Raw genomic sequence first — 72,089 nt, 5'->3', positions numbered from 1 at the left:
ATTTTTGCTGAACTAATTTCTCCCTTTAAACTTTGTGTATCATAAATAGAATTTTTTCTTTCATACATTTAGAATGTTTGTTCCACGACTGAGTCGTTGACTTTGTGAAACGCGCTTTTCGATCGATAGTATCTTGTTGCTTTCAACTTTGTGAAGATGGATTTATAGTTGTATACACAGCACGGTAGATTAATGGTTTCTAATACATAGAAATTTTAGTTTGGTAACATCTGTGTTTGTTGGCGAATATGTGTGTACATCATCTACTTTATAATTTTGTTTCATCATTGCAGAAAATGGTTGTTCAAGAAACTACCGCGACAGGCGCCATATGTTGTCCCTCGTTAATTTTCATAGCGCCGCAATAGCTTGCAATATTTCTAAAGCAGATATTGCTTTTTACCTATGTAATGAATCTGTGAATAAATTTTCTTTCTACCTTTGACTTTACATTTTTTAAATATATTTTTAGGAAAGAATTTTTAGAAAAGAAATTCAATATTTATCATATAGTCAAATACAATTGTTATATAAGAAATACTTTGAATAAATACTTAAAAAGAATTTTAATGTATAAAAGTTTGAAAATTTCGCAATTAAAGATCTTCTGATTTGATCGTCGTCATTAATTATTAATCTTTTGATACATGCAAAATACATGTATAGGGTGAAGTATGCGCGCCTGTAAGCATGGGGCTGTAGGCTCATCATCACGGAAATAATATACGCTGTAATGGGGGGAGTTAGGTCACGATCAATGTGACACTTTAATTGTCTTAATCATTGTTGCTTTGCCCACTATCGACGATAAATAGGATGCTCAGATTTAGAATTAACACTGTTCTATCCATTTTAGGTGAAATCAGCCGTGAACGAGACGATCCGAATGGTAAGTTTCAGTTACGAGATGTGTAATATTAATTAATTTTTACTAATTTGTTAATTAAAATTGTAAAATGATTGAAAACCTGTTAACCTTTGATATGAAATATCTTTCTACCATTTATTATTCAATATTATTTCATAAATATTATTGATAATCCCTTTACATTGCAGCTATGAGAAATCATCGGAATTCCATCGGGATGACCATGATAAATTCAACGAAGCAGGTCAACAAGGTGAAGCCAAACGTAAATCGAGCGACGAATGACAGTCTGTCCAGCCCGAATCAGCCGTATAATCAAAGGTACCTAATTATCCGCAGCACATTATAATTTCATCATCACACCTAGCATATTCGCATCCAAACATGATCACTTACATCGCCATCGTATATGAGAAATTACAATTTCATTCATAATCATTGATTATCAGAGTACTTAATGATACGCCTGTTTTGCACCCAACCAAAGCAACACATGCGAATTTCGCTACTGAGAATTAACATAAGAAGGCGAGAAGCGATCTTCCCAAAACAACGCTCGGATTTTTTAAATATATATATTTTTTTATGTCACCTTGTGGCGAGACTTACAGTGCACTCGACATTTGATACCGACACGTATTTTCTAAACAATGAGAATCGCTTTCTTCTCTGATTGTGAGTCGCTTGAACGTAAATATCTTCTTGAAGTACGCTCTGATCTCTCTCTGTCCTGTCGTACAACAGTTATTTATTTATTAATTTACATTTTATCACTTTACTTTATTCAAATTGTAACTGAATTCTAATTGGCAAATAGGATAGAATTTTGTTAAGCCATTCTGTGTGACAACTATTTTGTGTACATAATAGGCCTATTCTTTTTAACTAAACTTCTTGCACGGTTCATCTTTCCTTTTTACTTTCCAACATCAGAGAAAAGGAAGAAAGATGAACCGTGCAAAAATTTTAGCTAAAAAGAGCAGACCTAATATGTTGCACTAATTGACGAATTGACAACGAATTTTGAATAACCTAATTATACATGTCACAAAGTAAAATGTGCAGTTTTAAATATGCGCCTTTTATATTGTTCTTTTTTTGTAAATGCGTGTACTTTTCAGCTAAACGATATTAATCCAATAATATAACAACGTCCTATTTTGATCGAGTGCACTAGGATGATCTGCACATTAATGTATCAACGACCTTTGCATTAGCATTTTTCTAGCATGTTCCTAAAACCGTTAAACGTACGATCCATATAACCCGCCAAGATTTAACGTACCGATTCTCGGTAGAGATCTTCGATGCGATCCAGAATCATCTCATCTACAATCGAGAGAGTAATTTCGATATTTATATGTATATCGTGAGTCGCCGTTGACATGTATAAACCGAATAAGCTCCTGATCGTTTATATTTAATTTTGTTACATTTCTAAAAGTATTATTCTTTTCTTGTGAAAGGACATATAGCTTGATCGGACATACTGTATCTTCTAGCGATGAAATGATCCCAGTCGATACCAATTAAAAATATAACATAACGTTATATTATAATTTTGCCTTCAATAATGTAACTATTATGTAACACTATATGTTATATTACATTTATATTGTTGAGTGCGAAATTACAACATAGATGTTATGTTACCTTTATTTGATGTCGATTAGGATGTTAGATGTAAAACCAGTTAATCGGAAGCAAAAGAGATAAGTGCTTTTTATCGCTCAAGTGTTGACAAAGGGCACCGTAAACTTGAACAACAAACGGTTCGCATAAATCACGAGAGAAATCGCGCGAGGACGACAGCCACTTGTACTACGTTGCCGGATGGTGCGAATAACAGGCTACAGGTGGTCGTTGACATTTTCCGATGAACCTGTTACACGTTCGCTAGATTAGTTTCTGCAATTTCTCTCTATTATTATTCCAAGATTCCCGAACATTCGGTGTTTTTTCCCAACAAACACATGTGATTCGTACTTTTGCAACCAAATCTTTGTACGTTAAAACAAGATCACATGACGTGTAAGCAGCAATATTTCCTTTCACAATTAAAATCGGACAATCGTCTTGATTTAATTGCCGAAGAATCACTTACCATTCTCATCATTATATTTTTCATCAACTGGACCAAATCAGAGAGAGAGAGAGAGAGTCATCTTAGAACAGATCCAACGTTACGCAAACCTTCTGATTCCAGATCGCAAGAGGAGTCCGCATACGCTGGCTACCATCTCGCCTACGAAGTCAAAAAGCTCATGTACGCTTCTGTTGTTAACGCTACCTTGTACTGTGACGTGATTATGCGACTGCTTTATCCCACGGCTGTGTAATAATAATGAACATGCTTCCTGCATGTCAAGTGATGCTCTGAATATAATCCGCGATAGAATATTTAAATCATACGCATCTTTTTTCTACGAGAAAGAATGGTCTGAAAACGTGTATTTCTACTTAATAAGTTTTAATTGTTGACGTAAAATCAAATTTAATGCCGGTAATAATTCATATGTTTTCGATATGTTCAATTTTTTTAATAAGGTTAATTTCCAGTGTTTCCTGTCTCTACGTTTTATCATTTTTTAAAATTAAATGTTATTTTGTTATTATTTATCAAAAGGATTAACTGGATAATTTGATGCGCTTTTATCTGGCAAAACTATTCAATCGTTAATAAATATTAATCCGCCAAATTAAACGCGCATTATAAGTCAAGCTTTTTATTTCTTATTTTACGAGAAAATAAATTATTAGAAATAGCCTAATATAGGGACGTAAATATTATAAATGAGCAGTATGTTCCATGAAGTTAAATTTTCCATCTCATATTACGTCTTCGAAATTGCGCACTGTGCAGTAGTTATATGTTGCATGGTGCGACAGCAAAAAGTATAGAAGTCCATAGAGCTTTATGAGCATACTTAATCTTGGAAAACATGCACCACTGACGTTAACGACGCTCGTAAAAATATGTGAATGTCATACGTCGAAATACGAGTTTTGATGGCCGTTTATGTCTTGTTCAGAATGCGTGAAAAATTTACGCATACTGCGTTCAGACAAAGAATTACATTGACCGACATTTCTCATGTTTTAAATTAATCTAATACCGGTTTCTACCAATATAGTTTAATTTTAATCTCGGTTCAACTAACTCTTTATCTTTTTCTAGTTCTAAAAGAAAAAGATGAAAAGTAAATTGAACTAAAATTATAGTTAATGTATAATACATTGATAAAACGGATATAAATAATTCGAGTCAATCGCGGAGTTGAATTAATTGCGCAAAAGATACAAAAATCGCGCAACATATATCTAAATAGATGCGCAGTAAATTGCGACTTTGTAACTTTTTAACAAATCCTGTGAAAATTGTGAATTTTATAGAGACATTTCTTAAACCTTTATCATTTAAAAATTGTATTTATAAGCATGACATATGAAAGCTCAATAACTCCGAAAAATTCTATATCTTTCTTTAATATTTGCTGCATTCAAGTAATTTATTATTCAATTTCCATTCGCCCTAAGATATAAAGTAACAACACTAGTAGCGCTAGATAATGAAAAATAATACAATGTGAATGAAATGCATGCGAAAGTGTGTCTTTACGGTTTTAATCGATTTCATAAAAGCTTGAACAGAAATTTCGAGAGTGATTCCATTCACAATTTTGTACGGATAAGTGTAAGATTATTATTGTTACCGTTATTCTGTCTATAATACCATTGACGATGTACGTGTTATACCTATAATTTCGTTTGTTTAATCGTAATGTGCGATTTTTTTCAGGCCAACGAGTAGAGCCTCGGGTGGCACAAACGTTAACAACAACGGTGGTCTTCAGGTCGGGATCGCTGACGATCAAGCGAAAGATTTTGATTTCGAGAAGACCGAGATGAAATACGACTCAACGGGGATGTTCCATTGGAGCCCCTCCCGTAATCTCGAAGACTGCATACTGGATCGTAATCAGGCGGCGATGACAGTTCTTAACGGACATGTTGTCGTCTGCCTGTTCGCCGATCCCGACTCGCCCCTCATCGGACTGAGGAACCTTGTCATGCCATTACGAGCTTCCAATTTTCATTACCACGAGCTTAAACACGTAGTGATAGTTGGATCGGTGGACTACATACGCCGCGAGTGGAAAATGCTGCAAAATCTACCGAAGATATCGGTTCTAAATGTGAGAAGGCTGTTCTCGTTTCGTTGAATCGTAGCATTATCTTGCGCGATGTAAATATTTTATCGTATAGTACAGAACGTCTTGGATTTTTACAATAGAATATTTGTTCTTTATCTGGCTCTAGATTTTTTAACGAACTTAGAGTAAATCTTTTTAATCAAGAGTGTAATTAAAAATTATTATTTGTAACAAATTTGTAACGTATCTATTATTTTCATTAGTCACTTAAACAATAGAATCAAAAATTAAAAAGACCAGATAATTACATGAAAATTTGTTGTGTTCTGAAATTTGACGAGTTGCTCTAATTTTAATTTATTCTAATATATGTATAATAGATATAAAATAACTTTTTTTATATTTTAGATTTTGTTTTATTAATGCTTTGAGAGAAGAAATTACAAAGAATATATATTTAAATATAGTTGTATATTTTTCATATCTATTGATTTAAAAAAGTATATGATAAATCTCTGAGAGAGAGAGATATTGTGTATACCTTATATTATTATATATTATGTGTATAATAATATGATGTATACATTATTGTATATTAATATTCCAGATACATGTTAACAAAGATTTTTGTGTCTAATTACTAAAGTTAAACATGAAACAACTAACCCTTCTGTCAATACATAATTTTTTATCTTTAATTACCGTTTTTTACAAAGTTCCCAAGTTTTGCATAAAATGTGAAAATAAACATGATATATCGAGATCTGTGCAAAATTCTTCTTTGTTGTTTGAACAGTAGAATAGTTGAAGTATTGTATAATGAAATTCGCACAAAAAAATATAAAAATTCTATTAAAATTTTGATATGGATATTCATTGTCAGATATCCATACATTGACAGAAAATTTAATGAAAGTCAAGAAAATCGTTTGCGATACGAATTGATCGCTAACATAAAAAGAAGACAATGAAAAATAATTTCGCGGCAGAAATTTTTTTTCTGCAGCTTTTATTTTACTTGAATGACATTTTGCAGGGTTCACCATTAAGTAGAGCCGATTTGCGTGCCGTTAACGTGAATTTATGCGACATGTGTTGCATCCTGTCGGCTAAAGTGCCTAGCAATGATGACCCCACCCTCGCCGACAAGGAGGCCATCCTCGCATCCCTCAATATCAAGGCCATGACTTTCGATGATACAATCGGCGTGCTTAGCCAAGGTATGATATCACTATTACCGTTCGGAAAGCGGAGACCTCATTTCTCCGTTAAAACCATGCTATTAAATCGAAAGTGCAAATTACAGCAGATAATGAATAAGTCAATTTGATCGCAGTTGGCAGCCCGATTGTCTTGCAAAGACGGGGATCTGTTTATGGAGCAAATGTGCCAATGATCACAGGTAACGAAAAAGATTCCATCAAATCGTTAGAATTACTTATTACATTTCTACGTGCTCAATATTATCAGAATAAAAATGAAGATTCCTAAACATCATTATAATTAATTAGACATTTTAATTATAGTATTAAAGGAAATAGTTTTTTCCAAAGATGTTATTATTTTGTAATATTTCTTAATTAAAGTCTAAAGATATCTTTTGTGCTGAATATTGAAAATAACTATTTATTTCTACTCATGATTATTTCATTGCTATTCCAGAGCTTGTGAATGACAGCAATGTGCAATTCCTTGACCAGGACGACGACGATGACCCGGACACAGAACTCTACCTCACTCAACCGTTCGCCTGTGGTACTGCCTTCGCAGTCAGTGTATTGGATTCTCTTATGTCGACGGTCAGTATTAAATTAAATCTTTGGACTGTATATCAATCAATAATACACTTCATACACTCATTTATTCGCGTTCATTATAGTTTATTAGCTTCATGTCACATCCTCGTTTCTTGATACTCTATCCATACAGCACATATAAGCTTGCAACAATATTGTTGCAACATTACTGTAATATTACTGTAACATTTCTGAAATGTTACAATGTTGCTGGAATGATCTGTGCTGTATGGGAAGTTATGACGAAAGTTATAATATTACGTATTTCTGCAGACATATTTCAACCAAAATGCGCTAACTCTAATTCGGTCACTGATCACCGGTGGAGCTACGCCTGAGTTGGAATTGATCCTGGCTGAAGGAGCAGGCTTAAGGGGAGGGTACAGGTAAGATCTTAATAACATCTATGCCATGTAATATCCAGTTGGTTAATCGGGAGAATTTTTACACAATAATAAATGTGACATTTTTATCTGATTCACAGTACGGCAGATAGTCTGGCTAATAGGGATCGGTGTCGTGTTGGTCAGATCGCGTTGTATGACGGGCCATTGGCTCAATATGGCGAGGGAGGCAAGTACGGTGACCTCTTTGTCGCAGCATTAAAGTCGTACGGAATGCTGTGCATTGGTCTGTACAGGTACAGGTACCGGACTTTTTTCCCTCTCTCGATGGTATTTATTGGATTACCCTACGCACATATATTTCTATACATTGTATATATTACCGTTCAAAAACAGCGACTACTCCGATTGCTGCCATTATTGTACCGCCGTTTATTACTTCTATTCACGTACTTACTATGTGACTTATGATTTTCTGCCGCACACCTTTTACACTTTGCGTTTTTGCATCATGAAAAAGAAAGTAATGAAAAGCAACGAGTTGTAAGTTGCCCTCATCCAAAAAATACCTATCATTTTTTACTACTTTTTCTCTGTTTCTCTCTCTCTCTCTCTCTCTCTCTCTCTCTCTATCTTTGTCTTTCTATCTTTATGTCATCTTGTTGTTTATTTAGCATTTAGTTGTCCGTCATACGGTCCACATATGTTTAATTTAGTTTAGCTTAGTTTATTTTAGTTTAGCTTAACTTAGCTCAACTCTGATTAGTTCAGTTACACTTGGTGTAAAGTCAAGCTCGTGTTCTTCACTACTATCTTTCTTCTTATTTGCTAACATTTACTCGAATCTTCTAGGTTTCGAGACACTAGCTCGTCGTGCGACGCCTCTTCCAAGCGATACGTGATCACAAATCCACCCGATGACTTTACATTATTACCTACGGATCAGGTATCACATCTCAGATAATTTCATTACGTATTATAGAATTTTAAGATTCATAACAAATTTTATTAGCATGATTTTATTAGTAACAGCACGAATAAAATTTTATTAATAACAGTAAAAATTAATTTGGTTGGCCGAGGATTAATATCTTGTTAATTGCTTATTTTTAATTTTGTCAATTTATAAGCAATTCAAATCGCTTTACTGAGTCGTTTACTTCTAACTTGCCAGGTTTTCGTGCTGATGCAATTCGATCCGGGTCTCGAATACAGGCCGAGCAGAGGTGCCCGAGGCAAGGACGACTCCTCCTGATTGTTGCTGTGTAGCGCCCTCACCGATGGACCATATTCTTACATCTAATCATGCATTAGAAACCATCGTGCAGTCCGTCGTCCCTACAACTGTCCTGTCTTCGTCAACGAACGCCACTATCTCATGATATCGCGCATTATCAACGAGTTTATCGCGAGTTATTGTTCACAAGGCGGATTGCAACCATGTCCATTTCTTCGATTGACCGATACATACAGCGACAGTGCATAGCAAACGTAACGCTTATTCGCCAATTCAATCACCTAAAAAGTCTTATCTCGTTCGCCCCGCATGGAAATCGTTTTCATCGAGTCGTCGAATATCTCGAGAGTGATGCTCGATCGTCAGAACGAGGACTCGGAAAAAAAAGCCTAATGAACAAGTTATCAAAGAGATGCGAGAAGGATGAAGAGGATGATGCGAGAAGAGGAGGACAATGGAAGGGGCAACGGAAAATGGCATGATGCTGTGCGGTCCGAGGGTAGCTACACATCTCTCTTTCTTTATTCGAGCAAATCATATTCGCTCGAAGACGATGCTATAAGGACTGAATTAGACATTTCGCAAAACGTAAAACACTGTGTTATTAAGCCTCCTTAATCCTTTGTGGCTGGAAAGGAGGAAAGTGAACGCGGGAAAGGACACATAGCTTAAAGTTCTAGCACGTGGCTTAACGAGCGCTGTGGAATTGCAGTATCCTGCGCGGTGGAACGGAAAAACAATCGCCGTCACAGTAAAATCTCCGGTTTCTTTATTCTCCGGCACACATGTTAATGTATATAATACGTAATCCAGAGAACACCGTCGTTCAACGTGCTGTGAGAGGGCGACGAGACGACGGGAAGAGGCGGAGAAGTGCAGCGAACTGGACACGTTCGTCGATGTTCCCTCATCGAGAGACTCTTCTCATCCCGATCTCGCGTCGGACTCTCGTGGACGGTGCCGGACTACACACAATCCTTACCTCGTGTGTCTTGTTTTACGACTAATGAAACCGAAAGAAAATCTCAATCAAGCACTTTCTACAGGCTCTATATATATATGTATATACATGTATACATATATACATATAGATAAATTACGATAAAATACCCTTTTCCACACAAATTTAAGTATAAATCGTCTATATATCGGTATATATACATTATAGGTATATATGCACATATATATATATGTATACACATAGATATTCTCTCTTTTATATATTTTTGTGAAACTCACGTGTGTATATATACGGACGTACATATATATATAAAAAAAAAAGGAGGAAAAATATACATATGTGTAAAAGAAATACACGGATACACACTTATACACAAATACTCTCTCCTTTCATACACGAACATAAGTATAATCATTTTACTTTTCTTTGATTTTGTACATTTTCTCTCTATCTTCCTTTTTCTTGTTGTGCGTACATAACGTGTGCGCGCGTGCAACATGGTCCCTTTCGCTCATACACGAAAAGAAACACGCACATGTAATCACACATCTACGAGAATAGATGATATTATGACGTATGCGCAATCACACAAATACGAATCTAATTCACAATTCGAGTCACATACATATACTTACATAACATATACAAACATCTTTCTCTTTCTTTCATTCTCTCTCTTTCTCTCTCTCTCTCTCTACATATATATGTATATGTAAATGTATACATACATGTAAAATATGTTCACACACGCACATACATGCAAGCTGAAAATTAGATCGGAGTTTGCGCAGATAGTGGGACTGTTCTTTGGAAAAGGAAGTGGCACATAGAATCTGGAAAAGCGATAAACGAAAAAAGAAAAAAAATTCGTGTTAATGATAAACACACGACATGTGTCAGCCGCTACGAAACATCGATTTCGCGCTTCGATCATCACAGGATCGCAGACCGGAAGTCCATAAACTGAGGAGTAGCAAGTAGTACGAAGAGAGTGAGAGAGAGAGAGAAAGAGAGAGAGAGAGAGAGAGAAAAGGAAAATTGCGAAGCAGACAGATTAACAAACTAGTTGTGGTAGTCGCTGCCGTGTTTCGTATTACGCATACACCTTGTATAATTGTCGTCATCGTCGTCGTCGTCGTCGTCGTGTCGTCGTCGTCGTCGTTTTCGTCGTCGTCGTCATCGCTGCCGCCGCCGCCCCCGCTGCTACTGCTGCTGCTGTTGCTGCTGCTGCTGCTGCTGTTTGCAATATCCACGTGCACTGTTCACTGCCACTGCAGTTCATGTTAATATCGTTGTACATAACTTTCTATGTATAGCTCGAGTGCGTCAAAAAAGAGAAAAAAAAGAAAAACGGATAAACAAGGCGAGGCGCGCGAGTGGACACGCACCCTGCCAAGTACAAAGGACACATAGCGCCGGTCGCATAGGACTGAGCTGCACTGACAGTCCGGATAGACTAACTTCCGATTAGCAAGTTATCGTTCCTCTGCAGAAGCAGGCACTGATAACGCGTACAAACAAGAAAAGTTTAAATATAATAAAAGTTACGAAACACTCGTATAATACATATAAGGAAAATTTAATTAATCGCTTTCAACGCCGGATGATGTCGGTGCAACTAGCCCGAGAATTGTTGTTCACGCAGGGTCTTAAAAATCTCGCGGTTCGCGTGAAAAAGGTATCCCATCTCGTATATATTTGACTTCCGCCGCCGGATTGTATAAAGCTACGTTGTGAAAATATTTCATTGTCAGCACAAACCAAATATAGTTTTGCACCACCTGTTACGTATGTATTGAGATAGAAGGAATGATAAATTTTTGCCATTAATCAATTTGATGGATTATCTTCTCGATTAAAAAATTTAAAGGATGGTTACATGTATGATTTAGACATTTATAGAATGGTGCAAAACTATTTTTGAAACGTGTGCATTTTCGTCAAACGAAATGTTTTTTAGTTTTTTTTATTTGCACAGTTGATATTCAACTTTTTTATAGACTGTAGTTGTAAAACAAATCGCTGGAATACGAGTAACAGCTAGAAAATTTCGAAGTTTCGATGTTTCGTATAAAACTTATTGGATAAGAAATTATTTGATTAAAAAAACATAAAATTTTATATAGCAAATTTAAAGTGTGTGTTAAAGAAGATGTTGTAAATTCGTTGTTAGATCCTTATACGACAGCTATAATTTCATTGGTTAATTCAATTCAATTTGTAATTAAATGTTTTCGATTTTCTCTTTTATGAAATGATTTGTCTATATAAAATAAATATTTTTGTAATCAAGTCGATCACAAAGTATACCATATACATGTATTCTTGGTACAAAATGTTTAATCTTTTATAGTGTTAAAAATATTTTAAGTTTATTTGGAATTATGAAATTCGTCTTAAACATCGTGACATTGAAAGATGACGATTGCAAGATTACGTTTTCAATATAAACTAATTCTGATTATGTGGAACTATATTTGCATAAACATTGTATTTTTGCAGCGATCAAATTCCGTGCGTCCCTGCTTGTCTTTCTTCTTTTCCCCAGCCGTTAAATTGAGATTTGACATAATTCGAAATTAGAATGTTCAACCCCGTAATACGAGGCGGGAGCACAAGAAAGAGTTCATAAGAGAAAAAAAGAGACTAGAGAATTCGTTAATATATTTTTATTTGTATATTTTATTTGTATTTAAAAAATTTTGAAAATAAATAAAAAGTAATTTTCTTGGACACTTATTGCTATTTGACAGCAAAATTTTGGTGATTATATAATACCAAGTACATAATGTGCATAAGAGAATAAAAATTAGAAGAGAAATATCCTTCAACTTTTGTAATTTCTTAAACTAAATTTCACATATAAAAAAATGTTGATGATATATATATATTTAAATATTAAGTGTTTAAATTTCAAACTGCTTCAAAGATAATTTTTAACACATTATAAATAAATTAAAATTCGTAATTAAAATTTCCTTATTTAAAATTGGATAATAATTTTTTTTAAAGTTTTACAAAATTTTAACAGAAATTTACAACTTTATTACAAAAATTTTGCGTTTTCTGATTTTCAAATCTTTGAGAAACTTTCTGTTCATATATTAATTATCGAAGGAATTATAGAATTGATTTAAATTTTTTCATTGTTATAAATTCATTGTTTTCTTCATTGAAAGTACCATAATAATCGGTGCCTCGGAGTAATGAACTAACAGTAAATAAAAAGACGGCTAGGAAGAAGCTGTAAGACAAAAATCTCGATTGACTAGTCTCTCTAGTGTTTTTTTTTTTACGAGTTTCTGGCGAAGAAATATCTATCGGTGAACCATGAGAATGCAAGCAAGTCCTTCGCGTTTTGAGCGCCGGAAAAAGTTTCTGCGACTCTGTCTCGCCTTGATGCGATTCTATACGAAAATAATACAAATTCGTGCGTTAGATTATGTGGAAGTCGTTTATCAAGCGACAAAAAAAGAAAACTCGTCGGAGCCTTGTGTAGGATTTTAGATGATTGGTCGAGATTTGTGCCGCGCGGGGCGAGCCAAGTTAAACAAGATGACAAATTAAAAAGGCGACAGTGCCTGTTAATTTACTGGTAACGTTTTCGTAGTTTATTATGTCTCTTTGGCGCATATAAAAAAAATTATGAATTGTTGCACAAAACAATTACGGTAGTCCTTGCGATATATTATTTAAAAATGATATATTATTCGGCAAATTTGTGCAAATTATGCAAGAGACTTATGGCTGGCCAATCGCGCGTCACAAATTACTCATGCACTCTCTTTAAGAATTAAATCACGCACCGATTCAGTCGATATCATCAACTATCATGTTCTCGTTGTGTCGCGCGGAGCAAATCTGACGCATTTGTGTGTATGTGGAAACGTGTGTATCTTTAAACGAAGTATATACTTTAAAGTATATACATATATATACATATATATATATATATATAAATATAAGCTCATGAAAAATCGAATAAAGAACCCGCAGTGGTTCAAGATATAAGTATATATATATATGGGGATTTAAAAAAATATAAAAAAAAGAAGAGGGAATTAATGGCGCGCTGAGCGTACGCCACCTCATTGACCTCATCTAATGCTTTTTTATCTGTACATTTACAATTTGTGTACCAATGAGGAACGTTGTTTAATCATGTTGTTGATGTTATTGTTAAAGAATGAGATTCAATATTGTACATAACTATATATTCATTATAATTGATGATATAAATAATTATATACATAAAAGAGTAAATCCTCCAGAGAGTCCCCCTATGCCTCGCGTTTCGATATGCGGATCCAAGTCACTTTGTAATAAAAGGACAAGTACTTTACAAACCTGTGTTGAGCAGGATGAAACTGTCGGCATAACAATCGTGTTATTGTACATTCATGCCATGAAAATCGTGTTAAAGTGTTTCTACTACAATCCGATAGTATTGTTTTTTTTCGGGTTGTTTGTTCGATGGGTTGTTTATGCTGGCAGGAGTATCCGTAAGCTCATGAATTGTATTTGTCACATAGTTTATAGCTACATAAGAATTTGATAGCTCAGTGAAAAAGTGTTAAAAAAAGAATTATTTACAATAGGAAAGTGTAATATATATTGATTTATTATTATTGGCGAATTGCATGTCAAATGCTTATTAGCATGTTGTATTAAATATTTTTAATGATTGATAGATCAATATAAGTGAAAGTATTTTGATACAAATTCTAATCGCTATTTATGAAAAGACATTTTCTTGACATTTTCTTGAAATTAAGATTGATATGGGAATTAATTTTTATAAAGAATCTTTAATGATTTGTATGAAGAAGTAAAATTTTATAACTTTTTTATTCTGTAACGCAATTAGATTCTGGCTGTAAATTCAACAGATTTTCAGTCAGAAATTTCAAGTTTTTCTTGATGCTTATTTCAGCTTATTAAATTAAAATATTTTATTAAGAAAATAATATATCAACTCATCGCACTATTTTAAAAGCAACAAGAAAGCTTAAGAGGTAAGTACAAAATATATTTGATATATATCTTTTATTGTCAACAAAAACAACGAATTCCTTTGACTATTCTATGGCATATGTGTATATTTACATCATAATAATATAACTAATAAAAGTCATTTTAACTGCGCGCTGAATTAATTTTCCGGATTTATAATCGCAATTGAACTCTTATAATAATACCACTTAATTAAATTAAATTGATAAGCAATTTTTAATAATTTGATGGTCAATCAGGCATCGTATTAGAAAGATGTTAATGTGCTGAAAAACTGGAAATAGATTTATATTTTATTAACTTAATTAATATTTTATTCAAATTAATATTTTATTAACTTATCCACTGTAAGACAATGGATCCATGAAGTTTTATATATTCAAAACTTTAGCTCGAATCGAAAAATCATTTCGCTTCTTAGTTATATTTTCACATGTCAGTCTATTTAATGTCATTATTGTTTATTGCTCTAATTAACATTTAAACAAAAAAAATTTTTAAACTGTGTAATCTTATTTTAGCATTAAAAAAATAACTATAACGGGGTAACGAGTTACTTTTAAAAAGTAACTTTTCACTCTCTAGTTATTTAGTATAACCAAAACATCTTTAAAGAGTCATCTCGAGGATGAATACCACCAATTTTCTAATCGACGTTAGCTGATGTTAGTTGAATCTAGCAACATACTTTATTGTCAACAAGCAATAAAACAATTATTATTCTATCAACTCGACCTTCTGAATTCTTACAGTTACGTAATATTTTTAACTATTCAGTTACATAATATTTCTAATTATTCAGTTGCTTGCTTGTTTTCTGTATAGTTGCAATCGTACTATACATATATATATTTAATATTCATTTATACGGAATAAAATTTTGTCAAGGTTACGAAACACTTATTAAACAACAAATGAATTATTTGATTAAAACAAACACAAATGTTTTCTTCACAATCGATTATGTATAGGTAATTTTGCAAAAGATTAATTAATTGCCTAATTAATTAATATGTTTATATATAATAAAATTAATAGAATTTTTAGAATTTAAGAATTATATGTTATATTTTCTCTGGTTATATACGTTACTTTTTATCGACTGACAAATATTATACTTTATAATATAAGTGTAAAGGCTCGACTGATATACAATCAAAGGTGAAAAAAATATAAGAGCATATAAGAGCTGATACTGGTTATTCGTGTATAAAATATAAAGTTTATTAACAATAATTTAAACGTTTCGACCACTTAATTTTGGTCATCTTCAGTAATTAATGATCGCAATATACGATATCATATTAAGTCAATTGATGAAATTATATAAATTAAAAGATGTGTCCAATTTAAAATCTTGAACGTCATAGTATTTGAATACTGTGTACGTGAGTCAATCAATAAGTATCATTGCTGTAATAATATAAATCTAATAAGTAAAAATCAATCCGAAATTATAATTAAAAATGAACTTACATATTCGTTGAACATATTAGTATAAGAAAAACGTGTGACATTACGAGGTCCGTTATCAGTCAAAGTATAAGAACAAATAAGAAAATAACGAAGTAAAGACATACACAAATAAATAATACGCTGATTATACTTTATGTTATTATACTTTATGTCATATTAAATAGAATGACATCACATTTAACGTCATATAGTGCTACAGCATCATGAGTCTAGTTTCATTCCTTTTATATTTGATTATTCATATGAAGACAAGGAAATTGTCTCAATATGTTATGTTCTTTTTGCTGAGAACGTTTTAAACATATATATTTCAGCGATTGTTGAATAATTTATTTAAAGATAAGTAGAATTAGATTAGACGAGAACAATTTCTTCCAAGATAAGTAAAATCAGGGTTAGTAGACAGACAAGCACAAATTAGCAACAAATAAATTTATAACATGGACATACTTATCTTTGTAAAGACAAAATTGCAAAGTGGACTTTGCGTAGTAATTAAGAGCGTCTGCTCGAGATAATTTCGAGTTTTTCATAATTTCTTTTAATTCATTTTCGCGAGCGTCTGGAGCAATAATCTACGATGTCTTACATTTAACCGACGCATCAAATTTGACGTGATATCCTTTATATAGAATAAACAAATAAAGGAGCTATTATAGAGTGAGACAATTATTAAACTACATTTATATATTTATACAAATTTGTTATCTAAATTATGGTAAAAAATGATGATAAAAGTCAAGTTAAAAAATCATTAAAAAATTGAATACGAAGATATCGTTGATTGATACCTCAAATATCGTTGTCAATAATGTATGCCGCAATATTTGATTAATAAGAGGTACAATAATAATTTAAATATAGCTTGGAACATCTTGAAAGTTTTATAACCGATTTGATAAAAATAAAATAAACATTCTTATAAATTCGTAATTATGATATAATTATCAATAAGAATTTTGAAGAAAAGAGGAACATTCAGAACGTAAAGTAATCAAGAATAACATCACTTTTCAAAAAATAGTAACATAGAATTAAAATTTCGCCCGCCCATTTTATTTGCAAATGCGAAATCCATTTCGCACAAAATTGACTCAGTGTCTACGTCTTTTACCGATTTCCACGCACAGAGATCAAAGGCACATAGGAAAAGATTTTTATTCGTGCGTCATTAACGCCGCATTCATATATAATCGATGTGTCATAGGTCAAATCGATGAGATATCCATTTACAGTCTCCGTCGAGCAGTCAACGGCGTTCTGTGGTTGAAACTCCGAGTTTTTCAGTTGTCTCATCCGGCAGCCGATTCGGACGCGATTGGCCCAGTTACACGATATTCAGAGAGAACCCGTTGGTAGCTTTCCCCCCTTTCAGCTTGTCTTTGCTCTTAGGTAAGAATTTCCGCCGTATAAGTACCCATCTCCACTGATTTATTCCGGATTGGTAATTTGTATACACGCATGCATCATATGTGCATGTTTATATGTGCACAAGCATATATCTGAATGTGTATATATCTGAATGTGATCGTATAGCTGATTGTACAGTTGAACCAAGAGCGAAGTAAAAAGGAGGAAGGGGTAATGCGATCTTTGTGCGAAATCAGCATTTAGTAGTGATTGACTTGAAGTGCGAGGAAAGAAACTGCGAAAGATAAAAAATGTGAGTAATACGCGATCGAATTTTTCGCGTTGAATCTACCTAAACACCGCTTAACAAATATAATTTATAGTTGCGCGACTTGAGACTAGGATTTAATCGGAGACATAATAACAGCAATATATATATATATAATCATTAAATATATATATATATAGAATATCTCAAGGAAGATAAGCAGCAAATTAAGTATCATTAAATAGGTGAAAAAAATATTTATCACTCTCCTAAATATAGCAAGCTGACGTTATTTGTTCTGATTTTGACGTCAAAATGACGGCAAATAACGTCAGCTTGCTAATTGGGCTAGCTACAGGTGTAAAAATTACTTGAAATAAAAAAAACGTAATAAATACATCGATACAACAGCAAGAATATAATCTCGCAGATGAGTAGTAGATACAGACGTAATGCTACATATATGCACGTGAGGAAAGTTTGACCTCTGCGAGAAAGTAAGAATATCCGTCCGTCAGCATAATCGCTCATAGGGAAATTTCACCGGAGGGAGTTTCCTCGTCAGTTTCATTGTCCTCAACACAGTGAACCACAGGTGAAAGTCTCGTCGAGAATTCTGACGGAATAGCGACGAGTTTAATAAATTTCTTCTCTCATTCTATTATATTATCAGCGAATCGCTCCAATCAAGTATTTCATCCAGTTCAAAGAAGATGCGTGCAAAACAGTCATATATAACCTCGACATTAACCACGAAGCAAAATCTTTATTACTGTCCCCACCCGGGGACAGTATGATCTCCCTTATCGGTTCACCGAGCGAATGCTGAACAAATCTCTTTTGAGTGACATATGGCGTCGTTTACACTTAGCGAATATAACACGTGTTTTTCCGTGCACTGGTATTTTAGCGATAATCTTTTCTTTATTAGCCACAATTGGAAGGGAAGGGGGCACTTATCCGTAAATATGAGATTTTGCTTTTTTAAATTAAATGATAAAAAAGGGAGAGAGAGATTATTTGATCGAAGCTGCGTAAATTACTTTAAATAGTACCTATGCTATTTTATAAATTATAATACACATACACATACATAGAGGGAAATTTATTAAACATAATAATTGATTACATGACGCAATTGCTTGCGTATTAGCATCGCATGATATTAAGAACTTATTACAAAATGCAAATACATTTACGTCTGAATAAATTAAATATGTATTGACTTAATGTTAACAGTTTTAATAAGCGATTTTCCAGCTGTTTTCGAGCAATTTTTTAGTGTATATGAATTTATGAATATTAATTAAAGCATTTTTAAAAGAATAAATGCATGATTAATCAGAGTATTTTTTTCTTTCAAGAAAATATGTATGAAAGATAGGTAAAATAAAAAAATCTGAGATTCTTTTAAGAAACTGAAAAAGATTCTTCTAGAATTAAAAAAAAACATTTTTTTGAGTATTTGGCAATTAGAAAATTGTTTATAATATTAAAATACACACAGATTATAATGCAGATTATTATTGCGTTAATGATTTTCTTTTTATTTTATAATCCAGCATTAATTTTTTAATTGCAGCAACTATTTTCCATATGGGGGAAACAAATGCGAAAAGGCGGCATTCGGATTTGCCGCATTTTGAATCTGTGACTAAGCTCTCCAGTCTTCCTATCGTAGAAAGCGGTATACACATCGCTGGTAATGTGTATAGCAGAATAAAGGTACATTCAAAATAAAAAAAATTCTAATATAATCAGGGTTGGGTAAGTTAATATTTTTTTTTAACTGAATAAAGTTAAAATTAATAGCTTTACAAAATGAATAAAATTAAGTTAAAAGTTGAAAGAATAAATTAACTTAACAAAAGTTAAGTTAATATTGACTTAAGTTAAAAAAAAGTTAGTTTCGAAAAAAATTATTTTTGAGGTTAAAACGTCCTAATTTTTCTTAAAATGAGATTAAATAACAACTACAATATAGATTATTAAATAAATTAAATTTTTAATTTTTTTATTCACATATGATATAACATAACTTTTTAGGTTTTTAATAAGCCTTAAGCCATATAAAATAGACCAATTACAGTCAAATATTCTCCTCGCATTCGACTGTAATTGGTCAATTTCTTATGACTTAAAACACCTATTGTAGATCCGGCTTATGCCTTATGCCATAAGCCAATCAGAGGGCTATATTAGCATCTTAAGAAATTACTTAAGATGGTCTTAAAATATGAACGGATTACGAATATACGCCCTTAGTCTTATTATATTTTATTATTTTTCTAAGGCATTTAAAAGAGATAAAAAATTTTTAACTTAAAAAAATGTTAAAAAGTTAACGTTCAAAAGTAATTTAGTTAAGTTAAAATTAATGCATTTAAAATTAACTAAGTTAAGTTAAAAGTTATTAACTTTTTAACTTTCTTTTTAACTTTTAACGTTTTAACTAGTTACTACCCAACACTAAATATAATACACAAAATGTCGCTCATCATATCATTAGAAAAGTGGTAAATTTTGCTTTTAATTATTCAAATAAGATACATTTGCAGAGATCTTCTCAAATGATAATAATAAAAAGTATAAGTGCAAACAATGTAATCCATTTTCAAGTTAATTATCATTTAATTATTTTTTTCACACTCAAATTTTTCAATAGTTTTTCAATATATAATTTAAACTATTTCTTTCTTTAGCGTTCGAATTCTTTAATGAACTGGAGTTTAGATACAGCGGAGCAGTCATTAGCAATTGCTACGGCAACGGCAAGACCAGCAATTGTTGCACTTAATGGACCCATTACGACGATTGATCAACTATTGTGTAAAGGTATCGACATCGTTGAGCAGAGAGTACCAGCAGTGCAACTTCCCCCTAATGTTGTAAGCTTACAAATCTTTTCTACATGATATATGCGAAATTTATGTGGAGATATATACATGAATATCTTTGCAGATGTATTCGTAAAGTAGAGTATTTACACATTCATATTAATATATCGTTATACAATTAAAAGAATATTTATTTTCTATTAAATATTATAAATACAATTTAAACAGAAAAATGAATCTTATGAAAATCAGTTAAAATGATTGGCTACCTCATGTAACTAGATTAATCTTGATAGAATCGTATGCAAGTTAATCTTGTTTCATGCTCCAGATGTACTTGAACACGCGAGATTATGTAAATGAGAAAATTGTTAAACCGGTTCTAATGCGTGCCGGAAGTGTCAAGCAAATCGGCAGTCAAGCTGCCAACGCCGCCGTTGATAGATTGGACGGTGCACTGACAGTTGCGGACGAGTACATGGATCGTTACTTACCAGAAGCTTCAGCTGATAAAGATCCAGCTGATAAAGATCCAGCTGATAAAGATCCAGCTGATAAAGATCAAGCTGATAAAGATGGTAAATATGATAATAGAATTAGGTATTATAAGCATTTTAAGAAAACATTTTGATATTTCTTGCATAAAATGAAAAAATCTTGTTTCTATCATTTAATAAATTTGTTGGTGTTTTATGTAATTTTGGTACAAAAATTGATTATTTTAATGTAAATATTAAAATAGTGGGGGGGGGATGCTCATATTATCACCCAGTGTTCATATTAATTTTTAATAGAATAATGTAGACATTTCTATCGGTAATATGAGCACAGAAAATGTTTTTGAAAGAAATTATGTGTATAACAGAAATGAAAGATCGTATTATTGATTTTTATGTACGCAGTTTCTTTGACATTCCAAAATGAAATTATCAGGTATCTACAACGTACAATATATTTATTTATCCATTCATATAATATTTAAATCTACTCATAATACTCGAACATATACTTTACACTTAAAATAACTTTTATAATTAATAATATTTAATTCTGTTCAATTAGAATTCTATGTTGTTAAAGTTCAAAGTAATAATTTAAATGACATAAAATAACTTATTTTCCAATTCGCGAAGATTGATAACAGACTTATGAGCATGCTCATAATAGACGACCATGCATCCTATTCGAGAAACCTTCATATTTAACAATCCAATGATGGTTTTAGGAGTTTGTGAAATTAGGCTGAATATTGTTTACTTTACGAATACTGACATGCAGAACAAAATATCCTATCTCAATGTAAGAAAATAACGTATTAATAATATAGATACAACATATTTAATTCGCGATAAATTTCTGAAATAATTAAAATTTATTTAAACCCCAAAGCATGCTGAGATGTTGAGATCTTTTCAGTTCTCATAGCAAATAGCACTATTAGTACCAAGTACTCATAGCAAAAATATAAAGGGTGCTTATCTTACCTGCAGTGCTCATAATACCTAATCCTACTCTATAAATATAATTCAGATTTTCAAAATTCTATAGAATTTTGCTTATATAATAATACGTATATTATATTTTTTAATCACATTGCATAGAATTGAACAATACTCAAGAGGCAATATATGATAGTCCATTTTTATTTTAAAACCGTCTTAAATAATGTCTTAAAATGCTAATACGGCTCTCTGATTGGTTCATAACATCTTAATACTATACTTAAGAATAGTCTTAAATATGAGATCCTATGTATACCAAGAATAATTCATTATATATATATATATATATACATATATGATGTGTTATTTTATATATGTATAAGACGTGCGACATGAAGAATAAATGTTAAATGGTTGGCAATCCGTGTTTTAGAAGTTAGGTCCAATGAAACCATGAGCAAAACGATACGAACGATCAAACATGGTGCAAGGTTCTCGCGAAACCTGCAAAGAAGATTAACGCGACGCACTTTAGCCGAGGCGCGCGCACTCAAACAGCAAGGAACAGAGTGCGTCCATGTTCTTATATATGTCGTGGAATTGGTAAGGCTCGAGATTTAATCGATTTATCATTTATCAATCATCAATATACTCATACACAGTTTAATTATGTTAAAATATGCATCACATGTATAATATTATACATTTAGATATCGTCTATATTTTGCTAATTCTTATATTATTATACGTTATATCATAGCGAAATTATTTAGCTTTTGCTGCATTATATCTTATATCGTATATACTTATAACATATATGGTATATACATTTTTAATTTTTTAGTAGTTATTTTAATAATACTATATCTGCTATAACTGATTAGAAAGATGTTTGTGCAAAATAGTCGCTGATACAAAGCAATATTACTGTCGTAGCTATGAGACGCTGAATAAGACATCTTATACACATATATTCTATGTCCGAAAAAATAATAACTATAAACATTTATATGATATAAGTTACTTAAGATTCTTCCTTAAAAGCAACATTTGCGTATCATGCAGACATATTTTTCCATTACGTAGTCATTTTGAGATTCTTTGAGAAAAACCATTTTAATGTGGGTCACAGTTTTATATGGAATATAAAAATTTATGCTTTTAAAATGTGAGAAAATAAATTAGGATATTCAAACTTTACTATTTATATCTTCTTGTATCTTAAATTCAGAAATAATTGTTTATAAACGGATTTGATAAGAAAGTTTTGATGAGAATAAGCTCAGAGATAGGTGCGTGATCGAGATCACGAGAACGTTCAGTGATCTTCGCATAATAAATATTTACAAATATAGATGAAAAGAAATTCGAATGTTAAATCTCGATACAAGCATTTACTACGATGTGATCATTGAACCTCCTCGTGATCTCGATATAATCGAGTCTATCACGTGCCTATTTCAAAACTGTTCACGTGAACTTAATATATGGAACGAACATCAATTTTTAATGTATGCGCAGGTAGCCACGGACCCAAAATTGGCTATGCAAAAAGCAAAGGCGTTATGGACCTCATTGAGTCAACCCGAGCCTGAAAATCAGGCGCGTCCAGATACGCTCGAACAGCTCCTCGTGCTTTTGACGCGCGAATCCGCACGGCGCATAGTGCATCTGGTGAATGGCACGGTGGCATTGGCAGCGAGAACTCCGAGGCGTTTAAGTCATCTACTTGCCCAGCTTTCTCATCAATTACTTGACGTCGCAAACGCTTCATTGCAGGTTACATCAACTTCACTGATCCGGCTTGATTTGTCGCATTTATGTAACTCAGTCAATATTAAGTGAACGATATTTTTAATGCATAGTTATAGAAATTATGAAAAGATGTACTTTCTCTCAATCGTATACGTTGATCAAATTAAGAAAAATGATTTAAAGAATAAGATTTATGCGGCATAAAAAAAAATAAAATATTACTTTTATATAACTTCAATCAGTGCTTATTTAAAAAAAAAAATACAATTTAACGCTTCTAAGTGAAGATTTTTACATTTATTTTAATAATGATTTTATTCTGTGTATATTATTTTGCAGATGATACCTGCGCTTATTGATAAGAGCGATACGGTAAAAGAACAAATATCTATTATACGCTCTGGTATTGAAAGGCTGAGTTCAACTGCGAATTTGATATTGGTAAGTATGCTCTTGTAATATAATTATTTGAAATTATCGACATATTATTTGAAGAAAATATAAAAAGCTAATGAAAATACTTATATTGTTATAAATCTTAGTTTTATTTTTTCTACTTGGTAAATCAGTTATCGAGAGATGTTTTTAAATTAAGCAAATATCTTTTCATCACAACATATATAATAATAATTTTCTTGCAGGAAAAATTCGCTGCATTTTTGGCTGGTCGCCCTAGCCCTCAAAAAACATCACACACGCAAAACCATGAGCAGAACCACAACAACCACACGTCAGAGACTTCCGATCCTCCAGTAAACGGTATCGAGTAACAAGTTTCTTGCCTGAAAACTGCTACGTGCGGGCTTCCTTCCCCTTCTGGTATGGTTTTCAATTACAAGGTCAAAGACACGAGGATAGAAATCGTATCGAGTTGCTGCTCATTGATTAGCATAACATCTCTCATCGATCGCGATTACAACATTATTTTTTAAGATTTTGTATTCGTGATACAATACGTAATACAACAACAGAATATATTTTATCAATAGCACAGTGTACTCGTGCTATACTCATTTTGTGCTTCTTAAGTTAGTCATAATCAAAACTAACATCTACGATAGTTAAATGTAAATGAAGAAATAAAGGGCCGTTTTAATTGCGACATTACACAAATTTCAGTTTATTTTTTGTTCCTATTTATTCTTAAAGCGATAAACATTGTATATTTAAAAGATAAAACTTAATTAAATATAATTAATTATCTAATTTTTAGATTCTTATGATAATACCTTTTAAAATTTTTGTTTATATATTTTTATTTATCATTGTGAATATTCTTTATTTCTCAATTTTGCGCAATCACATAAAAAATATATGTTAAAGAAATATATGTTATTATATGTATATATATATATTGAAACTACATCTATATATTAAAAAAATATATTATTGAATATATATATATATATATTTCGCGCATTATAAATCAGATAAATCTATTACCTATTATCGTTTAAAATCGTGGACTTTAATACTTAGATGGAAACGTGAGGCGTTTTATACATCTCGTCAACACTACGCTCTCTTCAGATTTCTTTCAATAGTGAAAGTAGAGAAATCCTCAGATTACAGAACTTCTAAATCTATCATCCTGTGTTCCTCAAGCAAGCTGCAATGTACAATTTCTGCGTATATTAGAAGATGAAATGCCGATTATTTTTTATTAAATATTAATATTGAAAATAATGTGTGTACATTAATTTTAAAAAGTCTTATTTGTTATTATATTTTTTACTTAGGTCTTATTTATAATTTCAACTTAATAGTTTTGTAGAATATTGATTGAGAAGCTAAGGCAAAATTATGTATTTTCCATATATATAAAAATAAATACATATAAAAACGTATGTATATTGTTATAGCATAATAATAATAATGCAACTTATATTTGAATATTACAATAAATTTTCTTATTATAATATTTGCAAAGACTGTTAGTCATGTATATTTTTATATAAACATGCTGCAATGTTTAAGATTTTTTAATATAAAGCATGCTACAAAACTTTAAAAAATACTTTACGTACTATTAATAATACATTTTTTAATAATTTTTAAATAATTTAGCACTTACTTACGTATTAATATATATTGAACTATGATCACAACGCAATAATTACGAAATTCTCAAAAGAACGATTTAAATGATTGAGGTCAGATGAACGAGACGTATCGCACTTATTTGATGTTCACGCAGTGCTTCATGCACCGCGTGATAAAGCTTATCTATAAATCATACTGTCTAGACGAAATAGTATTTATATGTGTATGTACGTACGTGTTTGCGGACTCTGGAATCTAATCGAGTAGATATAAAAACAATTTCAAATCACTCCTTATTATGAAATCATTGTGATAATTATATAGTTTAACCTTGAACTGTTTATTCAAATAAATTTTGTTCGTGGTTCAATATCAAAGTTCACATTTTTATTTGTTGTGTTTGATTATTTTTCTTTAAATTGATATAATTTAAGAAAATTAGAGTATAATGACTAACTATTATCTGTGCATTCTAAGAAACGTTGCTTATAATAATCATTTATTATTATTATAAAACTGAAGAAAAGAGATAGTAAAAATAAAATACAAATAAATAAATATTAACAGTAAAATATTAACAGTGTATAAAATAAATTCTTTCTTTTAATTATTTTTAAACTTTTATTACTTAGTTATTTTCGATTCTGAAATATCACACATAGATCAATTAACGATGTTGATTAAATAATTTAATAAAAATTTAATAAAAATATGATAAAAATATTTAAGAAATATATAATAATTGTTATATACTAATTAAAATTTCTCATATAACTCGTATAACTGTCTCAGTAAAATTTCTCATATAACTGTATAACTTAATAACATTGTACAATGTCAATAATAGAAAAGAATTATAAAACTCTAAGTAAATAGTTAATTTTAAAGATATAAGATTTAAAAAATCTTTTAAATAAGACGATTTTGAAGCCAAAATTTTCTTGCGGAACCAGGATGTATTTAAATTCTTCTGATAATTTTGAATCATCCGTGTCTGCCTATGTGATAATCACACTAATGATGATAATACAGACTTATCTATCTGACGATGTAGATGGAATGGACTTTGTACTGAGGAGACATGATTATAAAAAAGAACAGTAAAGATGTCCCATTTCCAATGTTCTCTTTTTATCTTACAGTGTTGTACTAGAAATATGTTGTTTAAAAATATCTTTCTTAGTAATGCAGCATCAGAAAGCAGCGAAGAAAAATTATAACGTTTTTTTTAAGATTGTAATTTCGCAGATTTAAAGGTGCATAAATTATTTCACATATTATTTAATATTGATATATGGTTTATATATAAATCAATATCCGTTTTTTCCATTTAATTACATAGTGGAACAAAGCTTTTAACTTTGATTTCTTTAAATTAACTAATAGAAATAACGTATATATCAATGCACTTGAAGAAGGAGAGCATTTATTCTCGCTTTCAATGGTGTATTATTTTATAGGATTGACCTTCGCGTGTGTTACGCATTTTGCTTTTTTGGAAGAAAATAATATATTATTTAGTCACGGTCGGACGACGTAATTGCGTGAAATGCGCTCGAAAGTTGGTGTTGAAAATGTATGTTGTATATAACAGATAATTAAAAATTTTTATTAAAACTTCGAAGAAATGAAAGAATCTGTAGGTATATTAGAGAAATATTGATATTTTTTATTTAAAAAATATCACAATAATGTTTTAGTAATATTTAAAAAAATATAATAAATTTTTGGATTTGTATAAAAAATTTAAAAAAATGGTGTTACAATTAAAAAATAAAAGAAGAATCTATGCAAGTGCATATATTTTTTATTAATTTCTTTAACTTATATTAAAAACAGTTTTGCTTGAGGGATGAACAGCAAGTACTTAAGGATCTGACCATGACGATGTTTTTATATCTGCTAACATCAGTTCATAGATGTCGTACTTCGGTCAGTCCACAGTATTGGCTCATTCAAACTACTTTTACTGCGCAGGCGGTTTTCCATGTTATAAGTGTTCAATGTGCGTGACCGGAGTCAGCATTCGTGCCGAGGTATCAGACGCGTTCGAGAGTCACACCGGTGAAGAACTACCTGCTGATCCGCGTGATCCAATATCGTGAGTACCATTTTACGATAAAATAGTAATATTTAATTCTTTATTTATCGAAATTTCATTCCCGAATGAAGATAAATCGAAACCCCATTCTACAGTGAACTGTTATATTAAAAAATTTTAAATTAAAAGTTGCGAAAGTAGTTGTTTCACAACATTTAACTGTTGTTACATGTACTTGCACATTTTCGAGAATTCTTGCATTACTTGTAAAAAGTTATATCATTATACAGCATATTACACGAAGTTATCAATAATTTTTTAAATATATTATTTCTTCAATTTTGGAGTTGCAAAGTTTATTTAATTGAAGATTTAATCAAGAAAATTTTTCATTTTTTTTGAGTATTCAATTTTGTTGTGTATTCACGAGATCTTAATAAATCGTTTATTATTATTTAATTTTCACAATAAAATGTGCATTGAGATTGTTTAAATAATATCACAATTATTTGACAATTAATAAAAATAATTAACTAATTCGACAATTTATATAATTATCTAGATTCTATTCTCAAGGACTTTGCCAAACTCGAAAATATTGTGGTATCAGTATTCGAAGATATTATTATTTATGTCTTTATTTATCTTCATGAAGGACGACGTCCAGAATTTCTCTTTCAACATTTTTGTAGAGTGCCTCGATAAATTGATTTAAAATGTTATGTTTTGACAAATTAATTGATTAAAAATTTTATTTAATATAATATGCAAAAATGAATAGATGTGAGAAATACTTTCATTGAAAAGTTTTAGAAAGTTTAATATAAAGATTATTTATTTATATATCATTAAATGCGCCTTAAGAATATCAATAATTATTTTCAGTAATGTCTAAATGAATCGATTTTGTCAAGTTTTTAGTTTATTTTAAAATGATTTGTTATATTTTTCTATGCATGTGTTTAAATATATTTATAATAAAATTATATTTCCTTAGAATTTTAAGTAAGTTAAATCATTCTTGTAAAAATATGTTTTTATTTAGAAATTATATTTTCAACGTACGCGTGATAAACTTGTGTGAAAGCATGACGACGGAGGTGGCGCAACTTCCCCATCTAAAGGTCTTTGATCGCGTAATGGAATTACCCATTGTTGAGTTGGCGGTCGTCAAATCCGCAGAGACATATTCCAGAGTGAAGGGTTCGTATCAATTGATGAATTGGGCTCTGAGCACCGCCGAATTTTCACTAAGCACCGCTACGAGACAAGCGATGCCCATCGCAGTACCCATCGCAAAAAGACTTGAGACTCCCATCAATTTCGTCGATAATACATTGTGCCTTGGTCTTGATAAAATCGAAGAAAAAGTGCCGTTAGTGAAGGAGAAACCCGCACAGGTTTGTGACAGAACCTTTTTCTATCATATAATTATAATTAATAAACATTAATTTATTGAAATATATTCAGTTTGTATTTTTTAATAAATTCAAAGTTGAAATTTAAAAAGTAAGTACATTAATATATATTGGATATACTTCTTTTTTAGATTTTAGAGAAGGCGGTGTCAAGAATTTCGCATGTAAACGATTTGATTCTTGAACAAGCGACGAATTTGCGAGACATCAGCTGGAATACGGCCAATCAAATACTCGATACACGCTATGGCACTGTGGCCGTGAGAGGTATAGATAACACGGCCGTTGTCGTTGATAAACTCATTGACAGATATTTTCCCGCAACAGAAGAAGAAAAACCGATAGGTAAAGCGTAAAATTTTAAATTCTTGACATTTTATTGAAGCAATTAAAGTTTATATATATATATATATATATATTACTAAATAAATGTACTATAAAAAGTATACATAAATTAAATAAATTCTTTATTATTTAAAACAGAATATTCTAAGGAAAAGTAACTTTACAGCGTAATGAAAGTCGATGGTGTTATGAGTCAACGAGAAAGTTAGTGAAAGTAGCTAACTCTACAATAAGAGTTTATCGTCGTAATTATGATAGGCACTGAATTACCATTTTCCCTCTCTATTAGCATTATAATTTAATTTTTGTTTTAAATATTTTTGTTTATAATATAAATTTTATAGAGTAATTGAAACTTTTTTCAATCATATAACTATTTATCAAAATTATTAAAGTTTTACAATAAAATGTTTATCCCATATTTAATAAATAATTAATTTCTACATACATTTTTTATTTACATTCATATTCATATAATAAATTTATATCTATATTATTAAAATTAAATAAAAATTAAACTAAATAATTACGAAAATTTATCTCTAAATGCAAAGATAATACGGTTGTTTAATTTTCTTTAAACGTAACCTCTCTTCACACTTTTTACATTTTACTTCTTAATACATTATCTTAACTTATAAATATCTTATTACAGACATCAACACGGCTGAGAAGGATAAACTGCTACATACTTTACAAACAGTCGGTCACCTATCCAATAAAGCTGCTCGACGTGTATATCTAAACATAGTAAACCACCTGAGCACCATCAAGAAGGACGGTTTATCGACGTATGTTAACAGTTTAGTTGAATTCCTTCGACTTACAAAATATCTTCACTCTGTCAATGAAAAACCACACGCTAATGGTGAAGTAAACCAAGAACCACATGACGAAAAAGAAAAGAGCGAGTAAAAAAGCACGCTTCTATCTCATGTTTATATTTATTTTTAATAATTATGCGCATATAATTGTTGTTTGTGTAATTTTGGTAATTTTATAAATATTATTAAAAATCGAATTACTGCGGTCACACATGCTAATTTCTAATTGCCGAAATAGTAATCGACATGCGAAAATATTCCGCATTAATGGAGGGTTAAACATTCCTCTATGTTATTCGCTAAATATGAAATATTAAAAGAATTGTAATTAAAAAATGAGGTAATATTCATAAAAGAATTAGATGTAGAATAAATGTATAAATGAGATTTATATTTATATATTTTGTATAATCTCTATGAAAATGTGAAAATAGTTAAGTAAGGTAATCAAAGATACAAATGCAATAAATTTCACAGATTGTTATCACAAATATTAAATGAAATAAAATAAATTTTAAATAGCCATTAAATAATATAATTATAATTTGTGATGTATATGTATATATATTTAAAAAATATATATATTTTTTATATAACTCAGGATCAGTATGCATAAATTTCAATGAGAAAGTATGGGATTTCAAATAATTATCGGATCTCAATATACGTTTAAATATATTTCTAAGATATAATTTTATGTGTGATATATTTTTATATTTATACATATAATATACATGTTGTATATATGTTATACGTATATAAATAGAAGTGCTCCGTTTGAAAATTGAGAACGCTATATTGAGATCTTTCAAATCACATAATTTTCTTTTAATTATTACACAGAAATTTTCACATATTACCATTGACACAAAAAAGATATTTTTCCAATTTTAAAAGCAAATATTGATATGCATTTTGTATAAGAAAATATGTAACAAATATAATAAAAACGATTGCAATAAAAATTTATATTTTGTACATTTAATTAATACATTATAATTATTACATTTTGATAAACATGTGGATAAAAATTTAATTTTTTAGTATTCATTTTCTTTACTATATTTAAATTGTATTACTTTATAATAAAATATTTTTTTATTATCAAAACTTAAAGAAGTTTAAACTTAAGAATAATAAATTTTACATTTATAGAAATTACTTTTCATTTCATTATTCTCTTTTTTATATTTATTAAAGTCAATAAGAAGAATTAATTTATTTCTGCATATTATACGTTTTACCTAGAAAATGAATGAACAATAAAAGTTATCGAAATAATCTATGCTTTATATTCGTTATAATGCGATTATTGTTTATTCGCAATGAATTATTGTAATTTTTTACATTTCTTGATCATATATTATCGCGAACGATAAAATTTCTTGAGCTAATGAAGCTAATTAACAATGAAACGAGCAGAGTGGGGATAAGATGACAATACGAATATTTCGAAGCAATATTAAAAAATTGCGTCAGATTCATTATAAACAGCATCATCGTTACTTCCAATTATCATTCTTCGTAGGGTCAACTTCGTGGACTATTCATTCGCTTTCCACGTGTATTATTTATAGTAGAAGAGTACAAGTGTTCGACCGCCACGTCACGGACGAATGTTGCGAGATATCTCACTGCGCAGAAGCATAAATGCAACCATAGACGTATCTGTGATACGTAGAACCTAACGTAGAAATGTAAGGATATATAATATGCATTAAACTGTCATATGATGCAACCGAACAAATAATAATACTGTGATGATGTAATGTAAAAAATATAAGAAATATTTATTTTAAATATGAAAGATAAAAATAGTTTTTTGAAAACGAGTTTCTTTATTTAAAGAAACATTTTAATACTTATTTAATATATTTAATACTTAAAAATTAATTTAGAAATTATTTTTGTTGTTTTATTAAAAATGTCAAATAATTTTCTAGATTATGCTTAAATCAAGCATAGATATAAAAAAATATATAATAAAAGTATATTAACATTAGCTGAAGAAATCTCAATTCTTTCTCTAAGATTTAATAATGAAATTAAGTGATTCTATTCTACTAATAATAAAATAAAATAATATTTGCCCCTCATAATTTCCCTATTTCTTGTAAATATAGAATAAAGTTTTTTCTTCCAAACAAAACGGATGTAAAATAATTTCTATTTCTACACAATTCTTTTCTATACAATTGAGTGTGTCTAGTAGATATAGCTTCGGAAGGTTAAAGGACCTAGGAAGATATTTGACGTTACTGTTTCGATCTCCCCTCTTAATGATGTTCCCTCAATACGTTCCCTCAATACCGGTTTTCACACAGATATAACAGCAGTCTTATCCGGTGTCTTGTGTAAGTCGGTTGTATATCGCTTTCAACAAATTCTCCTCAGCAAGTCATCTAAAAATGTAAGTATTTATTATAAAATAAAGTAAAATATATAAAATAAGGAAACAATAAAATTGAGATATTGAAAATTGAATTAAATATTTCAATTTGCATTATATAAAATAATACATTTGCTGACACAATATAAATAAGTATTTATAAAGTAATGTATATTGCAAGAAAATATTGTGCTTTCTTTTATTTTAATGTTATCTTGCATTACATCTTTTAATATAATTGCTATATGAATAGCATTTTACATTAACTAACTTATTTAATAATTATTAGTGATTGTTATTATATTAACTAACACGTTTTGTTGTATTTTAAATATTCAGTGAACAATTAACATGTAATTACATATGTATAATGATAAATTATATTCACATAGTAATTTAGATACTCATATAATATTATGTTGAGGTCGAAATGTTGTGTATGATTTCGTTTCGAGTAAACGGTTGTACGTTATAACTTGATATTTCACAACAAACATCAATAATCTTCTAAGACAAAAGAGAAGGTTTGGTTAATAGATTATTCCCGTATATACGCAGAGAAATTAGCACTCTGATTGTCGCAATATATTACATAGACTCTAAGTTATAATAAATAGTTTTGAAAAATAATCTAAAATAATTAATTGTATAATGTGGAAATAATCTTTTAAATACAATTAGATATTTTATTAACAGTTCTATAAACCAAATATATAAAAAATCACACAATTTTTCATTTAACAACAGATAAAATTTTATAGAGGAATTATGACATATTAATTAGATTGAATTAATAAAGTTGAAATTACAAGAAAGATGTAATAAAATGTTTTCTATAGAAAGCGATATATTTAAATAAAGTCAAGAAAGATGCAAAATATAAGGAAGACATTATTTTCAAATAAATGTCTTGTACAGATACGTTTTGTAACAGTTGTGACGCAGTAGCAACACGAAATTTTACTTTACTATTTCCTCGTCTGTTCCAGCGGATGAGTCATGTATTACGCGCATAATCTCATGATCAGTTGAGTACATTAGTTCGTGTAATGAAAATCTAAATATTTTATTTTGCTTTACATTTTACATTCTTTTTTTCGGCACTGTTCTGCACATGTAGATAAATGTGTGAGATACCATACTGAAAATTTATGGTATCACACATATGTAATATTGTATATGTCTCGCAATGATTTTATTCATTGGCATATTTTTTGTCTTGCTCTTTTGTTTTTTTAATTCGCCGATCACACGCATGTAGATGCATTAAGAAAAAGATGGAGGAAATTTGATCATTAAACTATATATAAACGATGGTATCAAAGTACATATCTGGCTTAACACATACTTAGATAACGGGATGAATGACGAGTCTGATTCACCGGCTACCGAAGGTACAAAGATCTCTGCAAATAAATACTTGCTGGCAGCATTACATGCAATTCTCTTTAAAATATTTGAGTGCATACTCGAGCATGACGCACATAATTACCGTCGTACAACCACTTACATAAAATTAAAAAAAGTTTAGCACAAATGACTCAACATTGTCTTGAATTTAATTGACATCCGCTCATACCATCATGCACTGTTACCATAATTTCACAACATTTCTATAGTTTTTATTTTTACTACATTATATTACTGTATTAATATATTTGTTCGAAAAATGGCATAAAACAAATTTTGAAATTTGAATTGTAAATTTAAGGAGGCACAGTCTTTAAAGCTCTATGTATGTGTGTGTGTTCGCATATATACATATATCAGATTTGAATATATTTTAATACAAGTATTTTATCAACAAAAAATTTTTTTTTTATTTGATGTATGCCATTGTCGATACATGATGAGCGATATAAATGCCACTTTTTAATTTAATTCGGTTTTTGCAGAAAGAATGGCGGATGCTGCTAAAACAACATCAAACTCTTCCGAAGGTCCTCGTCTTGAGGTGCTGGACAGAGTGAAAAATATTCCGGTAGTTCATTCAGCGATCGAAAAGACAGGATCTACATATTCTTACGTTAAAGATTCTCACCATTTGATAAATTGGGCGTTGAATCAAGCCGAAGCAGGGCTGCACTATGCGACCGCCACGGCCGCACCGCTTGCTGCACCCTTGGCCAAGAAATTCGAAGGACAAATCAATGCTGTCGACCAGAAACTATGCGAGGGATTGAACATAGTCGAACAAAAAGTTCCGATCGTGAAGAAACCACCTCAGCAGGTAAGGAAACCTAACGCTAAAGGAAACCTGTTCCTTTTCAGTGGGGCAATGATCTCTTCGAACAGTAGGGTAGCTACACAAAAATCTAGGCACGTATTATGGAATTGTTCGGAACAGATTCCGATCGGAATCAATATTACTCTCTAAATTTCTATTATATTTTCTAGAAAAATGGAATTATTCCATTTTCCTTAGAAGTATCTATTCCAATAATACGAGTATGTGGCCTGAGTTCCTTTAATCCTAGAAAAATTTTTTCTTTCTGATGTTTATTTAAAAAATTTGATTCCATTGTGTATCTTAATTTTTTCTTTTAAAAATGTTAATAAAATAAAAATAAATAAATAATAAATACATATAATTCATATAAAATAATCTGACTCATGTGTATTACTTGTTGATTAATAAATCGCTTTTCGGTATTTATAGATATATGATGCCGCCAAAGCGGTTATGAGCAGCTCTCTACAGCCGACCATCGAAAAACTTAATACAGCAAAAGAATCAGCTACGCAACAGGCATCTACGTTAAAAGAGATCAGTATAACTAAAGCGAATGAACTCCTAAACACGCAATACGGTAACATGGCTGTACAAGGCGTTGATAATACCAGTGTACTTGCCAATCGTTTATTGGATCATTATTTCCCACCGGTGGAAGGAGAAGAGAATGCACCACGTATGTTCTCCAAAACTTCATAAATTTATCAGCATTATATTTATTCATTAACCGGTATCGTTTTAATGATCAAGACGACGTTATTACAGATCCTATTTCCGCGGAGGAGAACAAAGTTCTTCATGCGGTGCAAACGATTGGACAACTGTCAACGAAAACTGCTAATCGCGTTTACCATTCGGTTGCCGCTCAATTGAAGACAATAAAAAAGGAGGACGTAGCGACGTATATATCTAGCGTAGTATCCATTCTCCATCTCACACAATACTTGCACCCTGGACAGGCAGATAATGAGACAAATAGTTCGACGGAGAATAAAGACGAAGAGAAAAAATAAACCGAAAGACGCTTCATTTGTTCAATATGTTCATTTGCATCCAAATCGATACATAATTTAGTTAATTTGTTATACATTTCAAAGGAAAGTATTAAAAAAAACATAAAATAAGAAAAAAAGGCAAAATTGGAATGATATGGAAAATTTTTGTTTATATAAATTTTATAAAAGTTTAATATGGTGTATATATATTTTTGAGAAAACTTTTAATACTTTTTATAACGAAAGCATTATTTTAAAAATACGTTAGTACCAAAAAAAGTATATAATGTTTTTAATTCGAGCAAATTTAAAATCAATGATTTTTGTTGATTATTCGGATGTATTTATATACTATATTTATAATACATAAATTACGATTTTGTGGTTAATAATAAGGTATATAATTTTAATATTTTCTATACATGTGACAAATTTATATTAATGAAAATTGTAAAGTTTTATTAGCTTTTACAATTATTAGAAAGAAACAAAACTTATCTCCACCGATGCATCATCATTATTAGAATCACACTTGTTAATGCATAACATATAAATGTGTTTTAAGTAAAACATATCATATTGAAGAACTGTGAATGGAAGACATAAATGCAAACATATATTTTATAAAGTATTATGTAGATACACATTTTAAAATATAATTTTAGAGAAAACATTGTTTATATTATTATTTATCCTCATTGATTCGAAATGTAGAATTTAGAAATTGCAAAATTTGATTTTTTGTAAGTAGAGTCTAGGAATTAATTGTAGTAGAATGCGATTATTTCATTCAAATAAGGATTACTTCTTTATCTGTTTGCTAAGAATTACATCTTTCCTGTATCTATTTTTTATTATACTATAATCTTATGAAAATGACAAAATTGCAATTTTTTTTTTAATAAGAATACTTAAAATAAATCAAAATTAGAACGATATAATCTTTTATATGTCTATTTTTTGGAGATTAATTTATCGAATTTAAATAATAATATGTTTAGCGAAATAATGAAAAGTCAAGTAATGATTTCTAATTAAAAACAAAATTATTAAATTTTTTAAATAAAAAATTATGATAAATTATAATAAATTTTTTTAAATAAAAAATTATGATAAAGTATAATAAATTACGATAAAATTTAATAAATAAATTTTAACAAAATTTATAAAAATTTAAAAACTAAAAAATTTCATATACATGTATACATATATTTAAAAATTTATTTTTATTTGTGTATAGATCGTTTCAGTTTTCACTTTACCGACGCACGATTGCTCCGAAATGAACTATCGAGAACTTAATAACAGTAGCGGCGTAATCTCGTGGCGGACAACAGTATTTCCACTCAATACCGGGTGATAAAAATTGACAGGAAATAGTGTAATCTCGCTAGTACGTTAAAGTGTATAAATAATTGAACTCGCGGTCGTTTGTCGGAGTAAACAAATTTCATAGTGAAATGAGTCAGGGATCAACGTGCAACTGCAGCGATGTTTGAAGAGAGAGACAACGAGAAAAGAGAATAAAAGAGAGAGAAAGTATAACAAAGAGAGAGAGAAATACAAAGCCATAGGGCAGCTGAAGGGAAGCTGGCGTCCAGTGACTGTCGCAACGATCGCGTCGGGTAAGTGTCAAACTAACGATTTCGCTTTATCACATCGATCGGAGCATCTGTCAATTCACAACTGTGACATTGATCTTGAAACGCATATGTACGTTTCTATAACTATACTCCGACGTTTTCATCGATCGAGAACGCGAACAATGAGTCGTAGTAAGCCACGCGCATTCCTACCGCTCACTGCTTTGTACTCCAATCACGATACTAGTTCTCGCTTAGTGTGTTTAAATGAACTTTTTCTTCTTCTTCGCGAACGCCTGCGTGTCCTGCTTGAATTGCAATATATAGCAGAATGTATTAATGGAATCTGAGTTAGTATTTATTATCGAGCTGTAGATAGAATGCTTAATGTAATAATGACACTTATAATGCAATAACAATAGTAAAGAAATTTAATTGACAATGATTTAAATATTATAGTGGAAGACAATTGCTTCTATGTTCGTATACTATTCATTCTTTTTTAAATTTGCATTTTGTATAAATAATTCATGCACACAGTTTATACTTTCATAAAGTTCATAATGCTTTTGTGTCTTTCTTAAATGTTTGTTTAAATTTATTTAATTTCATTTTTATCCAGTTCCACACAATGGTCTTGCTACATTTATTAAAATTATTTTTAAATCAAAAACTTAATTCTAATTGTTAGAATTATAATATCTTATTGTTACAGATTGTGTGGTCTCAAGAATCAAGAGGTTATTCGATGAGAAGAAGGTTTCGATTTAATTATAGCCATGGATGCAGAACTCTCGGATCAATTATATCGAATTCAAGCTGTTGATCGGGCGCGTAAAATACCCAGTGTGAATTACTTGTGGGATAAATCTACAGAGGTGTACGAACGTGTAAAAGGCACAAACACGTTTGTAAATTGGGCTTTTGACACCGTTGAAAGTATGTTGAATACGGTGATAGAGAAGTCCCTGCCAGTTGCTCGACTGATGGAGAAACCAATTTATACGCTGGATAAAACATTGTGCCAGGGCATTGATTTTGTCGAAGGGAACCTGCCGATAATTAAAGAAGAACCCAAACAGGTTATACATATTTCTATCCACAATATGGATCTTTAATTACTTGCGTATAACAAATCAAACTAACAAAGACTCCTTATAAATCAAAAGAAATTGGAAAGAATAAGGGCAATAGGAGTCAGGCGCAGAAGACGTCGCGCAAATAATACACCCATAAAGCGTAAAACTTCTTTATTCTACTAAACGCGCTTGTGTTTCGGCTCACTTTTGAGCCTTTTCAGAGACAACACAAACTAACATATATAAAATGTGAATAAAAGTTATCTTGTCATGGTGAGCTCCCCATGATCACAAAGCACCATATATTTGCCAGTCAGTATCAGATACAGTGAATCACTTTTAGATTTAGTTAGTCTTTTTCGAGATATTTAATCTGTGTCTGATACTGTATCTGATACTAACTGGCAAAAACATATCAAGAACCGGTTTTTGAATTATTAATAGTAATGTTTATGATATGGTGCTTTGTGATCATGGGGAGTTCACCATGACAAGATAACTTTTATTCACATTTTATATATGTTAGTTTGTGTTGTCTCTGAAGAAGGTTCCAAAGTGAGCCGAAACATGTAAGCGCGTTTAGTAGAATAAAGAAGTTTTACGCTTTATGGGTGTATTATTTGCGCGACGTTTTCTGCGCCTGACTCCTACTGCCCTTATTCTTTTCAATTTCTTTTAATTACTTGATTTTAAATTTATAAATGCATTCATCTTTTATATTCTTTCTTTTCCAGATATTAAATCGCACCAAATCTATGGTATCTGAACATCTCCGTCCTGCGGTAAAAACTTTTACCGATTTAAAACGGGAAACCAAGCAGAGAGTAAGGATTATGACTTTACTTACATATTATAAGGTTCACTACCTACGTATCTACAGCTGGCAACAAGCCGACAGGGTCATGTCAACTGAAACTGGTATCAATATTTTGAAGACTGTTGATAACACTACTGATTTTGCTGAAGTTATGTTGAACAAGTACCTACCTCCATCGGAGGAAGAGATTCATACAGATACAGGTAATGTTATGTACCGATTGTTACAAATATAAATTTAACATAATAAAATTAAAATTACGCTACCTAGTAAATTTTTGTTTATGTCTTTAAAATGGAATACATATAAAAATATGGAGTATATAAGAAAAGTGTACTTTTAAACAAAAGTTATTACGCATGCAAAATATGCAACAGCTGAAAAAGACTCTCTTTCTTAAATGCAAGTCAATCGTAATCGTACACAATAGACATAAAATTATATAATAATACCGCATTTAATTAATTAAGCCAGAAAATATTTTTCCTTTAATAATACTAATTAATTTATATTTTTAGAGCGTTTATGTAGCGAACACGTTAAGCTGCATCATACGATGGAAAAATTGAGCGAATTCAGTACACGAGCATACAGACGTATTTATTACGCATTAATGGAGAGGTTGCAGCACATGTATAAGATAGAAATACTTATTTTGGTATTACATGTTCTTGTGATCATTCAGGCGATCAAATTTTTGGAATCGATAGTGAGTTTAATTTTTAAATTACTTAGTGATTGCCTCTTTTCGTCTTAGAGATACGTTCTAGTCCGTTTTATAATCGTATATGCAATAGCACTTAAGAAATCAGACTATTTTTATTACTTTTACACGAAATTATTCCCGAGTATATTTTACTTGCAAACTGCGAATTTTACTTAATGAGAACGTCGTGAAACGTGTGACTATTCGCGGAATAATTTCATGGTCCAAAATGGATTAAAAAGAAGTTGTGCTCTCAGCCATGATATATGGCAACTTTTTCTCATGATATTTCGCATTTGCACATTTCCGACTTTTTAAATAATCTTCCAACTGCCGTTTATTAAGAGAAATAATCCAATTATTTTTAAGAAGAAACTAAATCTCTATATATATAAACTAATTTTATAGAGATACTACTCTTTTTAAATATATAGGATGTTTTAATGCTCTTTCTCTTAATCGTGAACATTAACCTAAATTAAAATTTCTAAATCTAACTATTTAAATTAAAATTAAATTTTAATATAATAAAACGTTAAATTTTGAATCATAAACTTTTAAATTAAAAATTAGGAGATTTTGGTACATTAAATAAGGAAATATAAGAAATCATAGAGTTTATGATAAATTATTTAAAATGGCATTTTAATTTAAAATTACCAAAAAATATAATAGCAAAAGGAAATACATGTAATAATGGTTATATTATATAATATCTTGTGTATTTATTATCGTTTTTCCTTTGCCGTGTTTTAAATGTGTGACATAGGCTAAAAGAAAGAGAAAAATATCCCTGTTTAAGCATTTATCTTTATATGTATTTAACCATTATGTGTTATACTCAGATTTTTAATCTAGTTAATAATGTTTCTAATGTGTGTGCTGGTCGGATTGTTAGATTGTATATTGCGAGGACGAATCAGTAAAGCGATTATCGTTGTTCTTTTTTTAAGAATATAGCACGATATTTTTCGATAAGACTTGTCCGTGTTTTCAAAGTATAGCTGCGCTTTTCGTACCCTGTTATCATATGACGGGCATACGTACTCGAAAGGCGTGGTACTCGCACATGACATAAACGCTTAATAATGTTTTATTTCTGCTACTTCTTTTTGTTATTTAGATTCGTATGTAAGGTTTGTTTTTTTACGCAGATAGACTATTTAATAAAATCTAATGTTAATGTTGAGCAAAATTGATCCCAAATAGATAACAGCATTTTATTGCAGTATAGTTGATCTAGACATTAGTGCAATAATATATGTGTCTAGGAATAATTACGGATGTTAAAACAAGTTGAAAATTAAGATTTTAACTATAATGACTGTGATGAAGAAAAATGATTAATTTATTCCTATTTTATATCATGTCATGTTATTTTGACTTGGATAACATAAATGTGAATAAATTAAGCATTATAAATATAAGATTTTGCACACTTGATAATATTAGAAAAAAGAATTATATAATAAAAATATATATAATTACATTAAGCAAAATGATTTGTAATTAGAGTGCAAAAATTCGTTTCATACATATGTAATATATACGAGTGTTTATTTCATAAAAATATTTGTATGTTATTTTGAATTAATTGTCTCTTTCTCTTGCGTGACGAAGTTAATAAAAAAAATAGAAAAGTTTCTGTTTGGTTTAACGAATGATGGACTCAAAAATAACTACCATAATAAGTTTCAACTTGGAAAATGTCGTAAAGTTTCATAACTTTTGCACTCTATTTATGACAAAGCGATCAGTGACTTATAAGGCGAATAGACTACAATGATTGTACTCACATTAACGTTACGTAAATCTGCAATCGTTTTCATTCTCTGTACTTACTAATGTATTTGTATAAATAATTGCAATTAAAAACCTACTATCGAGACATATTTATTTACCCTATGTTCGCGCTTGTTGCATATTAGTCTTGTTTGTAACGAACGCGTTTAACGTATGATCAGCGTTGAAATTGTTATAGCAAAACAGTAAACAGTCGATATAGAAATCCGATTATCCGGTCACGACTGCTTTTTTTTAAACAAACCATTTCTCAAAGAGTTGGTCTCAAGTCGAGAGATAAGATAAGAGGCTCTCGAGGCACCGAGCGTTGAAGAAACGAGAGTATATTTTTCTGATGTCAGTGTCGGAGCATTTATCACGTCCCGTCTTGCGATCCGTGGAAAACCGGGATGAAGTGATGCGCGATGGCATCGTATATGCGAAACATTCGGCAAACTCGTAGCGAGAGAAAATACGCGCTCATGTAATCGCCGGCGATACGATGGCAGGGCTCTCGCAGTCTTCATTATGGTATCTTCGTAGTCGTTTCACGTTTAATTCCGTTGCAAGCCTAGGAAGAATATGATGAAGAGGAGATTAACACGTACGGAGCTGTCATGAACATTTTTCATCAAATGAAAGACTACTTCATATCTCAGCGGAAAATCAATGAAAGCTTATACACCTTTTTAATTATGTGTCTATTTTTTATTTGATCGAAATTAATATATTTCTCAGTTTTTTCTCTCTCTTTTCTTTCTATTCTCTCTTTCTATGTTACATATAATAATAGATTCTCAAATATTATAATAATTAAGTTGTCTCTACTAAACGATTATTAATCCATTGCGGATAAAAAAACTCGAGGGTTTTATTCGTCAATGTTAACTGGCTAAAAATATATAAAGATATAAATATACTTTCTATTATTCTCGCATTTATCTACGAAGCAACATCCATATAAAATACATCTGACAGGTATTTATGCCAGATGTATCTGCTTGCTCGTCACTTACTCATTTAAGTTTATTCTTTACGTCGTGTAAAACGCAGTACTGGCATATCCGTGGTTTAGGCATATGTAACGGACAATATAACGTCACATTAATCATCGGAAGTCAACGCGCGTTTCTCTGTGCCTCTTAAAACGTCATTCTTCCTGCCGGCCTCATCACAGCGTGTGCATTTGTGAACGGACGGACGTCTTTTCATTAACGTGCTCGCAGATAATCCTGATGTACTACTGCTTGGATGTATGCGATGCGCGCTGCAACTTTCTCGAGGAATGCGGTTTGATGGGTGTAGCGTTGCGAAAAGAGAAAGAAATGACCATTTAATGTTGAAGCGATGCTTACGTACGCGTTATACTGAGTTGTAATGTATGCGAAGGTTACTTCAAAAAATTGGAAATAGGGTCTTGAATCATAAAGCAGCGGTTCTCAAAATTCTTAATCTAGCTTGTTAAATATTTGAAAAATCACTAATTACTTTAAATATAAATTTATTACAATTAAAATAAATACAAATTAAAAAATTTTATTTACTTTATTTTTAATTCAAGATATCTTCTTTTTTAATGAAATGATAATTAAATGTCGAATGCAAATAATATTTAAATATGATTATAAAGACGGATTTGAAACTTAATCAAGTTTTATTCCATATCATAGTCTCCTGCATAAAAATATGGTTAAAATAATGAGTAAAAATATTAAAATTAATGAATTATATATTTTCTGGAATATAAATAACTAAAATGTTTTAATGTATGTGAGTCAGTATTATTAAATGTTAGAGAATTAACAGAAAAAAATATTTTACTATTATTTTTAATATTATTTAATATTATCTAAATTAATATTATTACGACCGAGTGGAGATCTCGTCGTTATCCCTCGAATTAGGAATAAAATAAAGATCGATTCATGTCAACAGTTCCAACTCATCATCCTTTAAATAATAGCGATTTCCCAGCGATATTTGTGAATCGTTTCTGACAGCGAATGTTCCTCTATCTCTCCCGAATATTGTAACGTATACAATAAATTCAAGTTAAATTTTTTTTAAACGGAGTTTAAAAATCGCGAGATCCCTGAATGCACGCTATTTTGTTTATTACTCGTGAGAATCTCCCGCGTACGCAAGTATCCGCGAGAGCTCGCGATGAACGAATCCAACAGACGTAACAATATTTAAATAAAATTTTAATTCTTATAAAATTAACAAAAAAATAGCTGTAAATGTAGGTATATAAAAGCAATTAAAAAAATTTGTAATTTAGAAATAAATGAGGAAACTATTATACTTTAGGAAAAATATCCATTTTAATATATTGCACTGAGAGAAAAATGTCAAAGTATTGCGAAGCAAATGTTACTTACGAAGTTTTCTTTGATATTTATTAGTTATGAAAAAGTTTAATTATGATGACGAAATATATTTCTGTGAAATATATCTCATTAATTGTAAAAACATAAAATAGCTTATGTGCTGAGAATAAAATATTATTTCATCGTATTTAAATAAAGATTTATTTCAGTGAAATAAATATATTTCTTACAAATAAATTTTTAAGTATCTTTTTCTCTGTGTATCATTGAAAATATTAGATTCTGAATAAGAAGTTGTTTTATTGGAGTTTAAGAGTAACAATTGTAGAAAGCTTCAAGACTTTTTTAGCCTCTTTTTAATTTGTTTTTATACCGTTCTTTTACCTTTCAATATTTCCAATAGTTTCAAAATTATTGATTTTGAAGCCCTTTTGTTCACGCGAGATCCCTGAATGCACGCTACTGTGCCCATGTAGCTATAAATTCTTAGACCTTCATAAAGTTTGAAGACTTTCAAGATGTGTCAAGACTTTAGCGCTATCGATACTTTACGGAAGTTCTAAAGTATGTTACTGCTAAGAATTTCTTTTTTAATTCCTCCATAGGGGATCAATATATCCCAGAGACTTCAAACAATTCTACAAAAATTCTTCCTGAAAGTATTTTTCATGTATGTGCAATGCGAAAATTCTTCGATTATAAATATTAATGCAATGTTTTTGTTTAATACTTCGTTGAATTTATTATTTAAGCTGATAATATAATTTCAATTCGTACATTGAAATTAATATAACATGATCTGAATTTAAAAAAGTTCATTTACTTGATAAAATAGTGATAAGAAATATTCTGATATTTATTCTTTATCTTGGCATGCTTTAAGATATATGATGTCACAAAGTAAAGACAGAAAAGGACAAAACAATCCAATTATTCATCGCAGACGCTCGGCGTATACGGTCCACGATTCAATGAACATCGACGCTGAAAAACATCGAGAACTAGCAGTGCTTTTCGCATGTGAGTAAATCATCAGTACACATCCCCGACAAAGATACGCGTGGGTTGCACAGAACACACGTGTTCGCGAATTTTCGCTGGTCGCGTCGCGGTCTCGTAAACAGCTTCTTGCCAAGGTGCGCGCTTTCCCGGTGGTTGCGAGCCGTTTTAGAAACTATAATGGATTATGGAAGGCGGTCTCTGGCCCGGCTGGTGGTTAGTTATACAGGCGGCAAGGAGGGCTTCCGTACCCGCTGAAAGATCTATGGCGGGGTGGTAGATAAGCTATGTTTCATAAGCAGAGATGTTATCTTCATAAAAGCTGTAGGTCGATGCCTTCTTCCGCCGGTAGTCGGCTCGTATCACGCGCTATATACAACGTGTACATCACGGAATATACTACGTTGCGTACCTATACAGCTATTTGTACCCCAATATATGAATGCATGCCGAATAAACAGTACGCTGATGGATCTTTTTAAAATAAAATTGATTTTTGTACGAAAGATATATTTATCGTGTCATGTCTCACGTATGTACATTTGTTTGCATCGAAAGTATCAATGTAGAAATATACGTCGCTCGTAAAGATTTTACTTTGAACAATTTTTGGAGAGTATCTCGTATATCAAATGAAGAAATAAGTCACTCCTTTCGCGCGATCGTAGTCACTTCACTCCGTCTAACAAAGAGGAGAGTAACGTAGCTAATCTTCCGCTGTGGATTCTTCCAGTTCTCCATGCAATTCTTTTCCCATTGCCGCAACTGCGCTGGCGCCTGCGGCAGTGTCATTTATCGCACGTGCCGCGCGAGGAAATAAAAAAAGTTCTTGCAATTTCCAACCTGTGGCATCCTTTATCCGACCGTCGACCTTACGGTAAGCACGTAACGCGGGTATTTCATCGAGCTCTCACTCTGGCAGCCTCCTTTTTGTGCCGTGGCGCGACCGACGACCGCTCAAAAAGCGCCGGGTACAGTTCTTGGACAGGGTCCAACGACCGAAAGGAGAAATTGGTTCCAGCGCGTAGCGTGAAACCGCGAAGCTCGCGGTAAATAGTCGTATTTAAAGAAAAAGCCGGCCGGCGATAAACGAACGACACTGCACTGTGCAACGCCGCACCGGGGCGGGATGGCTGGCTTCCACAAACTGTCTCTTTAGCTACCGGCCCGCTTAGAAACGCCAGTGAAATTTTAATAGATGAGAATTTTTCGCATCGCCCTGGAACTTTTAATGAACCGCAAGCTCTCTCTCTCTCTCTTTCTCTCTCTCTCTCTGCCGACGCTGCATCCGGAAAGTAAGAATGCCTATATATCTTTAACGAATATCGACAATTCGTGAGAACGTGCGCAAAGTACTTCTTCTCTTGATTACGCATATTTCAATTCCTGACGTTCCAGTATCTTAGTTGGGTCTTGTCCAGAAATTTTAGTTGCATATTGTTGTAAATAATAATTTATTTTACGTTAATAATTTTGAAACTTTAATGTTTGACTGGAAAGGGAATAAAATATTTTTTAGTTGAATATTTATTTCGCAAATATTAAAAATATTTTATTTTACTTTTCTACATCATATTGATTTATTCATGTGTTCCTATTTGTGATGCGAAGAATATTTTTTTCTACATCCGCATTTTTACATCTGAATACATATTATAAAATTGTAATATATATATGCATGACAGAGAGTTATTGTCGGCAATTATATACTCCATATATATTTTTTGCCTAGCATATTTTTCCATCTCTATATGCTCAAAGACACCGGTTGTGTAGTGCCGTACTTATGAATATGCTATTTTCCAGTGCAGACGCGCATACTATGTTTATTCCTGAGTGATCAATACTGGATGCAACGGCCGAGTCACTCGGAGTTAGAATCGATATCCTATCGTGCTTTTACCGCAGATCCGGTAATACCTCTAACGCGTTTTTCGCAAACGCTGTAATGCGAATTCGATAATGTCGAAGAAAACCAGAACAGGTTACATATGTCTGTATTGGTTGCGTTTTTGCATTGTAATACTATCAATCATTTTGTTAGAAGCACTATTTAAACTGTAAGAATACAAGCATTCTGTAATAATATAAAGTTACATAAAAATTACACAATTGAAACAATATCGCATTTTAAATAATTAACGTTTTTTCTTGAAACATATTTGTGTAACAAAAAGAAAAAAGTAAAGAAACATTTTTCAGTTAAAATAGAGGTAAATCAATTCAACACTAGAACGGCTGATAGTGCCATTATGGCTCCATTAATAATTTTTATTTTTATCCTTTTTATATTAGATATACAAAATATAAAAAATATATAAATATAATATAAATAATTTTAATAAGATAAATAATATCACAAAATAAAACTATTCTCTAACCGAAAATAAGGATGGATAAAGAATTACCTTTGGCAGTTCTAGCGAAAAACATTGACCGTTACAATGTTTAAGGTTGATGCAACGGTTTTCCACTAATAAATATGTTGTCGTTTACGCAACAGATCTAATTTTGGTTTTACTTTGAGTTAAAAAAATTTAATTTACTTATGCTGTATGTTATATAGCTTGCACGTTAGTAATTATATAATGTAATTACGTTTCCTGTTTTATTGCATATTTTCGTTAATTAGCAGCAGTAAATACAAATAGTAATATTTCTCAATTCTATCGAATGACTGGAAAGTAATTCAGTAAGATACAAAATGTCAAACATTATAAACATTGACATATAATTAGTTACACGAACAATCAATGCATTAGTCTTATATACGTAACATTTGACTCGATATACATATATCTCTTTGCTGCAAATATTATGAGCTAAAGCAAGAATCTGTTCACCCACGATTTATTTATTTTCTTCACGGCTTTTTTTTTAAAGGAGAGTAGTTTATCCTGCTGTGAATGTGTAATTAAAATTTGCGCGGGCTTGCGGTTATTACATGGGGAATCCGCCGACACGTAAAATCATGCAAAATATCCAGCGTAAAAGCTTTGCCGTCAACTCGTCTCCGAACAGCGCACAGTTAATGCACTGGAAGTGAAATAGCAGCTGTTCCAATTTAAATTCGAAATACGAGTGTGCCCGTGATCTGCTTGAAGACAAACGTTAAAGTTTACGATAACAAAAAGGAAAAAAAACACCAAGGAAGTAAAAGTATACTGAATATGATGATTAAAACTTTGGGCTTGGTAGCTTATTTGTCGCAGTTTACAACAAATATACGGAACATGTGTAATCATTATTAATTTATTCCTGATTATGCATTATTAATATCAAAGTGATCCCAATTTTTCTATTTATAGTAGTGCTCGATTAATTAGACATTTCGTGTATTTATCCAACGAAAATACTTTCAGTTCTTTACAAAAGTACTTCACGTTTTTTTATACTTCATTTTTGCGTCCTGACGACACTACGCGTACTTTCACCGCGACAAATTGTGAGGATCGATAGACGTCTCTCAACCCTCTGTAGCACCCTCCGCTCCCCTACACCCCTTGGACTATTTAATATTTATTTATTCAAATATTCGTCGTGGCCCGTTTCCACGTGTGCGCAACGTCGACGTTGACGGCGATACTCTGTGCCGTGACATTCGCCGCGTCGACGGAATTTTACATTTTTTTCCATGGACTTGGGCTTATGGTCACGTCGACGCTTTCCACCCGTTTCATTTCACGATTAATGCACGACGCAACGTGTTCGCGAGGCACAAAAATGTAAAATCCTGTAACGATCGTTGGTTTTAAGACCGTTACACGTCGCCGCTTCTCATCTCTTTATTCCAATATCTTTGGAATGTTATCTTCTGTTTATTTAGAATTTGCTTCTCTTTAAACTTCGTAATTATGTTTAACTTCGTATTAGGCGTGCAAAAAGGGTTTATTGTTCGAGAAAACCAGACAAGCGTCAGAAAGTTTGCCAACTCTATTCGTTTCTCGTAATTTATTCTTTAATTCCCTTAACAATCGGGAATTGATTTACAACTTGGCTCTCCGTATCTAAAGAAATAAAATTCCGACATTATGGGATTAATAGTTTCCGAGAGGGTGTTGTATTGAGCGGGGGCCGCATGATGCTTCCACGTTCAACTTCGCAACTTTGGGCGACGTTAAAAACGTTATTAGGGCTGCTATCACTTAGTCGGGCGCGAACTTCCGCGTGTAAAAACTCACGATCGACAACTCGCGCAAAGTCGCGACGGAGAAACCGACGAAGGAAGAGAAACTTCCTTGCTGCTTCTCCTATTGGGAAGCGTTTCCATGGATGCGGTATCGCGTCATCGTCGTTATCGGAAACCTTTAACAGGCCTTCGAGTCTGTTAGAAGTGACGCCTGTATTAATTTGTTCTCATAACTGTGGCGAAGAGCTTTTAGGAAAAGGAGAAAAAAAAACGGAAGGGTGGTGTCTACTGCGGGGTTGGTGGAAGAAGCTTGGACGATGGCCGTGAGCATTTCCGCAGACAATTTATTTGACCGGTTGGAACGATCAAACTTTTTCCCCGGGACCATGTGAAAAATAACACCGCCGAAAGCGTCCTGCTGGAACAACGGGACTATGTCCGGTATCAGCTCAACACTGCGCGGCGCGATCGACGACCTACGAGAAGGAATGAAAGGCAACCGTAAGCTTGGGGAAACTAAAGCTCCCCTTGACGGCTTTCGTAGCTTTCGTCGTTTTCCTCCTTTTCTTCCCAGCCACTCTAACTCGAACTACATCGAAGAAACTGTGGTAACTTCGGCGAATATCAAAGCACGTATACCTTCGGTTATGTGTCTTGACTTTCATTCCTTTCAGCACCGAATGAGATTTTATCTGGTTAATTTTACTCTTATCTGCACTACAATAGAGAAGCTCCTCTGATGAATAAAACCGGTTTGATCTTTTTAATATTTAAGTTATAACGCTACCGAGAGTTATTCCGCTTTTAGATTGATATTTCTTGTATAAGAGATAAGAGAGAGATTCTGAAATTTTTTTAATAATTATGTTCTCTATATGAAATATTTGGTTTTTTAGCACTTTTTTATTTTATAATAATTCATTTAATTCATTTAGTGAGTAAGAAACGTAATTTTGGTATTAAACAATGCAAAATAAATGTTATTAACGCAGTATATTAGTTATTATAATTGGGAAGAATCTCAATTAATTAATTAATAATATTAATTATACACAATGTTTTAGTTAATTAATTTTACTATATTTGTTTAAACAAATTCTATTCGTCTTAAACGTTTTATTAATGAAACAATTATGCTATTTTATTCCTTCAGCTAATAATTTGTTTATGTTCAAATTTTTCTTTTTAAGAAGAAGACTTATTTAATATAGTTTACAGTTTTATAATAACATCCCAAGATTGAAAAGTTATCGTTCACATCTGATACAAATTCTCACAATGTAGGACATTTACTTCGATAAGCAAGTGCAAAGAAACTTGCTTTTACTCATGTAAGCAAATTGTATGATCCAAGAGTAATTTTTCAAGAGATAGATTCCGCTCACGCGATCAGTTTGCATTCGCAATACGTGGGTATGATTACAACATCACGGTTCTTAACGACTCAACGCGCCACAATAACGGATTGTAATTTTATTTACGCGGATCGCGCGGCGCCAGCTTTATTTATCGACGCAAAACTCAAGTACGCGCGCTGCATTCTCGCCCGTCACTTCCAATCTCGAGATCCGCGGCCGGCATTAAAATTTCATCCGCGGAGCGAGAGAGTAATTACGCGGGAAAAAGTTAAAAAGTAATGTTACAGCGAAACGCCAGAAGTCCCCGCAAGAATGGCGCGTAAACTTCTTAATCGTATTACCCGAGGAAATACGCATCCGGCTACATTATTTAAGACAGCGCGGTTGATTGCACGAGCCAGCATCTCGCCCAGAATTAGATACCACCACCTTCCAGATGCTCTTACAATTCCGCCGATGCAAAACTATTATTGCCAAGTGGGAGAAACTCTCGTTTGATCTAACTGATTGTGAATTGCATTCAATGGCACTTGACATTAAAAAGAAAATGATAAATTTCTCATTCTTCACAAAATTATCTTTTCCATCCTTTAAAACTGCAATATCTCGGTGAAAGATTTAAGCGAATCATTAGTCTTACAATGATCCATCAAGGGCGAACCGTATAAATTCGATTTTATGCGCAACGTCGCGATTGCGCGAGCGAACATTTCCTCTGGTTGTCGAACTACTAAGTTTCGTGCGAAGCACGATATATAGTTCCCGTATATACTTAGCGATGTACTTCGTGATGGAGGCTCTTTGACGCACGGTCGTTAAGCACGTAGCAAGCCGAGATACGTTCGGCGAGGAACAACGATCCGATGAAATATTCTCGCGGCGCGACAGCATCTCGTTACCGCGTTGCTTCATCCTCCCGCTGTTTCCACGCTATTCCTGATTCTTATATACCGGTGTTGCGCGCACCAGTCTGCATTACGAAATTAAGTCCGAAGAGCCCGGGAGGCGGTAAAGGCATTCAACGATTTCCACTTTCTCGCCATTAGCCGGTGTACCTGGCCGATCGATAAGGAACAGATCTCGTCGTTTTCTATTTTTGCCAGGCGTCCAATCACTTGGCAGTGCACGATTGGTACTTACTTAATGATCAGATGGTTCTTTTCCAATATTTTCACGAAATTAGAAATTGTATGTGCGCGGAAAATTAAAGGCAGAATAATTTTCTTTGTCAAAAACCAATTTTATTATAAATAGATATAAACTTTTAAACATGATATATCGTGGATGTAGCTAAGGGTGGACCGGGAGAAGCCCTTCTAAATCTTAAAGAACAAGAATAATAATTAAAACTGCTTAAACGGAGACCATACTTAATGAGTATTCACAAGAAATTAGTTTTGAAAAGGAAAAAAGAAGTGGAGATGAAAGTTATAGAAAAACTTTCTGAGAATCCAAATGGCTAGTGTTATCAACTTAAATTTTTTCAGTTTGAAGAATTAGTTTACAATTTTAAGAGAAAAATGAAGTAAATTAGTAAATTAAATATGTGTGATCTTTTTTTACCTGCTAGTAATTAATTAAAAATAATAATATAAAACAAAACAAATTCAATAATCCATATCATTCGATTACCTCCCCCAAATTCAAAAACCTCAATTCTAATTTGCTTTCCCCTCTTTCCTCTAAATAAAATCTCCGTATGTATTAAATTTCCTAGATTGCTGTATTAAACAAAATATTATCACATTGCATTACAATCAAACAAAATATTACAATATATGTAAAGATATTAATAAGCAGTAGTGTTAAATTACAATTTTGTTAAATTATTTCAAATTTAGTAAGCCTTATTTCTGTTCTTACTTTTATATATTATCTCGAAATTACAGAATTAATAAGTAATAATTTATTACATAACGTTATTACATAATTTGCATTACGCGCGTAATAAAACACGACCTAATGTAGGTACCATTTATTCTATACCGACGCTGATATCAAAAACCTATGAAGAAAAACTGCGCGTTAACATTTACGATCGTGCGTAATAAATTACATTTCTTCAGGTATCTATGATGAGAAAAGTTACGACGCGCAATAAAACGTAACAGTTTATATTATGATTTACATAGATTGCGTTAAAGCTATTAGCACTGCAAAAGAGTTCGTACGGTATACCTCGCGAGCATTTATTCGCAACGTTTGTAAACCAGCCACGAAGAAAATTTTACGCTTGCGAAGCATGTGTCGGAGTTACGCAATTGCTTCGTTCTAGTAGTAACACTAGTAGTAACACCGAACACTAGTAACTTTGTTAAAGAAGAAAGTAGAATTTAGGTAAACTGGTGTCTTAAAGTGGATTAAACAAATAAACGTTTCTATCGCTCGGTAATCTTCGCGTACAAAAGCGCATTTCATCTTTTATAATTATTCGCCGCGGGATATAAAAGTTTTAATCTCGCTTGATTATTACACCAGCTCACCGTCTCATCTTCGTTTTTATTAGTACTTAATCTCGGAAGAATAGTCGTATCTGTAAAGCGCGTCCACTAAAACACGGATTCCTACTTTCTTGCAGCACTCTGATACATATCTGCGACAAGAGAGACATAAAATGTATTTGTTAATTTACTCTGGCGACACATCTCTCCGCATGTATTAAATTTTTATAAAGAATGGCAATGCGAGTACGTACTTATGCGCCAAATTATTCCGACAAAAATTGATAAACACGCGTGAGAAATATATTACGCAACAGGATGTAATTATAATTAATAATATGGAGTTTCTAAAGGTTATAATAATCATTTGCGATCTTAAGAAAATTTATGTTATAGGTACATTTCGACCATCAAGTGGAACAAGACAATGATTGTATCAGCCGCATTTATAGTCCACGTGGTTATAACGATTCTCCATATGTTTTGGATCTGGCGGCCGACAAAAACCACCCTCCTCGTGGCAAACATCGTTTATCATTTTCAATAACGCTTTCCTCCTTGCTTTACTTCGCGTTCAGCGCGTTGACGCGACGAATGCCTTGAAAAATTCGTTGCTAATTAGTTTCGGATCAATACGCGATTAATCATAATCTATCAATTTGGGAATCGTCTGCCAATTTACTAGACTCCTATTTACTATCTATGATCAGAACATGGTCAATTCAATTGATAACAAGCTAGGTATATCCATTTATGTTCACGTTGTATCTTTCTCGATTAATTAACTTAATTCTATCGGCTTTAATAATTTTTCTACTTTAATATCAACTTTTACAGAAGATTACTTATTTAACATATCACTTTATTTACGTAACTTTGCCACGTAACTATTCAAAGTTGTACAATTTATTAAAGATGCAGGGATATCGTGAATAACAAATGCGATATCATGCATCGCAATGTACGATCGATATCTGCACGTTGAAATAACAATGACCGTCTCGGATAAACAAGATCTCGCTTTTCGCCAAATGTCTACTTATGTTCAACGCATAGCGATGATGTATCGTCGCAATGGGAGGAAAACCGATATACCGCGCGTAAGAAGTTGCACGCGAGCAGCATAAATCACACGACGAAAACAAAATCTAAATGCCACCGTTCTATTCCCTCAAGTCATGTGATGCGTTCTTTCTTCTTTTAGGTCGTCGGTTACCATGCGACCCTCAAAGCGGAAGGAAAAACGGAAGCTGCGAGTCGCTACTAAAGAGACGCGATGCCGGAAGTCATTGGCTACTACGAGAACGCGATTTAGGTCCCACAAAATACTCCTTAGAGCCCAAAGTCCGTTCCAATTAACCCGTCACGTTGTACGTGATATTAGTTGGATGTTGACAGTGGCTCCGATAGGATCTCTCGACAGCCTGTGTATCTCGCACTCGCTTATTATTCATTAAACTACAACCAAGCAAGCCTCGTCAAGGCAGGTCGTCTCGCGCTCTATTCGATGCAACGCGAATTTCCCGACACGGATAACATGAAGACAGTTTGTTTACACTTACGAAAAACGAAGAATAACAGCTCGTGTGAAATTACCGATACGAACAAATTTAATATTTATTATTTTACAGCATTTCAGGATATCAGCGTTCAAATCAGTATTTAAAGATATTATTGATTTTTAATCCGTGACGTAAGAAATGTTTAAAAAATGTTGCTTAAAATTTATTGTCTTTTTATTTATTTGAACAAGTAGACATTCGCATGTCCCAAATTTAGAAAAGTAATAAACACGTGATCTTCATGCAGCGGACATAATGAGAAATCAGAGGAATCGATTCTAGTTGTAAATGTATGAATCTAGTTAGAGATATATTAGAAGATGACTTAAATTTTGTTATAAATTATACACTTTTATTAATAATTTCCATTAACTATTCTATTAACTATTCTAATCTAGAAATTGTTAGTGACGTTATTTTGTATGGAGTAAGGCAACGTTCGATACGAGAAATGACAGGCGTTTGCGGCGGATTTCGCGAATGGTGCACGGCTAGCTGCTTCTCTTCGTCGATCTCGCTTCCGGTCTGGCTCATTTTGCTTTTATTTTCCAATGCCCTTTCCGTCTCTTTTTGGTAGGTATCGCTGGCACGAGAGCACGCACACCAGCGAATCGTCCTCTCTTCCTTTTTCTTCTTCGTACCTTGATCTCTATTGTGTCGTTGTGCGCATCCGCTTCTGAAATTTTCATTCCGGTCGCTGCCGAACAGTCGTTTCGCCACGTATCACCGCTGGAGAACCGGTCAATATCGCTTCGAGCGTTATCCACCGGCGTTTTGCAATATTGAGCCTGCGTGTCGTTTCTCGCTCGCGTATAGCAGCCAGTGAATGGATTAACGCTGCCACGGACAGGAGAGAGGTTTCAATTCGTGCAGATTGAGCAAACTTAAAGCGAGACTACTGTACGTCCTGTTTAAAAAAAATTGTAGGAATTTAATTGTGTTAATATGCAACACTGGCAATTTTTATCTTACGTATATTCAGATACATATCAAGCAATTACGGATTAACAGTTAAACTGAGACTGTTTCAGCGATTCGCTGGCTGTTTATCTTGCCATAAGTCAACACGTTCATAATTATAAGTTTACAGTAATTAATCCTTGATGACTGGCATACAGACAGAGTAGTAATAGTTACAAGTACACATTTGTGAAGTAATTTATGTTTCTGAGGCTTTTCTGTTTTGCGAAGGAAAACTCTCGCTGGTTGCTAACTAAAAAACACGCAACCACGAATGGATTAACGTCACGCTTTAATTGACAGTCCATTATGTAGTCCGAAGTTTTAATTAACTGGAAATTTTGCTAAAACCTGTTGTTTGGACAGAAAGTTGCAGAGTAACTAGAATTAACGGATAATTAACCAATAAAAGCAATGTTTATAAATTAATTGTACACTTTAATTCGTGTAAATTATATAATCATGATAGAGAGATGCATTAGATGCAAATACTTATTATTCATATAATCTTGATTATAATCTTTATTTAGTTAATTGATGGATCAAGAGGAAGAAATAAAATCAAGAGGTTACTTCAATATTTTCACTGAATTTAGATATTCTTTCTAGTAAGTGAATATCAATATATAAACACAGGTATGAATGCATAACGCCTTCCATTAATTACTCAGCATTGATCGATATTGCACACATATCTTGTATCGTATATATAAATAATTTATGTCAAGGAATATTTTTCTACTAAACATGAAATCGAAATCATTTTAATATCACATTAAATTCTTTGTGAATCAATTACTGTGGGACTTTGAAGATTAACTAACGTGCATAAATAAAATTACAAAACATATACAAAATTATAGATGGAAGTTATTTTAATTGTGTATGGTAATATCATAAATTGAGCAGCACATATTATTATTTAATAAAAGCAGCATATAAAACAGTGCAGAGGGTTCTTTCACATTTCTCTTACGCTGTGCCATTTCTATTATCCATTCTTGGACTCACTTTATATTCTCGATTCATCCCGCGTAGTTTGCGCTAGGTCGGACACCGGCGTGTTCCCGCGACTTACCCAACATAGAAATCGTTCTCTCAATTGTCAGCGACAACTTCAAAATTGCGAAGAACTTCCTGCGTCCACAGGAAATTCGAAAGTTGGCTGATGTGGCGAACTCATCGGATACTAAGGGGGAACGGGTGCACGTATCAAGGTAAACACCGATTGGAAAGTTAGTTGCGGTCCAAATGGAGTCTCGTCTGTAAAAGTTATCGGCCGACAAACAAATCCCTCTTCGTGGTAGCGATAACGACGAAGCAGGGGAATTGGTGGTACTGTTTCAAAGTGGGTCAATCCGGAGGAAAGATGCGGTCAGCGTCTATTTGGTCATCCCTAGTCCTGGCTGATAAAACGATGGAATAACGTAATCGAAATTTTTTAAATTTTCTAATAATTAACGAACAAAAAAGAATCACTTAAGGAGTAATCCAGGTAGAACACACAGTTATAATTAAGTTATAATAATGTCATAGGACGTCATCATGACATTATTTAATACTTAAAAATGAACTTATACGTGACAAATGAGGTCATGATGATGTCCTTATGATATTGTTATGACTTTCTTTTTGAGAACTAGTGTAAAAATATTATTAGAAAATATATATAAGATTGATTGCGTTACCTATATATAGACTCTCTAAATATGTTGGAGTGACATTCTTTTTATTTGAAAAATGAAGTGATTACTGAATCGCTCAAGTTGAAGTGACTTTTCATTTATATGGAATAAATTCTTCCACTTTGTGTCATAAAATGAATATATAAATATTTTCATTCGTAATAAGGAGTAAATCTGTTCTACGTCAGTGTAACAATTAGAAACATGTATCAAGCAAGAAGTTTAATAAACGAATCATTTTGTTGTCGTGTCGACGCTGAATTTTGTTGAATCGATATTATACGGAAATACTTCTTCCAGAGATAAAATGCTAACAAGAATTTACATATACCTACTAAGTTTAAATATCTTTTTAGATTATCCTGGTTTCTCATATTAGTCAATTTGATTGATGTTTTATGTACTTTAAGCAAATACACTCACTAATATTCTATGTTTGAATTAAATATTCATCTTAATTTATGAAAAGTAAAATATCACTCCATTCCAAATGGCAGTATTTTTACTGATTGGAGTACTTCTCCATGTTTTAAGTGTGATTTCACTTTCAAAAATTTAGAGAATGTAGAGATAAATATTTATTATACTTTAGTATACATATATCGGATAAAAATTATCATTAACGTATTGCATAAAATAAAACAAAAGTGTATATAAAGCTTTTTAATTTAAATTTAACGATATTTACTTAAAAACTTTTTTCTCGTTATGTTTGTACTTTAAATTAAACGGTATATCTATGCATCTGGATTCTTTACTTCGATCAATGATATTAATACTGAAATATTATAATCTAAATCCAAAACTCGATAAAAAAGTTGACAGTGCACAATATTATTACACATAATATATTTCACACAAAATTAGTTCATTGAAAACGTCTGGTGTACAACTCACCGTGTAAATTAGATTTACTTCCATTACCGTTCGTATTACCATTCCCAATATATCGCACGTAATTCCATCACTTTCCACTTTACACAGGTAACTTCCGTGCATTAACGCGTTACTTGCGCATCAAATTGGACACCGTAGCTGTTTGCGTTCTACTAGGAGAAGAACGATGGCGCGTGCCCTGAACGATCCTGGAGAACGCGTCGGATGATTGCAACGTTATTGAAGCCTATCCAATATCCGACTCATTATCGTCAGCCTCATCGTCGTAATCTTCGATACCACGCTCGATCCCGTTTACCGAGACCTCGTTCTGCCTGTTCGCTAAGCGATGTGTCTCTTCGTAAGCTCATTTTAAAGCGATGACACCGTCGGATATTCAAGTTAAAAGTATACTACCACACATGGTTGTATAAAGAGCCACAGGCTGACGTATAAAAATCTTGGAGATTATGTCCTTTACGTACATAGGTTGACGTTAACGTGCCTCGGTACTCACCACACTACATCCCTTTCTTCCACACTGCATATGTCATGGGATTTGAGTCTTTGTGCTTGCGCAAAACAAACCACCAGCGCTTCTTGCAAGCACTATGAATTGCATTGATAGAGAAGGATGCAAGTCAGTTCAAGGCAATTACTAATTTATCTTAAATTACAAAAATTACAATAAAATATAATTTAGTATATTTCATTTTTAAGCATAAAAGAAATTATTAAAGGTGGACATAACGCAAATTGGGTAACTATAATTTTTCATGTAGAAAGAACAATTTTGCTGGAAAGGGATCTAAAAGTAATTTTGTTGGATAATTAAAATAATTATGTTGGAAATTAAAAAAATGATGAGCAACGCTGTAAAAATTTTTCTATTCTAGCAACCAGTTTGAATTTCCAACAAAATTATTTTCAAATTTATGTCCCGCGAAATCTTGCAACAAAATTATTCTTTCCATGCAATCAAGAATAAAGACGTAAGAATAAAACAAATATTAAATTGTTTTTTCGTTATGCATATCGCTGGCTGCCTGTATAGACAATTAAACGTTAAAAATGAATTGCGCCACATTAATTTTACATAAGGCAGTATCGTCCACACGTAGTGCATTCCCGCGTAATTTTATGGAGTTCCAATTAACATTTCGCCTACGTTAACCTATGAAAACGGCGGGAGAAAATTTCCTACATACGTCTCCTGAATTTAATACGGAAGTCGCGAGCGGGGTATGCGCAATGTAAATGTAGGAAATTATATTTCATACGTGTGTATATGTGGATACGTAGGATTAACGTGTTTGCAGTTACTCTGCCATGAGTTTAGCATGTAGCACGAATTGCACCGGAATTCGTCTAATTTGCATATAAATCGTGTAATAATATTATGCAATAATAATGCGGATTCATGAAATATGACTTGTTGATCGACGTACGATAATGTGTATAAATGACAGCATTACGGTTCGAGGCGATCACAGTATCGAAAAACTTAATAAGTTTATTGTTAATTATAACATGACGCGGATCGCTCTATCGATGTACTGGATGTATATACTATTTACGATACCTGCAATTGTAACAACTTGACATCCATGTGGATTTTACGGACGCGGAAAGGCTATTTCCGTAGTTTTGCGTTATTCATAGCAAATGCGTTTTACAAGCACCGAAAATCTGTTGTCATTTTTCTTGGTGTGTGTCTTCCTCTCTCTTACTCTGTAAAATCTTCTTTTTCACAAATTTTACATCCTTGCATAGCTCACTGAAATAATTACCCTTATACATGGCTTCGCTTAATAGTCTGTGGTTTCTGTTACTGGCCATTTTCAATTCATACTCTCGTGCACTTTTGGACATGCATGTGAATGTACTATATGTGTAGTGTTGGTGAAGTTGATGGCATCGTGATAATATTTCATGAACATTATACAACGTCGTGCGATATACCACTACAACATTTTAGCTGACTAGAATAAACTCCCAATAAATTTGCATTCATATTGCATACGTAATATAAATATGTGAAAGAAATTGGATCAATAAACTTATATATAGAATGTTTCTTAATATTTATTTAATATATATTTATGTATAACATTTTATACGTTCATTATATATACATTCATGTAAAAAAACAAGAAAATTGTACATTAATTAATGCTGATGAAAACAAATTATGATAATAAATATAATCTCAATGCTTTATTTAAAAAAAAAATATATATGCATATAAACACACCTATATAATTTAATATTAAATACCTTCTAGTTAAATTTTATGCAGAAATGAATCTGAAATAAACCAGCCATTTGTTGAAGAATATGCAAAAGCGCGACGCACGATCGTTGAGTAAGAGTTGCTGGTAGATATTGCTGCATATTAATAAATTTTTGCAAACAGACGGTGCGAACTTGTGATGGCAGTCGCATGAAGAGTGCTATTCCCGAATTGTCGATCCACGAGTGGAGCAAGCAACAACAGGGCGATAAACCTTTAGTGAGACTATTACCACTAAAGGAGACGCGGTGGAAAACACCGGGCCGAAGAATTCCCCGGGTACTCGAAATCACCGCGTTAATTCCAAGGTGTCTGAGAAGTGGCTGAGCTAGGGCTGCGGCGTGCCAACGGTGCATACGTAGACACGCCTTGGATGCACGGCGCCTTAGCAAACTCGCGCGAACACCTTGGCGAGTATGCTCCAACTCGCCGAGCACATCGTACTTGGACTCAGTGTTGGTGAATAGCGCAGGGATGGGTCGTGGAAATACGCCGGGACGAAGAGCTATTCTTACTGTGAGCACCGAGCTGCTTGTGTCAGCGTTCCGTTTGTTCCCGTCGTGTCATTCCAGAATAAACTGTCGCGAGGCATTAGTTGCAGTTCGGGCTTCGAAGGCGTGACATTTCGACATTATGGAGTCATTTGTGATAAATGTATTTGGTAATCAGTATCTTTGACTCTAAATTGCTATATTAATTTTGGATGTTCGGTCAAATGTAATATTGCTTAAGCAATATTACACAATTGCGTCATTGACAACAGCACGATGTAAATAAGATTAATTTTTCTTCTTTAGAATATTTTTATGTACATTTTTTAGGATAAATATTTATGCAAAAAATTAAATAATATATTTAGGCTGGTAAAATGACATCTACGAACGCACACGCCCATACACAAATGTTTATTTATCATCATTTTATTTACAGATGTTTTTCAGCAATACACTATCATTTTACGGTTAATTAAAAATCATAGCTATCAATTCACTCTGAAGAGGAAAATATCGTACTTTATTTTACATATCCATCCTGTGAAAAGTACATGCAAAACAATTAATTTATTTATACTGCGTGAAATTAATTATTTACCATTTCTCTCTTCTGATATGAAAATCTATGACTGCAATGACGGATTAAGCGCTTTAATTAATATTTGATATCTTTAATATAAAATGGAAATGAAATACAGATTATCATTTATGCACAATATGATTTTATCAAATGATTTGTTTTGACACGATCTCGTTATTATGAACAAAATCACTCGGTGTCAACATCTCCATTTTATCTACAATCTGCAATTTATAAATATTACTAATGTTATTATCTTCTCTCCATATATGTATTCCAGACAAGATGAGCAATTCATTTCCCTTAGTCGTTTAAGAATATTGGATGTAGTTTAAAATTCAAGATACATTATTACTGTCTGGCGCTTAAAGAAATTTGATTATCCTCAATTCCTTGGCGATATTTCAATACCAAATTTTAGCGGTTTTCCTCCTCGATATTCGCGTAAAATTTTCGATTGCCGATGCCCTAGGGAAAACATCAGTCAAATGCGCGAAGAGAAAAGAAAATATTTCCGTCAACGGAAATAAAATAATTCATGCACAGATGATCATGAAACGTGAGGGTGAGGATTGATAAAAAAAATCTTGAAAATCAACGTGCAATTTAATTAGTAGGATTTCGTTTGCATTCAAACGTCAATGAGAAAGAATTATCGAAGATTAATGGCTTTCGTACTTCGTTTTTAATATCCTCGATTCAATCAACTTTGTCAATGCTCCTTTTATGCGAGATGTAGGAATATTATTAAAGATATTATATAAAAATAGATAATAGAGATAATGATATGCCGATGAAAATACCGTTTAGAATTTTGAACAGAAGTTTCTCTAAAGCACGAATCTAATAGCATCAAAAATAATTGTGACAGTGTTAAATTTTAGTGAAAAATACGCAAATGTTGAATAACGTAATATACAATTAATATTCACATCGTGCATTGTATAATATTACATCTACATAGTAAAATTAAAAATTTCGTAGTACTTTTATTATTGTGTTCTATATCACATAATTCATCAATGTATAAGTTCCTTTGATGAAAATGAAACTCATTATTAATCTTGTTATAGCTCTAGAGCGTCGCGGGACTATGACGTTTTAGTTTTCAACCGATATTTAATTTTCTCCCGGATATTCGCATGGATTAAGCGTTGACTTAGGGATCTTCCTATTATATCATAACGCATCAATAAGTGGCGTTCTATAAATAGAAAAAAAACGATACAAGGACATGAGTGAACGTACAATTCCGACAATTCGTAGAGAATTCAAGCATGGTTCTTGTGAATTTTCTGAAAATTGCGATGAATTTTGGATAAACGACCATGAATGCATGCAGCACAATTCGATTTCGCATATGGCCAAGCGTAGATACATAGTCTTCAAACACGTATCAATGGTTTTATCACAAGAGCATTCAGGAATTGCTGTTAAAGTGTTCTGGATCAAGTCTGTTATAATTTTATTAATTTTTTTAGTTCTTTGTTTCGTCTATTAAAATGAAAACGTTTATCCCTATAAAACCTTTTATTATAATTATTTATTTAAATGTAAACCTAATTGAAGATATAAGTCAGTATTTATAATCAGTTCTTATTTCAAAATCGTCTTAAACAATGTTTTAAGACGCTAATATGATTCTGTAATTTAATTTATGACATCTTAAGATCGTACTTGAGATGGTCTTAAATATAAGAATAAACTACGAATAGCAGCCTTTTTTTATTATTTACAAATTAAGATTTATATTGTTTTTTATGCAATTGGCGCACAATCTTATTTCACTTGTTACTTTCAAAGTAAAATATTGATTCTAATAAAATTATTTTTTTATAACATAAGCCAAACTATTGTTAGTTTCTTCCAAAATTCTCCTAACTGCAACCTCACTCTCGCCACTGCATCTTCTGGTTCATCAAATTAGTAATTCTCATAAGCTCGACAAGTAATTATGTTCTTGTTTGGAGCGTACGGCACCCAGCAGCGATTGAGAAGTTAATTACGCGACGACAAATAAGGCAGTCTTATAACTTGGGCGTAAATACAGTTACATAGCATGAATAATTCATCGCTACAGCGCGAATTATATAGCACAGGAAATGATATATAATCACATAACATTTATCTCGAATTGTTTTATTAGTACCTCATTGTTTTTTATTGCTACATGAGTTCTACCTTAAAATACTATTTAATGAAAATCTGTACATCCATCACAATTTATTCTTTATTAAGAATATATATCTTCTTGTTATCATAAAAACATTATTTTCAGTTTCATTTTTAAATTACGTACATTATATATTTATGCAATGTTTACAAATTTACAATGAAATGTAATAAACGATTAATAAGATCCGATTATCAACTTATGTATGATACATGAAGATTACATTTATAGTACAAATAGAATATTTTTTAGATGGATGACTATTGATGTCTATTTAATTGAAACAGCCTCTGCAGTACAATCGAATAACACAAAAATTTTATGCTTTTAATGAATATTATGTACAGACGAGTGTCAAATTAAACAATCAGATTGTTTTGGCGCATTAATTCCAACTATTTCGAAAAATGAGTCTTATGAGAAATATAAAGAATATTTGGTATTTAGTTCTAAGTAGTACAAAGTTTCGCGTATCACATTTCAATTTGTAGTATTCATCATCAAAAACTTTATGATTTATTATACATTTCATTTCGTCATTATTAGGATTGATTATAATTTTAGAAGCAATGGTCAAGCCTCATTGAAGTCTCCTTCTGTTTAACATCACGATTAATTTATTTTTCTGGTTAGTTGCACTTTCACCAACGTAATCCGAGAACTATTTTCCATTTTCTCTCTGTTCCCAAATTTTCGATACAACAGCATGATCCGCAATCCCACATCTTTTTTTATTTAATCCCTCGAAATGGTCGGTGTATCGTATTTGATTTTTCAGCGTGCGTCGTTTGCCTAAAAATTTTTATTTTACCTTTGTAAAAACTAAGCTCTTGAAAGCACTGCTCGAGTCTCGTTTATGTTTTGCCTACGCCGCGGCTAATTCCTTTTCTTTCCTTTTCCCTCACACCGAGGCCCCACAGCGAGCAGTTCCCCATTCTATTATTTCCGTAACACGCCCTAAGCTGTATAAGAAATTGACTAATTACACAATCGAATGTGAGGAGAATAATTGACTATGACGGGTCAATTTCTTACGATTTAAAGCTTACTGTTCTATTATAGACGCCACTTAATATGATTGGTTTTTTACATTTAGATCCAGTGAGAAACTACAAACAAGAATTAATCAGATTAAAGATTTTTATAACAGTTGCAAATCTGCTTTTCTCGTTAACCTTTTGAAGCATGGTAGTAACCCATGTTACCACCTAAACTTCTTCAGTTTTTGGTCGTTTATTTTTTAATTGACATATTTAGGTCTGCTTTTTTGTGTTTTCCTGGTGTCTTAGAAGTAGAAGACTATTAAAAAAATAGTTTAGTAGTCCTTATTATTTATTGTAACAGTTTTATAAACAAACAAATATCAAAAAACCCTTTTTTCGGAAAAATGTATGTTTCAAAGGTTTAAACGCCATTGACATCGCAATAATCTAATCTATATTTCCTAATTCGTTCAGTCGATTGCGTACGGCGATATAAGTCGAATGATAGTGATAATACAAGTGCATTATAAAATCATTCAAGTGACAGAGATAGCGCGATTATGGCTTTGTTCCGATATACTCTGCCAGTACTAAAAATCTATAGTGTACATTGTGACCTTATCAGACTAGATACTAGAGATCGAGATTGGAGCTGCATTCAGTTTGAACGCTCACACACTATAAGCTCCATTCTATTTTTCTTCCGCAAATATTATATTATAAAGATAGAATAAAGCTTACAACGCGTGAGCGCTCAAACAAACGCAGTCTGACAATGAGATTGAATTTGACAAATGAAAGTAAAGTTGATTTGTCAATTTCACTAAACTTGATATTTTCTTTCTTCTGATTGGTTAAATTCAATCTCAATCTCTACTAGTCGCAAAGTTTTATTCTAGATAAATATCACATACGGGAATACTATAGTATATGTTATATATAGATTTCCCTTATATTTTATATATGATATTTTTCGAGAATATATTTGATACGGACATAATGTGAATTATAGGGAAGTACTGGCACTGTACATTGGAATACGCCCTGTGTGAAGTGAGCGAAGATAGAAGGATGACATATTAATGTAAGAATCCGTGCTATAATAGAAGGAAGGAACGAGATATTCGGAAACATATAGAAGGGAATGAGATGATAGCGACATATCGGCCGGTGAATGAGTTACTTGTTGCATTCCATTTATCACTTACTTATCGCTCAACATTCGTAGAACATTCGGAAATCGCCATAGAATAACCACTTATCGCATTTCATTTATTAATTATTAAAACAATACGGTTAATTTCATAACCGCAATTGAAATTAATGATAAACGCAATTGAAAGCTGTTGCTTCATTTTGATGCATTATTCCCTATTGCTATATTTTCTATTACAATACGAGAAGGTATTGTCTGTGACATAATATTATTCTATATTATTACAGAATAATTCAATTATCGGATGCTGTATCAGTTCGTTATTAATGAATTGCAGAATATTTAATCCGTTACTCGTGCGAAAATTATTAATGGCTCATAAAATTTATACAATCTCATTATTCCACGCACTGTCATCACTTCTTTTCTTTGCTCGATTAATGATTTTTTCTACAAGATCAAATTATTCATTGTTTGGAGATAAGATTATTTAGCATTATGCATGCGTTCGTTTCACGTAGACAATCGACTAATTCATCGTAAAGACGAGGAAGAAACGTTGATCGAGTTTTGCGCTCGTCGCGTAGTCTTTCACGCGCACCAGAACTGCATCACCATTTTTATAGCGTTTCAGCGGACATAAATGAATTTGCTTCCCCCGCGTGACGGCTCGATCCCGATCTAAATATTATGCGCATAATAGAGCACCCTATAACCCAGGCGAAGCCGAGCTGAGTAACACGGTAATAAATTGACTCGGTGCATCGGAACATGCGCTTCTGTATTGTACATAATCCAATCAGAGCGCATCGTGCTTCCGTAAACGGCGCTTCGCGTTCGTCTATGCTTGTCTTGTTGTTTGTATGTCGTTTTATGCACCGGAGAACACCAATCATGGCATGCGCACATGATCCGCAGGTTTACATGTATTGCGAATTGCTTTGCAAACATCCGAAGATACACATTTGACCGGGAATGTTATGACTGGTCGCATTCTACAGTACCTACTTCTTGAATATAAGAGAATACGAAATTTGTGGTTAGAAATTTTACATTTCTCTCCATCAAAAGTGATACAGTTCAAAATATTTAAATTTCCCAGAAGAGGGAAAAGACTATTTTTTAATAAAAAATTATTGACTAATCAAATAATATCGACAAAAAGAATACTTATTTATTTAAAAAGAATACTAACACTTTGTGTTTTTTTTTTCCGTTTCACGGCCTTCAAATACGACCCTTTTTTAGTTGATACAATTTCGATGATTTTTTAAGAAGGTAAGTTAGTTTATTTTTTTTATTCATAGAGTAATTTACTTAACTCATTCATGCTAATAACTCAAAAATCACGTTTTTTGTGTTGTATTATTTTTGAAATAATGGAGCGATAATATAATTATACACGATTTGGTAATAATCAACAGTGCCAAATCATAATGTACCATAAGTTTTTTGTTAAATATTTATTATGATATCTTTAAGGTGCATATTTGAATTATTGATTTAAAAACTAGTATATTAATAAATTATATCGTTTAAGTACATATCTCGTATTTAGAATAAGATTAATATACAACTAATGTTATGTTAAAGATATTGTCTAGATGATATTCGATGCTTTGCATGGTTTTGATAGATGCATTACCAATAACTGCAGAAAGAATTAAACGTTTGAACTTTCTGAGCAGGATTTTTCCAGTAAACTCAGAAGTTACGCTCTGTATCGATAGATTTCTCTTGTATCGTGAGAGGAAGAAAAAGAAGAGAAAGGGAAAAGATAGTCCAGGATTATTGACCTAAACGCGATTCTCATCTCGCGAGGATTCGCATTTTCGCAAACTGCTTTTGGCAGTATACCCTCATTTTGTGGCCCTTGTGGGACGCGTTGCAGGAACTCGGAAAAAGAAACAGCCGGCTGATGGCTTCTGCTAATTTACGGTACCATTAATCACATTCGCCACCTCCATTCTGCTGTCGCTAATTTCGCGCGGTGCGACCACCGGCAATTTTTCATCTACCAAGACTAAGGTCACACCCTCTTGCCGGGAGGAGGCAGTATCCGGAAAGAAAGGGGTTCCTCTTAATTCCCCCGTGGAATTCGCGGGCTGCGCATATGCGCCTTTCATATTGGCTTTGGCTCAACATATGCGTACATATATATGTAGGGACGCTTATATTTAATAGAAAATCGATGCTATTCTTGATTCGCTGCACCATAAGTTGTGTATCATACATTGTACATTTAAAAAAATATCGATGTGCAACAGACAATGTATATTTTGCCAAGAATATCAATATCTTTTGCAAAATTGCAGTGCTTCTTACAATAATCATGAATATAATAATTTAAAAAGCAAAGAATTATTTATATACAGAATTACAATACTATTCGTACAGTTATTAATGTCTTCATTTGACATGTTCCATGCCACGTTAATTTTAAATAACTCGACTACCACGCCGGTATTTTTGTTGGCGTTTATTATATTTATTAAATAATATGAATTTCATAATTAAAAAGAATGACAAAACTATTATTATTATTATTAAAACTATTAATATAAAGAAAAAGAATATATTAATAGTGCATCATACATCATAACTATGTGCTTACGTATATAATAAATTATTTTACAATTATATTTTCATACTCAAAATATTAGAAGACCTGAACGGAAAGTTCAGCATAAATTACTGGTAATCTACGTGGCACGGTACGTATTAATATTATATATACAATAATTGTTTTATATTTAACTTTATATTTTCACTTTTAATATATTTATATCTTTAGTAATTATATTAAAGGTTTTCAAAGATAAAAAGTATGTATTAAGAAACAATCAATATTAATGCTAAATTATTGGTAATTTGATATCTTATAATATTTTCATACATCTTCACTTAGGTGTTGTGGATAGTATTGCTATACTTTTGACTATAAACATACACACATACATACACAAAACAAAAGTTGGAAAAAATTTCTACATGAGAATATTCTTCATAAAAAGTGCATGTACGCAATTTATTTATAATAAAAGAGCAGAAAAAAATATTACGTGAACGATCCCGCTGATCTTTTAAACATCCGCATGATTAAAACAAACGTTTTTCCGTTGTAGAGGATTTTTATATATACATTGCTGAAAATACGCGCAAAAAGAATTCCAGGAAAGACGTGTAACTTTGGCGCAAATTGATCGAGGGTTGTAAGTAGAACCGAAAATCGTTCTCTCCCTCTTCCATCATCCCGAAAGACGTATCGCATGTACTAATTCGACGGAAGTTGTTCGTCAGCAAAGGAAACTTAGCGCTTCTTTCTTTACTGCTCCATTTGTTAACAGCGACCGTTAAAATGACGATTATCCGTTTGGACGTAGATTGAACGATGGGTTTCCTTTTTTGACATAAGGATTATCGCGCGGATTATGTCATCAGAACCGTGTGAAACAATGGCGAAATATCAAGTTTAATTTTTCTGGAGCTGTCCTATAAAGGTTAATGCAGAATGAATTTGCGCTAATTATCCGCTTGAAACGAGCGTTTCAGCAAAACTTCAATTCGTCTAGAAACCTTTGTTCAGAAATAGTTAATTATTCGTAATTATCAGCATTGTTTTCTACTTTCAACATGAGTCGGATGATTTTCCTTGTCACTGAACAATCTCCAAGTACCGTAAAATCATAAAAGCATGTTAGCAAATGTAACTCTACACTGTAGCGAAGAAAACTTAAAGTTAAACGAACAGGAAAGTAGTTTACCAGCTTCGGTTTCAATGTCCACAAGCATTTCATTGATTATTTCTGCTTTGTCGATTATTTCCTTAGTTGGATTTTTAGTAGTTTTAAGAGCTTCTTCAACACAGTTATACAATTACACCAGCCAGTGCAACGTTCACGATCAAATGTGATCGAATTATTCGATTATCGATCCTCGTACGAACACGTCGAACGCTCAGGATAATCCCTAACGATTACGGGAGCTCCCTGACGTTCTTGAAATTATGTGCCGGTAAGAACTTCTTATTGCACGGCGACACAAATCTTTAGGGGCAACGAGTTTCAAAGGATCACATAAATCCATCTGACAGATTCATTCATTTTAAGAGGCCCGTAGGTCCGCAAGACGTCCTCGCAATCCATTTAGCTTACCCACTTTCCGAAATTACAAAGAACGCCGGACGCGACTTCGCGCACGTCGACAAAAAAATTGCTCGCTGACGGGAAGAAATACGTTTTATCGAAGACGATGCAATAAACATTTCTTCAAACGCGATCGATACAGATATCTCCATGAACGCTGCTGAATCTCTCCAAGTTTCGTCTCGCCATCGTTTCGCGACGTTACGAGATTCTTGATTGGCTTTTTTTATCACTCAGCACATAAGACAAGCAGGGTTGAGGAACAACGGGGGTGAAAAAGTGATGATGTAACCAATTTTTTATTGAAAACACTCCCTCACAAATAAGCCTTTTCCTTATCTTTCTCTTCCTTTGGCCGTGAATAGAAACGCCAGGATATTGAGATTCCTCGTATTAACTGAAGGAATCAAAAGCAATTGCTGAGAAATCCGCAGCCTCAAGACGGAATCGACTCCTTGAATAGATACCTCCGTTCTACTCCTGATTCTTCCTCCTTACGCAATCTCTCTCTCTCTCTCTCTCTCTCTCTCTCTCTCTCTCTCTCTTCTTGGTATATCTCTCCTATCTTCTTTCCGTCCGTTTTTTCCGCTTCTGCTTGTTGCTTGTAAAGAACTCCTTTCCCTTCGGCATAGCTTACGTTCGTCGAATTTAGGACGACTGGGAGAAAGAAGTTTCGAAAAATAAGAGTTGCAGCAGACGGTTGATCTCTGCTCCTCCCTAATATCGTGGATCAGCTGTTTGTAAAAGTTATATTGGAAAGATCGTAGCTGATTCTTCAAACTTCTCTGAGTCTTCTCTTAATCCAAAAAAATACCTCGCACTGATTTTACCGTTTCCAACAAACTTTTCCTACAGACTCAATATATATATATATATATATATAAAACGGTTTCTTAATTAAATCCTTTCAGAATAAATTAAAGTTCTTACAAATAACATCCAGAAGAATGAAATTATAATTTAAACATCGACACGTGATTGAATAATAAATATTAAAACAAAATATAATAATGTTTTCATGGAGAAGTGTTGCAACAAAGAGAGCTTAAAAGTAAAATAATTAAAAAACTTCTTTTTATATCAATATTTATAAAATATATGTAAAAAATATATATATATATAAAACTGATATATATAATATATATATAGTAAAATATGTTTAATATAGTTATATTATATCCATAATACAATATTCAAATATAAGTAAATGCACTTTCTTAGGAATTTTTTTCGATTTTATGATCATCACATATTATTATTACAAATTATCACTGCTGCTCTATACATCTGTACAATAAATAATAAATAATTATCACCAAAAAAATATTTTCTTTGGTTGCCCATGTCCCTTAACTATTTCACACCGACTTCCACCGAAATAATCAGGTTAATTGCTTGTCCTCACAAGCAATTAACCTGATTATTTCGGTGGAACGCTTGAAATTTTGATAGTTGACTATCCGAGAAATTCTCGAGTTAAATATACGAAGAGAAGTCGAAAGCCATCGCAATCTCAAACCTTTTGAGCTAAAAACTTTCGCGACTGACAACTCTATTTTATATGCGGAAGTTTGTTAATGAGTGCAACCACCGGCTAAATCTTGAATCAACTATATTTGAATGACCGGGTCACCGAGTTGTATTAATTACTTCTTTGACGAGGAGCACGCTCGCTTTCTTACAAGCCTGTTCTTTGATTTGTTTTTCCTCTCTAATTTTTCTCGTAGATCTCAGTTCACTCTTCTCTTAGTTGTACCGGCGAGAAATTCGTTATAATTTACGTTAGAGCCGCGATGTTTAAGCAGCTTTAAAACGGCCCAGAAACCGTGAGATAATTAATATTCGCCGGCAGCTTTGCGATGGAAAAAGCTGCATAATTTCAATTCCGCATAAAATTATCGCTGACAGCCATGTCGCGTTTGTAATGAGACGATTAGCATTTTATTCAGGTATTTGTACACTACATAAAAAACTCTTATCGGCTATGTCATGATAATTTTCAACTATTTTGTACAACGATTTGTTCATAGTTCTTATAACTTTAAAATATATTTTATCATTTTTTAGCTATAAATGATATTCACAGCTATGTATATACCATTGTATGCAAGAATCATACATATGTTTAATCTCATATAGAATAAACTAGGTATATACGCCGTACCTAAG

General features: G+C 32.2%; 5 protein-coding genes across 34 annotated transcripts in view; all 5 read left to right on the top strand.

Annotated features, from left to right (window-relative positions):
- The window catches only part of slo (calcium-activated potassium channel slo), a 101,676-nt gene extending 92,163 nt beyond the window's left edge, over window positions 1-9,513 (top strand). For 17 of the 26 annotated variants that reach the window (XM_018451130.1, XM_018451145.1, XM_018451141.1 and 14 more), the window contains 11 exons: window positions 857-889; window positions 1,057-1,189; window positions 3,075-3,134; window positions 4,668-5,064; window positions 6,059-6,242; window positions 6,359-6,424; window positions 6,685-6,821; window positions 7,092-7,204; window positions 7,303-7,464; window positions 8,015-8,108; window positions 8,337-9,513. In XM_018451130.1, the coding sequence (XP_018306632.1) occupies window positions 857-889; window positions 1,057-1,189; window positions 3,075-3,134; window positions 4,668-5,064; window positions 6,059-6,242; window positions 6,359-6,424; window positions 6,685-6,821; window positions 7,092-7,204; window positions 7,303-7,464; window positions 8,015-8,108; window positions 8,337-8,417 (1,460 nt within the window). In that variant the 3' untranslated portion in view covers window positions 8,418-9,513. The remainder of the gene's footprint in view (window positions 1-856; window positions 890-1,056; window positions 1,190-3,074; window positions 3,135-4,667; window positions 5,065-6,058; window positions 6,243-6,358; window positions 6,425-6,684; window positions 6,822-7,091; window positions 7,205-7,302; window positions 7,465-8,014; window positions 8,109-8,336) is intronic. The other 9 variants (XM_018451147.1, XM_018451148.1, XM_018451149.1 and 6 more) reach the window with 4 other exon arrangements.
- Window positions 9,514-17,082: 7,569 nt separating this feature from the next.
- On the top strand, window positions 17,083-24,606 carry LOC108724663 (lipid storage droplet-1). 2 transcript variants are annotated; one of them, XM_018451151.1, is made up of 8 exons: window positions 17,083-17,241; window positions 19,050-19,192; window positions 20,170-20,355; window positions 20,636-20,882; window positions 22,180-22,349; window positions 23,268-23,525; window positions 23,841-23,942; window positions 24,143-24,606. In XM_018451151.1, the coding sequence occupies exons 2-8, from the start codon at window positions 19,064-19,066 to the stop codon at window positions 24,269-24,271; spliced, it is 1,221 nt and encodes a 406-aa protein (XP_018306653.1). In that variant the 5' UTR covers window positions 17,083-17,241; window positions 19,050-19,063; the 3' UTR covers window positions 24,272-24,606. The 2 variants fall into 2 exon arrangements, with proteins under 2 accessions (XP_018306653.1, XP_018306652.1); XM_018451150.1 differs by lacking the exon at window positions 17,083-17,241 and adding an exon at window positions 17,316-17,512.
- A 2,857-nt stretch (window positions 24,607-27,463) lies between these two features.
- LOC108724632 (lipid storage droplets surface-binding protein 2-like) lies at window positions 27,464-30,498 on the top strand. Its single transcript, XM_018451087.1, has 4 exons — window positions 27,464-27,645; window positions 28,631-28,985; window positions 29,135-29,348; window positions 30,004-30,498. Exons 1-4 carry the CDS (start codon window positions 27,464-27,466, stop codon window positions 30,261-30,263), a joined length of 1,011 nt encoding a protein of 336 aa, XP_018306589.1. The 3' UTR covers window positions 30,264-30,498.
- Window positions 30,499-32,413: 1,915 nt separating this feature from the next.
- On the top strand, window positions 32,414-35,876 carry LOC108724758 (lipid storage droplets surface-binding protein 2). 2 transcript variants are annotated; one of them, XM_018451365.1, is made up of 4 exons: window positions 32,414-32,582; window positions 34,457-34,791; window positions 35,221-35,470; window positions 35,560-35,875. In XM_018451365.1, the coding sequence occupies exons 2-4, from the start codon at window positions 34,462-34,464 to the stop codon at window positions 35,805-35,807; spliced, it is 828 nt and encodes a 275-aa protein (XP_018306867.1). In that variant the 5' UTR covers window positions 32,414-32,582; window positions 34,457-34,461; the 3' UTR covers window positions 35,808-35,875. The 2 variants fall into 2 exon arrangements, with proteins under 2 accessions (XP_018306867.1, XP_018306866.1); XM_018451364.1 differs by lacking the exon at window positions 32,414-32,582 and adding an exon at window positions 33,793-33,955 and having other exon boundaries at window positions 35,560-35,876.
- A 1,183-nt stretch (window positions 35,877-37,059) lies between these two features.
- Window positions 37,060-54,329, top strand: LOC108724759 (lipid storage droplets surface-binding protein 2). Of its 3 annotated transcripts, none has more exons than XM_018451366.1 (5): window positions 37,060-37,414; window positions 38,088-38,454; window positions 39,186-39,471; window positions 39,787-39,977; window positions 54,218-54,329. In XM_018451366.1, exons 2-5 carry the CDS (start codon window positions 38,152-38,154, stop codon window positions 54,278-54,280), a joined length of 843 nt encoding a protein of 280 aa, XP_018306868.1. In that variant the 5' UTR covers window positions 37,060-37,414; window positions 38,088-38,151; the 3' UTR covers window positions 54,281-54,329. The 3 variants fall into 3 exon arrangements, with proteins under 3 accessions (XP_018306868.1, XP_018306870.1, XP_018306869.1); XM_018451367.1 differs by lacking the exon at window positions 37,060-37,414 and adding an exon at window positions 37,455-37,722; XM_018451368.1 differs by lacking the exon at window positions 54,218-54,329 and having other exon boundaries at window positions 39,787-40,304.
- Window positions 54,330-72,089: the final 17,760 nt, after the last annotated feature.

Source organism: Mycetomoellerius zeteki, unplaced genomic scaffold (assembly GCF_001594055.1).
Source record: "Mycetomoellerius zeteki isolate Tzet28-1 unplaced genomic scaffold, Tzet1.0 scaffold31, whole genome shotgun sequence".
Taxonomy (NCBI): Eukaryota; Metazoa; Arthropoda; class Insecta; order Hymenoptera; family Formicidae; genus Mycetomoellerius; species Mycetomoellerius zeteki.
Note: the sequence above shows the minus strand (reverse complement) of the source record. Positions and strands in the feature narration are given on the sequence as shown.

Excerpts from the sequence above, each read along its gene's own strand:
- LOC108724663 (XM_018451151.1), top strand. The coding sequence starts at position 19,064 with ATGGGGGAAACAAATGCGAAAAGGCGGCATTCGGATTTGCCGCATTTT. Across the intron at positions 20,356-20,635 it reads TGCAACTTCCCCCTAATGTT|ATGTACTTGAACACGCGAGA; the intron begins GTAAGCTTACAA and ends TTCATGCTCCAG. Across the intron at positions 23,526-23,840 it reads TCGCAAACGCTTCATTGCAG|ATGATACCTGCGCTTATTGA; the intron begins GTTACATCAACT and ends ATTATTTTGCAG.
- LOC108724759 (XM_018451366.1), top strand. The coding sequence starts at position 38,152 with ATGGATGCAGAACTCTCGGATCAATTATATCGAATTCAAGCTGTTGAT. Across the intron at positions 38,455-39,185 it reads TTAAAGAAGAACCCAAACAG|ATATTAAATCGCACCAAATC; the intron begins GTTATACATATT and ends TTTCTTTTCCAG. Across the intron at positions 39,978-54,217 it reads TCAAATTTTTGGAATCGATA|GTCGTCGGTTACCATGCGAC; the intron begins GTGAGTTTAATT and ends TTCTTCTTTTAG.
- LOC108724632 (XM_018451087.1), top strand. The coding sequence starts at position 27,464 with ATGTCGTACTTCGGTCAGTCCACAGTATTGGCTCATTCAAACTACTTT. Across the intron at positions 27,646-28,630 it reads GATCCGCGTGATCCAATATC|AAATTATATTTTCAACGTAC; the intron begins GTGAGTACCATT and ends GTTTTTATTTAG. Across the intron at positions 28,986-29,134 it reads TGAAGGAGAAACCCGCACAG|ATTTTAGAGAAGGCGGTGTC; the intron begins GTTTGTGACAGA and ends CTTCTTTTTTAG.
- LOC108724758 (XM_018451364.1), top strand. The coding sequence starts at position 33,922 with ATGAATGACGAGTCTGATTCACCGGCTACCGAAG. Across the intron at positions 34,792-35,220 it reads TGAAGAAACCACCTCAGCAG|ATATATGATGCCGCCAAAGC; the intron begins GTAAGGAAACCT and ends CGGTATTTATAG. Across the intron at positions 35,471-35,559 it reads AGGAGAAGAGAATGCACCAC|ATCCTATTTCCGCGGAGGAG; the intron begins GTATGTTCTCCA and ends ACGTTATTACAG.